The sequence below is a fragment of the Photinus pyralis genome, unplaced genomic scaffold (genome assembly GCF_008802855.1).
Source record: "Photinus pyralis isolate 1611_PpyrPB1 unplaced genomic scaffold, Ppyr1.3 Ppyr1.4_unclustered_Scaffold4447, whole genome shotgun sequence".
Taxonomy (NCBI): domain Eukaryota; kingdom Metazoa; phylum Arthropoda; class Insecta; order Coleoptera; family Lampyridae; genus Photinus; species Photinus pyralis.
The window spans coordinates 9,394-81,482 of NW_022171584.1; the positions used below are offsets into that span (position 1 = coordinate 9,394).

The 72,089-nt window shown below is 37.1% G+C and overlaps 2 protein-coding genes across 2 annotated transcripts; both read left to right on the forward strand.

The window, feature by feature from the left end:
- Positions 1-4,807: 4,807 nt before the first annotated feature.
- Positions 4,808-41,796, forward strand: LOC116182253 (dynein heavy chain 7, axonemal-like). Its single transcript, XM_031502774.1, has 43 exons — positions 4,808-5,045; positions 5,247-5,520; positions 5,571-5,733; positions 5,782-5,897; positions 7,511-7,652; positions 7,774-7,910; positions 7,960-8,190; positions 8,241-8,406; positions 8,524-8,669; positions 8,721-8,969; positions 15,922-16,082; positions 16,129-16,300; positions 16,348-16,527; positions 16,577-16,930; positions 17,219-17,416; positions 17,465-17,585; positions 17,631-17,806; positions 17,853-18,001; positions 21,040-21,187; positions 21,235-21,447; positions 21,495-21,667; positions 21,720-21,975; positions 22,027-22,326; positions 22,371-22,600; positions 22,649-22,874; positions 26,929-27,111; positions 27,879-28,104; positions 28,158-28,499; positions 28,551-28,779; positions 31,209-31,362; positions 32,288-32,421; positions 32,469-32,660; positions 32,710-33,115; positions 33,159-33,349; positions 33,395-33,579; positions 38,513-38,811; positions 38,865-39,236; positions 39,288-39,444; positions 39,490-39,656; positions 40,691-40,925; positions 40,970-41,121; positions 41,172-41,453; positions 41,506-41,796. Exons 1-43 carry the CDS (start codon positions 4,819-4,821, stop codon positions 41,710-41,712), a joined length of 9,021 nt encoding a protein of 3,006 aa, XP_031358634.1. The 5' UTR covers positions 4,808-4,818; the 3' UTR covers positions 41,713-41,796.
- A 9,256-nt stretch (positions 41,797-51,052) lies between these two features.
- Positions 51,053-59,931, forward strand: LOC116182252 (dynein heavy chain 7, axonemal-like). The gene is made up of 7 exons (XM_031502773.1): positions 51,053-51,486; positions 51,530-51,759; positions 53,268-53,876; positions 53,925-54,113; positions 54,164-54,292; positions 55,630-55,871; positions 59,619-59,931. The coding sequence occupies exons 1-7, from the start codon at positions 51,255-51,257 to the stop codon at positions 59,929-59,931; spliced, it is 1,944 nt and encodes a 647-aa protein (XP_031358633.1). The 5' UTR covers positions 51,053-51,254.
- The last annotated feature ends 12,158 nt before the right edge of the window (positions 59,932-72,089 follow it).

The window sequence follows — 72,089 nt, forward strand, 5'->3', positions numbered from 1 at the left end:
GATGCTTCATTAAGCACGTTTCTAACACAATTTGATCAGACGTTATCTGAGCTAAAGACAGCGGGTGGAAAAATCGATGAAAGTGAAACGGTGTTACAGTTGTTGTCAGCGATGCCAGAAAGTTATCAGTCGGTAACTACTGCAATAGATGTAATGTTTTGTCAAAACGAAGAAAGTGTAGATCTAGACTTTGTCAAAAATAAGTTGTTGCTGGAAGAGTCGCGGCAAAGTAAAAATGTTGAACAAACGGATCGTAATCTTGCATTTGTGGGCCACGACAACAAAAAGTGGAAGAAGACATTCCAGAATCAAAGAGGGAGCGCTACTGCAAACAGCCAAAGTGGAAGTTTCCCATTCAAGTGCCATTTTTGTCATAAAGTTGGACATAAAAAGGTGGATTGTTGGCAAAGACGAAAACAACAAAGTTCTGGGTTGGGACATAATAACAACGTTCGATCTCAGGCTTCACACAGTGCACATGGTGCGGAAAATCAGGAAAATGAAGAAGAACCAGTGACATTTGTGAGTTCGTACGATGGTGAAAACGTTGCATCAAATGTGAACTGTAAAACAGGAAATGACGGTATGATCAAATTTATCCTTGATAGTGGGGCTACGAATCATTTAATAAACTCTAATTTTGCAAGTTATTTAACTAATGTAAAAGACATTAATTACAAAATTAAAGTTGCTAAAGAAGGCGAAACTATAACTGCGTTAAAAGAAGGTGATCTATTTTTAAAATCGTGCACAGGTAAACAATTGAAGGTGCAGAATGTGTGGTTATGTGACAATCTGTTGTATAATTTGTTGTCCGTTAAAAAGTTGGAAGAAAATTCACTAACAGTCGTATTTAAGGATCGGAAGGCAACAATATTGAAAGACGACAAGGTAATACTAAAAGCATATTTGGAAGGAAGCTTGTATGTAGTTTCATTACAATTTCAACCCCAGACACGTTTTGTTAATATGACATACAACGAAGAAAAAATGTTGCAACATCGAAGAATGGGACATTCATCCAAGTATCCTGCTCCAGAAGTTTGTGAAATCTGTGTTAAGGCGAAGCAAACACGGAAACCATATGTGCCTATACGGAATGAAAGGAAACCAACATGGATACTGGAAGTAATTTCGACAGACATTTGCGGTCCCATTAATCCATCAACGTACGATGCTAAACAGTACTTCATAACGTTTATCGACCACTTCTCACATTTTTGTGTGGTGTACTTATTGAACCGAAAAAGCGAAGCATTAGAAAAGTTTCAAAATTTTGTCGCAATGGCTGAAGCGAAATTCAATGTACGTGTCCATCGATTAAGGTGCGACAATGGAGGCGAATATTCCTCTAAGTTATTTCAAAGTTTCTGTCAACAAAAAGGGATAAAAATTCAATATACTGTACCGTTCAATCCACAACAAAATGGAGTTTCAGAGAGGTTCAATCGAACCATTATGGAGAAGGCAAGATGCTTAATCTTTGACTCTGGTTTGGAGAAAATATATTGGGGAGAGGCAGTGCGAACTGCTGTCTACTTAATTAATCGATTGAAGACGAGAGTTTTAGCAAATGATTTAACTCCTGCGGAGGTTTGGTATGGAGAAAAGCAGAATCTAGACAAGGTGAAAATATTTGGCTGTAAGGCATATAATCATATTCCCAAAGAATTAAGAAAATCGAAGTTGGACCCTCACACACGAAAATTATTGATGATCGGGTATGCTGATAATGGGTACCGGTTACTAGATGTTGAAAATCAAAAGGTCGTACATGGAAGAAATGTAGTCTTCGACGAAGGAATAGGCGATACGAAACCTAGACGAATCTTACTCGACAGTGACGCAGAAGAATCTACGAGAGCTGAGAACCCCGAGGTAAACCAAGATGACATAGAGAACTTGAACGACAGGGAAATTCAGTCAGACAAGGACGTGGAGAAGAGACAACCAACTGTACGGAGGAGTGTGCGTAATAAGAAGCAGCCGAAATATCTCGACGACTATTATTTGGATGAAGAAGATGATTTAAATTTATTTGCAGCATTGTCAACATGTAACTTAATCACAGATGTTCCGAAAAACTACAAGGAAGCCTTAGAGGTCAATCAAGGTTGGGAGAAAGCGATACAAGAAGAGCTAACTGCATTAGAAGAGAACAATACGTGGCAACTTGTGAGAAAACCAGAAAATGAGACTGTCATTGACTCAAGGTGGGTGTTTTCTGAGAAGATCGTGGATAACGAAAAGAAGAAAAAGGCACGGTTGGTAGCACGCGGCTACAAACAAGATGAGGTAATTGAAAATGTGTACTCACCTGTCGCACGTATGCCAAGTTTAAGGTTTTTAATTTCTTTGTATGTTGAATTTGATTTATTTGTAATGCAACTTGATTTTAAGACAGCATTTCTTAATGGTACACTAAAAAATCCAGTTTATATGAAACCACCTGAAGGTTTAAAAATTGAAAGTTCTGGCATAGTTTGCAAAATAAATAAAGCCCTATATGGACTTCGTCAATCACCGAAATGTTGGAATTCACTTTTTAACAGTTTTATGATTAAATTAGGTTTTAAACGTTCTAAAAAGGATCCATGCCTGTATTTTAATGATCAAACATTTGTTTTAGTTCACGTTGATGATTTAATCATGTTTTCTAAATCTGAGGATAGCTTAACTTTAGTAAAAAACAAATTAATGGAAAGTTTTAAAATGAAACAATTTCAAAATACTTGTATAAATTTTCTTGGATTGCAAATAAGTAAATTTGAAGGTAAGGTTTATGTTTCTCAGAGTAAATTGATATGGAAAATCCTAAAGAGGTTCAACATGCTTGACTGTAAAAGTTCAAATTTACCAATTGAATATAAATTGCAACTAGGTGAAGCTAAAAATTGTGTCAGTCATGAAAATTTGCCCTATAGAGAACTTATCGGATCACTTATGTATATAATGTTAGGATCACGCCCAGATTTAAGTTTTTCAGTAACATATTACAGTCAATTCCAAAATAATTATACTTTTGAACATTGGACTAATTTAAAAAGGATTCTGAGGTACTTGAAAAACACATTTGATCATGGTTTGATGTTTTCTAAAGGTAGTTCAGAGTTAAACATTAATGCATATGTCGATGCGGACTTTGCAAATAATATTAATGACCGTAAAAGTATTTCCGGATACGTCATTAAAATGAACAATAATGTTATTGATTGGAAAACAAGAAAGCAGTGCACAGTAGCGTTATCAAGCTCTGAAGCCGAATATGTAGCTTTAGCGACATGTGTTAGCAATTGCTTATTTTTCGGTCACATATGTCAAGAAATTTTACATCTTAATATTTTTCCGATTGTCATTAACGAAGATAATCAATCCTGTATTAGAATGGCATCAACATTGGAAACTCGTCGAACCAAACACATCGACATTAAACATCATTATATTAGAGACTGTGTGGAATCTGAAAGAATACATATTCAATATATACCCTCAAACGAACAGCAAGCAGATATTTTAACAAAATCATTGTCATTAAGTAAATTTGAATATTTTAAAAACTTATTAAATGTGGTTAAAGTTCATAATATCTAGGTTAAGAATTTTTATTATATTCTAAATGTTTTTTTGCCCTGTAGGGGAAATAGAAATCTTTATTTTTAAGGAGTGTATAATTGAGGGGGAGTGTTGATAGCAAGCAATTATACATGAGTTCTTTATTTTAACTGTAAGATGTCGCTGTAGTTTCAAAAAGTTGTGTTTAAGTAGCCGACATGTTATGATGACATTAAATTGCATTTTTAGTTTTGCGTACTTAATTATTTATTGTGCTTAATTCCTTAACCATACGCCTGAAGAACTTCATGATGACAAAGGGCAGAGACGTAATCAACGCGAGCTTATTACTCGCGCTTACTGGGATACACAGTAAAAAATCTATTATTTACCGCTCAAAAAACATATCTTCGCACCTATGAATCAAACCAACAAGCGTTCGGACCTTAATAAATTGTGCCATAATCGTAGAATGGAATTACATATCTTTAAACATCATACATTTCAAGGAATAATAGATACCTAAATAAGTGCAAGCAAACACTAAAAATTTGGCAACGCTGGGATTTCTGCAATGATATTTATAAACTTCTAAACAAGTAGTTGCCTTGAAATAGCCCCTTAGGCGTAGCGTACGCCAATAAAATTGAGAAAAAGCACTAAAATTTGTTAGGCAACACACAATACATATGCAACACTATTCTCTATACCGTTGGATCTCTTATTATAGTTACTCTTTGCTACTACACTAGCAATAGCATGTCTTGTTCGTGGATCGCAAAAATGCGATTTTTAGAGGAGCTCGGGTTTTTGGACAAAATGGAAAAACAGGTTTCCAAGCTTTGGCGATTTCTCCGAGTTTGCAGATGACCCAAACAGGGTGGCTGATGTTTTTCATCCATTAAAACACGATATCTGAGTAGCTACAGTGGCTACAAGCTGGAGGATTTAGACTTGTAGGGAAATTTTTGTTTTTGTAGTGGCGCAACGTCTTTTGAACTCTCAAACAGTCATTTATCCTCAAAACAAAAGAGGTGAGTGTAGTATATAGAGGGCAGCTCCAAATATTCACGGCCTGACTATGAAAGGAACGGGTGTAGACTAACAATTAAATTTTATTTTTTCATATATTCAATATTTATACATTGTCCTGCAGCAAACGCACTCTACTAAGTAAATGAGAGCAATGAAGAGTAGTATGTTTTAAATGAAACGATCTCTATGTTAACAATTGCCCTGATATGCTGTAACTTCCTTTTTATTTAGATGTGGCGCGATATAATGAAAACGTGCTACGCCGAGCCGAAAGTAATGGCTGTTGTGCAAGTGGAAAAAATGTTAGAGCGGCTGAAAAAATCAAACATATTACTTGAGCTCATTCAACGTGGACTTAACGAATATTTGGAGAAGAAGAGATTGTATTTTCCCAGATTTTTCTTTTTATCTAATGACGAATTGTTGGAAATACTGTCAGAAACAAAAGATCCCACAAGGTAAATTATTTTCTTGGTTGTATCGTTTAGATAAGGGTACAATTTAGCGTACTTAACTCAAGGTTCCATAATACTCATCTTATGGCACTAGGCAAATCAACTCTGCAGTTTGAAGCAGTGCGCCATGAATTATTAAACTTATTTTAAGACCACGTCCTTTTGGTTTCAAATTCGGGGGAAACTTACAGACATTTCTTTTAGGGTTCAACCTCATCTCAAAAAGTGTTTTGAAGGGATAGCATCATTGGAATTTACCGAAGATTTAGACGTTACTAAGATGAAGTCAAGCGAAGGCGAAGAGGTACCCTTAGTCGACGTCATACAAACGTCACAAGCTCGCGGACAAGTTGAGAAGTGGCTTTTGGAATTGGAAACGGACATGAAAAAATCAGTTCATAAAATGGTAGCGGGCGCGATAAAGGATTACACTGCGCGACCGCGCGACGAATGGGTTTTAATTTGGCCGGGCCAAACTGTAAGGAATCTAATGTAAAGTTACGAGGCATATGAGGTTTGATTTTCAAGGTACAAAGCGTAGCTATGACTTATTGGACTTCGGAGGTTCATGAGGCCATTATTATAAGCCACGATGAGATGAGAAGGTGCCTTGAAAGGTGTAATGTACAAATCTCAAAGGTGGTGAATTTGGTTCGGGGAAAGCTTAGCGCGCAGAATAGGATTACCTTAGGTAATCTGCAATATTTCTCTGACTCAACTGCGAACTTTTTGCTTTTAGGAGCTTTGGTGGTTTTAGATGTACACGCAAGGGATGTGTTATCAGAATTAATAGACTTGAAAGTGAAAGGAATTACAGATTTTCAATGGTTGTCTCAAATTCGCTATTACTGGGAGGTAAAATTTTGTTTACTCTTATTTTTCTCATGTATTATGAGCTCTTATGGGAGATCGATAAGTAAAACTGTCAAAAAGGAAAAGATGAAAATATGTTAATTGCACTTTTGGGTTTTGTTTTGTAAAAACGCCAAAAAATGCAAATATGATCTGCATATTTTCATACGCCAAATTGGAACACATCGTCAATAAAGTTCAGTGCGTTCAGATGTCAGTTAACTGAGATCTAAATATCTGACGCGCTTGAATAGTACCGTTTTCTACCTTTCCGTGCAGCCTCCCCCAGTATGCAAACCGGCAGATTAACATACTTACCTCCAATATCAGAGACACTTGGGGCATATACACTATTATAATCTGATGCGCTCAAGTATTTTGACTATTTTTTTGTACATTATTAAAAAAGTGTAGGGGCCCCTCCCACCGGTGCAGGAATATACATCATAACTTTTTTCCATTCTACAATGTGATCTACGGCGCTCGACTAAATCCCCAACAAGTAAAACAGTCCGTACAGAACACAAATAAAAAAATTACGGTTTACCTTATTCATACGGTGTCTAAACTACCCCCTTGAGTCGTTCAACATTTGAAAACTGGATCGTCGTCTGTTTAGGATTCGAGAAATGGAACAAAAATTTGCTAACGTTAACTCTTGGATCGTTGCGAGGGGTTTTACCATTGCAAAATTCAAAGGAATGTTCGATGTTGCGTGATCCACTTAATTTGAAATGTATTAATTGCGCACAAAGTTACAGCGGATGAGTGACGATATCGTCACTTAATTAAATAAATCCGTTTTTACTGTAGAAATTGGAAAAATTCCCCTTCTCTATCCGTTCGCGATTATGTTTTAGTAACTATCCGCGTAAAAATCTCGCGAGTGCAAAACATAACTTCCCGCTCGATAGCCGAATGCCCGTGAACTAGACCCTCTTTACTTACAAAACCCGCCTACAAAATGGTGCAAATAGGATAATAAATAAATAAATAGATAACCCAGCAGATATATCGCTTAGTTCCCGTTTCTCACGATGTTCCGTGACCTCGTCATGAGTAATTCTGATTCAGCTGTTTTGGTGACGTAAAAGACATTAACATTGTGTTATCGCCCGTCAGACGGTCTCCAGCCACTTTTCCCATACGATTAACCTTTGCCTCCCGTTACATGTTTACCTCATTTTGATTGTATTACTTCCATTTGGATATTTGTAGGACCTAAAAATTCCTTATCCTTGCAAACATGAAAGAACGAGACGGAGAGTGGCGCCGTCGTCACGTATTCAACCAATAATAAAATCCATTTCAGAGTAGACTATTGCAAATACTTTTTTTCTGGAAGTTCCTTTGAATAAAGGCAAAGCGAGTCTGATCAATGAACATGTTGTGTGGGTTATCTCATATTACGTCCCGCATTTTACAAATAAATTTTAACCATCATGTCTTCAGTTTGTAACGGACGCCTCCATCACTGCAAATAGTACCACGCGCAGAGAGTCGACGTGGCTTAGGGAACGATGCGCATTTGTTTAGGGAAACATTTAGAGCTCATAGTGCATTTGAAATGTTAAAAAGCGTTGCTAATCAACCGAACATTATTATCTTTAATGTAGGACAATCAAATGGCAACCCGCATGATAAATTCAACTCTAATGTATGGTTACGAATATTTGGGAAACGTGTCCAGACTTGTTGTTACACCTTTAACAGATCGTTGCTTCAGAACCCTATTTGGTGCATTACATCTTCATTTAGGTAAATCGTCAAAGCACGATGCAAGGCGGCCTTGAGTTTACAGGCTTCGTAAACTAATAACAGCTTGTAAACTGAAGTCTGCCGTGATATACTTTACTCACCATTAACAGCAATCACCCAGGTGGCGCGCCTGAAGGTCCTGCTGGTACCGGAAAGACAGAAACAACAAAAGATCTGGCAAAGTCCGTCGCGAAACAATGCGTTGTATTTAACTGTTCGGATGGGCTCGATTATCTCGCCCTTGGCAAATTCTTTAAGGTCTTTTGAGGAGAGCAATGTTTGCGTGTAGTCATATTAAAGGTCTTAGGGATTGGCGTCGTGCGGCGCTTGGTCCTGTTTTGACGAATTTAATAGAATCGACCTCGAAGTACTTTCAGTGGTCGCCCAGCAGATATTAACCATACAACGAGGAATAAATTCCGGAGCAGAAAAGATGGTATTTGAGGGCACCGAACTGAAACTTGATCCCACTTGTGCCGTCTTTATTACGATGAATCCCGGATATGCGGGGCGATCCGAATTGCCTGACAATTTAAAAGTAGTCTGTCACTATATTCTTTCACTGTACTAATTTTACACTTTCCACAGGCCTTGTTCAGATCAGTCGCTATGATGGTGCCCGATTATGCTTTAATATCAGAAATAGAACTTTACTCGTACGGGTTTCTTAGTGCAAAACCGCTTGCTGTGAAAATTGTGGCCACATATCGTTTGTGTTCCGAGCAGTTGTCATCACAGTGTCATTATGACTATGGTAAGTCTTTTTAAGGCATATGAAATGCTCTAGCATTATATTTTAAATTAAGGTTAATGTTTAGAGTAGATCATAATTGCCTTATTGTTCACTATCCCGATTATGTTTTTTACATAGGTATGAGAGCTGTTAAATCTGTGTTAAGAGCTGCGGGAGCGTTAAAGTTGCGTTACCCCGAGGAGCAAGAAGATATACTAGTTCTACGATCCATTAAAGACGTGAACTTGGCGAAATTTTTAAATCAGGATGTTCCCTTGTTTCAAGTAGGTAGTTTGTATGCAAAGCATTTCCCTTACACTCGGCGACAATTTTAGGGAATCACATCGGATTTATTTCCGGGCATAGAGTTACCCCCTCCTGACTACGTTATATTCAATTTGGCGGTCGAAGACACGTGCGTCAAACATAATTTGCAATGCACTGACTTTTTCTTGGAAAAGGTTCAGCAGCTGTATGAAATGATTGTCGTGCGACATGGACTTATGCTTGTCGGTTTACCATTCGGTGCAAAAACAAGTGCATATCGAGTGTTAGCTGATGCTTTAGGACTTATAGAAGTCAGAGTAAGTAGTTCTTATACATCATTGCCACAGATAGGTGCTTGTAGTTTCTGGGACTTTTACTTTTTTCTTGCAATACAAGTAACAAGCGGTAATTAAAAAGAGTGGCGCATTTATATTCATTTGTTTGAAAAAAGTGACAGTCATAATTATAGTCCAGACCATTGAATTATTCAATGTCCAGACTAAATAGCTCTAAAATAATTTATTTTCAAAAAAAATTAGTTACCGAGCCAAACCAAGTTTTTCAGGTAGGTGAAATGAATAGAAATTGGGAAAAAATAATTAAAACAGCTGAATTTTTCCGCGGGTAAAATCCCGGGGGTTCAAAGGGGTGGAAAGTGGTGTTTTGCAAATTGTGGCAAAACTATTAATTTTAGACGAAAATGTTAAATATAAAAGTTATAGAGATTAAAAAAATGAGCAACTCTTGTATCTGCACTATTTTCATATAACCTCCAATTTTCCTAGAAAAACCGGAAAAAACTGTTTTTTTCGTTTTTTATTCCTATTTTTGCGAAAAAATGTCGTAGGGGTTTGAAATTTGGAGGAAACATAGCTTGTTTTATGATAAAAAAGGAGATAATTTTTTGGGCCTGTAAAGTTGGACCGTTTCCAAGATCTCAAGATTTCTGAAAAAACCACCTCTTTTTCAAGGGGATGAAAAATCTATTTTTTTCATCGTACAGCGTTGCGCGATGTAGCAAAATTCTCGTAACGACTTAAATTTTAATAATCAAAAATAAAAAATATTCGAATAGAAAAATTTTTTTTTAAAAAAGTGCAAAAACGGGGGAACAGTATTAAAAGATATACCGTTTTTGACAGTAGGTAATAGCTTTTTTTGCAAATAAATTAACGTATTGGATCCGCGCTAATAAAAAGTTTTGGAAATCTGTCTTTAATGTTGCTATAGTTATTTACATTGTTAGTGCGGGAACAGCTTAGCGGCGCGAGTGCGCGACGCGCACGAGCGACGCATCTCGGGCGAATCAAGCAAATACTGTTCACGCACGTAACATGTATTCTATTTTTTGCAGGGATTAGTTAAATCGAATTTATATAAATTCAAATCCTTTTCGCGAGATTTTTGCGACATTATAATTCTTTTGAAAAAATCAAGTCCTCTATGCCGATAAAGTAGAAATCTCGAAATTTAAAATGTCAATTTATTGTTCAAAACTTCTGGTTTAAGCTTATTTTTGCCCCTGTACTACAGGGAATGATGTAAAGTGTATTTATATTTTCTTTTTTACTCTTCCATCATACTACTTATTAGTTTATGATTCGAACTAAATAGATAATTTCGTTGAATTTTTAGGCACTAGTGCGCGAAAGTAGATTGTCAATTGTAAAATTGACGTTCCCGACTTTCGTGTTTTATTAGGAAAACGCGATTTAGAACGAAGGAGTGCAAAAAATATTTTCTTTTGTTTCCTAGTGCCCAACTGCCTTAATTAAACAACTTTATTATTTCTTTTTTCTGCATTTTTACCGCAATAAAACCATTTTGAAGTAAAATCGAATTCTTTTACTTCCTGAACAATTTGTTTTTGTTCACTAACTGTTCTTCCTGCCTGTTTTACAGCTGATGGGATTAAGCTGGGCCTGTTGATCGTAAATTTACAGGAATTATGAATAAAATCCTCATAAAGTTTATTCCAGATTTTACATCTCAAATCATTAGCTTTAGCCGGTAAAACTAACCTTATTGCAGATTTTGCAAGTTTATCAACAGGCCCAACGCAATTGCATCAGCATAAAACAGGCAGGAAGAAGAGTCAGTGAACAAAAAGAAATTGTTCAGGAAGCATGAAGCAAGATAATCCGATTTTATTTTGAATTGCTTTTATTGCGGTAAAAATGCAGAAAAAAGAAATAACAAAGATGTTTTAACTAAAACAGTTGAACATAAGATAACAAAAGAGAATATTTAAGCAAACATGAAAGAGAAGCAAGAAGACAGATTTCGAAAAAATCTTTATTAACATCCAACATGTTGATTTATCATGTCAAAAACGGTGTATATCTTAAAACTGTTTTTCCAGTTTTTGGCGATTTTCTCGAATTTTTGCTATAAGAATAATATTTTTTTATTTTTGTTTATTAAAATATAAGCCTTCCCAAAATTTTGCTACCCCGCGCACCTCTGTACGATGAAAAAAAATAGATTTTTCATCCCCTTGAAAAAGAGGCGGTTTTTTCAGATATCGTGAGACCTTGGAAACGGTTCAACTTTACAGGCTCAAAAAAAATCTTTTTTATCATAAAACAAGCTATGTTTCCTCCAAATTTCAAACCCCTACGACATTTTTTCGCAAAAAAGGGAATAAAAAACGAAAAAAAATACTTTTTCCGGTTTTTCTAGGAAAATTGGAGGTTATGTGAAAATAGTGCAGATGCAAAAGTTGCTCATTTTTTTAATCTCTATAACTATTACATTTAACATTTTAGTCTAAAAATAAAAGTTTTGCCACAATTTGCAAAACACCACTTTCCACCCCTTCCAAATCCCGGGATTTCACCCGCGGAAAAATTCAGCTGTTTTAATTATTTTTAATAATAATAATAATGACATTTATTGAGCACACATTATACAAAGAACAGATATTATACATTACATTACATAATGGGTGACTAAATAGGGCGAAGTTCAGACTGGAATAAACCGTGTTATTCCGTCTGCTCTACCACTCAACCCCCTACATATGAAATTAACAAGAGACCAAGACATAAAAAAACCTAGCACTTTTAGCAAGTAAAGAAAAAACTATATGATAATAAAAACCATTCAGTATGAAGGCACAAATGAAAACCTAAAAAAAAATGTAAAAAAAAAAAATTATAGCAATATGATGTTAACGATGGAACTTAATGCTGTCTTGCAAGGAGTATGAGGTGCAAGCGTTTTTTAAAAAGACTTTCGGATAAATGTTTTAAATGAGATGGTAATTCATTATACGTCTTTGCAATATTGTAACTGAAGGAGCGTTTAAATAGTGACGTTTTGTGAGTAGGTATAGTTATAAAAAACCGATCTCTAACATTGACATTATGTACGTCAGCTCTGTATGTTACCTTTTCAAATAAATATGACGGAGTTTTGGTTTGAAGTATGCCATGGAACAAACAGGCAGAATGTAATATTCTTCTGTTGTTCATGTCAAGCCACTGGAGGGATTTTAATTTATAGTATATTAGTCTAAGGCAAGAATTCTGCATTCTCTGAATTCGATTGTAGTCTCTTGTCGATACATGGGCCATACACACTATCACAATAGTTAAATTGGGAAAGCACTAAGGATTCACAAAGCATAACCTTAATACTACGATTAATAAGAAATCGGCTATTAAATATTAGTTTAATATTTGTAAACGCTTTATTAATTATTTGAGATATATGCTTTTTGAAACGTAATTGGGAGTCAAAAATCAATCCAAGATTTTTGTATTCATTAACTACTGGTAATATTGCCCCTTTGGACTCAACAATTATTGCATGCTTGAGCGTGTTAATAATCGACGTTCGGCCAAATAGCATAACAGCTGACTTATTGCAGTTAATCTGGAGTCCATGTTCTTCAGAAATCTTAGCTATATTATACAGGTCAGAATTGAGTTGATTGTTGATTGTGTTAATGTTAAGGTTTTCAGTCGGAGCTTGATATAATAATTGTGTGTCATCCGCGTACATGTGATAAGTGCAGTATTCTAAGCAAGTGTGAAAATTGGAGGTGTATATAATATACAGTAAAGGTCCAAGCACTGACCCCTGCGGAACACCTGCTGTAACAGCAATGGGGTTTGACATGTGGTCATTTAAAGACACGCGTTGTGTTCTATTGCTAAGGAAGCTTGAAATAAATTTTATAGAATAGTCGTTAAATCCGATAAATTTTAGTATTGCAAGGAGAACAGAATGGTTAATTCTATCAAAAGCTCTAGAGTAATCGAGCAAAATAAGAACTAGCAGATTTTTACGATCAATTGCAGAAATAATTGTGTCTGTAACGTACAAAAGGGCAGTAGTGCAACTGTGCCGCGACCTGAAACCGGACTGTAAAGGGGGAAGAATGTTTTCAGAGGTTAAATATGCCCTGATCTGCCTATCCATGATCCTTTCCAAAATCTTAGACATACAAGGCAAAATTCTTATTGGACGTAGATCAGTAAACTCCTTTGGATGTTTAATTTTAGAGAGAGGTATTATCTTGGCATTTTTCCATGAATTTGGGAATACACCAGCGATAAGACAAGAGTTGATTATGTGGGTGATCAAGTCGGTTAAATATGGAAGGCATAACTGCAGCATGTACACACTAATCTGATCCAGACCTATCGATTTAGACTTTATCAAATATATGCAGTTAAGTACTTCTACTTCAGTAGTGGCGGTAAAACTAAATTTATGTTTAGAATGTCTACTATTGCTATTATAATAAACCGATACCACGAAATATCGAAGGATCCTCAGTATTACAATCACTTTTAACGACAATTTATTTTAATCTTACAAAATACATTTTATAGTTAACAAAAATGCATCAAATTCATGTCTTGGGCTTTGAGATAATGCTCTTGGTTTTTTTCCCAACGATCTTGGTGCATAAATAACGATTTTGACATGTTTTGATCAAAATCCATGTGGTCCATAAAAATAGATCAAATTCATGTTTAGATCATTGAGATAATGCTCTTGATCTTTTTCCCAACGATTTTGGTGCATAAATAACGATTTTGACATGTTTTGATCAAAATCCACGTTTTCGCCAAAAATTCATCAAATTCATGTCTTTGGCATTGAGATAATGCGCCTAGTCTTTTTCCCAATGATCTTGGTGCATAAATAACGATTTTGACATGTTTTGATCAAAATCCACGTGGTCGCCAAAAATGCATCAAATTCATGTCTTGGGTATTGAGATAATGCGCTTAGTCTTTTTCCCAACGCTCTTGGTGCATAAATAACGATTTTGACATGTTTTGATCAAAATCCACGTGGTCGCCAAAAATGCATCAAATGCATGTCTTGGGCATTGAGATAATGCGCCTAGTCTTTTCCCAACGATCTTGGTGCATAAATAACGATTTTGACATGTTTTGATCAAAATCCATGTGGTCCATCAAAATAGATCAAATTCATGTTTAGATCATTGAGATAATGCTCTTGATCTTTTTCCCAACGATCTTGGTGCATAAATAACGATTTTGACATGTTTTGATCAAAATCCACGTTTTCGCCAAAAAATCATCAAATTCATGTCTTGGGCATTGAGATAATGCGCCTAGTCTTTTTCCCAATGATCTTGGTGCATAAATAACGATTTTGACATGTGTTGATCAAAATCCACGTGGTCGCCAAAAATGCATCAAATTCATGTCTTGGGCATTGAGATAATGCGCCTAGTCTTTTCCCAACGATCTTGGTGCATAAATAACGATTTTGACATGTTTTGATCAAAATCCACGTGGTCGCCAAAAAAGCATCAAATTCATGTCTTGGGCATTGAGATAATGCGCGTAGTCTTTTTCCCAACGATCTTGGTGCATAATTAACGATTTTGACATATTTTGATCAAAATCCATGTGGCCTCAGAAAAATAATTTAACATTTTTGAATCACACACATGCGGTTATCAAACGTGCACGTTATCAACTCCTTCAGCATCAAGATAATGCGTTTGAAAGCTTTTACAACTCTAAATTCATGTGTAAAGAATAATTTTGGGTACATTTTGCTCTAAAACTTTTGACCGAGACCACAGAGAAGAGTTATATTGAATTGTTACACATCTAAGAGTCATAGGGAATAAATCTAGCGAAAGTCCGAACTCGATACATGACCTAGGGAATGAAATATGTTAATTTTTATTATATTGAGTTCGCAGTTTTTCCTGTTCCCGATTCACTCGAAGTCGTATAACTTTTTGTTCCTGTTGAACCAGCTTCCTGAAAATCAATAGCGTCCGTTCTTAATGTCCAACGTACCCGTATACCAAATTTCAACACAATCGGCCACTTTTAAAAAGAGTTAGGGCGCACACGGACGGACGGACGGACGGACGGACGGACGGACGACAATACAAAACTATAAAGGATCTGAGGATCCTTAATAATGAAGTAAAGTATCATTGATAGGTGTACTTGTGTAGGTACAAAAAGAACTATTAATTTTGTCAACATCACATAACTGGGAGGAATTTCATTATGGCATTTGGTTCTATATACATCAGCTTTGCGTAGCTCTGCCCAGACTACCTTAGGGTTATTATTAGACGATTTTAATTTTGCTTCTAAAAATGCTCTTTTTTCTGATTTAATAGCAAAGGTGGTATAATTTCTTAAAGTTTTATAGTACTCCCAATGGCTAGCTTTTTTCGTCCTTTTATATCTAGTTAAAGCTTTGTTTCGAAGCGACATCATCAGCTGTATATTCTGAGTTAGCCATGGTGCATATGGTTTCGACACTTTACATTCTTTAATGGGGGCATGCTTATTAAATAAACTGATGATGCAATGTTCAAAGAACGCCACTTTGTCATTAACATTGGACATTATATACACAGTGCCCCAAGGAATCAATTTTAGGTCGTTATCGAAGTTGGACAAATTGATGTTTAGGTAATCATGATAACGACGCAAAACTTCAGTTTTCGCTTTCATTTGTTTAACAGGATATTTACATTGTACTATATATGATGGTCGGACAAGCCGTGCACACTATTTACAGCCACATCTATAACCTCTATATCATTCGGCACTACTATAAAGTCAATAAGGGAGGCACTGTTACTTGATACTTGATTTTCCCAATTTCTATTCATTTCACCTGCCTCAAAAACCCGGTTTCGCCCGGTAACTAACTTTTTTTGTAAAAAAATATATAGCCTCGACTATTAGGTTTGTTTGGTATTCGCAGAAATATACATCAGTTTTTAGTTTTATTCAATTATAGGGTGGCATGGACGAACACCGCGCCATATATACGATAATGAATCCAAAGTCGATTACAATGGGACAATTATATGGCCAATTTGACCCCGTATCCCATGAATGGTCAGATGGAGTTTTAGCAGTAAGCTACCGCGCATTCGCAATGTCTACAACGTTAGACAGGTGAGTCTAAACTTTGGTAGGTATTACTTCATGACTTACACTCCAGAAAATGGTTAATATTTGACGGACCTGTAGATGCAATTTGGATTGAGAACATGAACACTGTATTAGACGATAATAAAAAGTTATGTTTGATGTCGGGCGAAATCATACAATTAGCAAATACTACAAATTTAATATTTGAGCCTATGGATTTGGAGGTAGCTTCTCCTGCTACGGTACGTCATGGATTCCGCATACTTAAGAACTCAAGTAGTATTTGTAGGTTTCGAGATGTGGCATGATTTATTTGGAACCATCTACATTGGGATGGGAACCAATTTTATGTTCCTGGATAAATAAATTTCCTCCTCTGCTAAATGATTTTGATAAAGCTACAGTAAAGGCGATGTTTCTACGGTTTGGTAAGCCACTCCTGTGGTTTATTCGAAAAGGAGGCGTAAAAGTACTAGCGTAAACATTGAGTATTCGTTTGAAATTCTCTCAATTTTAAGGAAATAGCGTCAACTTTAGACTCGAACTTAATGGTTTCTGCCATGAATATGTTCGATTGTTTTATGGACGATTTTTACGATCCGGAGGCTGTGAAACAATTGTCCGACTTAGACGTGCGTGCCCAATTGGAGGGTGTCGTCTTCTTTTCTTGCATATGGTCGCTCGGAGCGACACTGGACTTTAACAGTCGACCCAAATTTAGTATTTTATTCAGGGCTCTTCAAGAGAGAATTTTTCCGCAACATCTCATTAACGATTGGGAAATACCGTTTGAAATACCTCCAGTTGACAAACCTTACGTCTTAACCATTCCTCCAGCAGAGACTGTGTTTGATTACAGATTCATTAAAGAGGTGAGAACTGTTATAGCTTTTCCAAATTAAAATGTTATGGCTCTACTTTCATTACACGCCCTTGCTTTGTCGAAGAAAAACCTTTATCCCCATCTTTGAGAGTGGGATAGAATTTTTGCTACAAAGAATTCACTAAGTATATGTGTAAAAGTGCACATCTGTTCAGTTACTGGCAAGTACGTCAATGTACCCTGGTCACAGCGCTACAATCTGTAGTCTAGTGATATTTTCAGACCGACTCAAAGACAACAGAAGTTGCATTAAACTTTTCGCATTTTGATTTTTCAGGCGAAAGGAAAGTGGATATTATGGAACAACGACTTGAGCACGGCTCCTGCCATACCTCGCGACATCCCTGTAAACCAAATCATAGTAACGACGACTGAAACGATAAGGAGTATCGCTTTAATGACCCTTCTAGTTGAACACAATAAAGCGATGATGATAGTGGGCCCAACAGGCACTGGCAAATCAGTTTATATAATCGTAAACAGAGCACACTATTGGGCAATTAACGCAGTTTGTTATTTGTAGGAATTCCTGCTTAAGAAAATATCAAAAAATTACACACCAATGTTTATAAATTTTTCTGCGCAAACTTCCGCAAATATGACTCAAAACATTATTATGAGTAAACTGGATAAGCGACGAAAAGGTAACATCATATTGTAAATTTGCATTTCTACATCTACGCATGTAGGCGTATTTGGCCCGCCCGTTGGTAAAAGGTGTGTGATATTCGTCGATGACGTTAGCATGCCTTTAAAAGAGACGTATGGAGCGCAGCCTCCAATTGAATTGTTACGGCAATGGTTTGATCATCATATGTGGTATGACTTGAAAGAAATTATACCTATGAAATTAATTGATATACAGGTATAAATACTTTCCACATTTGGAGTGCGACTAAATTGTTTTTCAGTTTATGTGCGCTATGGGGCCACCAAGCGGTGGGAATACAGTAACTCCAAGATTTGCGAGACATTTTAATCATGTTTGCATTGATGAATTTAATGACAGCATTATGGTTACCATTTTTACCAAGATTATGAGCTGGCATTTGGAAACAAAGTATGTACCATTGATTTAAATAGGAACTGATGTTCTCGAAAGCTGATTTTCTTATGTCGAGAAACTTTACTCCAAAGACCTTTTACCTTAGAATACGTAACTAACTAACAAAGCGCACAAAGAAACACTTCATTGATTATTATTAAGCCTGTCGAACGCTATTGAACTAGCTGAAAGCAGTTGTCATAATTTAAGAATCTCTAATCTGTGCCAACTACCATTATGACAGCGCAAATAACCATTTCGTTAATATACAGGCACCCGATTCTAATTTATATTTGTAAAAGTAATAATGAAGCTTTTTCAGCGAAAATAACGGTCTAATGCAGACAAAATTTGGGAGTTTTATTATCTTCTGACCTTGAAGTTGTATCTTGACGCGCACAATCTTAACCGATTGTAGACCAGAGCAAACTTTGGACTTTGAACCGTGACCAACCTTTGGACTTTGAAAAGCGATCAACTTTGAACTTTACAGTAATTTAATTCCGAAGATCACAACCTTTGAGATTTCTAGTTTTGAAAGCCATTGTTAGGAGGAGAGGTAGATAACTTTGATGACACCTAAATTTCACCTCAAGGAATTTTACATGGAGTTAGAATATCCCCTCTATATGACTATTGCTTGCTTTGGGTCCACGACTGCTCAGCATACGCTATCCATGACATGATTAACATTATTCGATATGAATGGCTGCTGAGAGCTTTATAGTCTCTACTCCCCTCAAAGTTTAAATTTAGGTCACTGACGTCACACACTCACTCTCTCTCCCGTCCCTCCGGAAAATCGATATGACCGTTATTTGGTCAAGTCGCTAACCTACGTCTATTTAGTTTTTAAAGTCACCTTCAAATGACATTTCCACTAGAAAATCTCCTTTATTTGGTTTTCAATGTCGTACGATCGTTAACCTTGAGACCTCTATTTTGTTTTTTAGTCACATTCAAATAGCAGTGACACTAGAAAATTGCCTTTTAGGATTTTACATGTAGTTGAGGTAGGATCGGCCCTATATGGCTCGCACAAATTGAGTATTGCATTTGAAAATAAAATATAACCACAAAAAATTGAGGGAAATTGACCTTTGATGATCTTAAAAATGGAATATGGCACCGCCAGAAATGAGGTCATTGAACTTGTGATAATCTTGAAAGTGAAATATGATATCACAAAACTGGAACCATTGACCTCTGGTTACCGACACCGCAAAATGAAATCTTGAACGGCGACCAACCTTTAGAATTTGAGCGGGTGGCAAACTTTGGTCTTTGAATGTCGGCCAAACTTTGGACTTTGAACGACTAGCAAGTTTGGACTTTAAACGGCGAGCAACCTTTGAACTTTCTCGTCAGGAGGATACGACAACACCCAAATTTAGCCATATGGAATTATACACGGAGTTGATTTAAAATATCCCAATATAACTATCGCTTGGTTTGGTCATGATTGCTCAGCGTACCTATGCTCTCTATGACGTAATATTATTTGATACGCATGAATGCGGGGACTTGACAATCACTGAGTAAAGTGCAAAGTAGGTAACTTTACAAGGTCAGCATTCTTAGGGCAAAAGTTTCAAACGTTAGCGATCTTTCGCGTAGATAAATAAATAAATCAAGGTTATACAAAGGGTCAAGTACAAAACGTATACAATTATTAATAAAAGTAGATCAAGGTTACAAAAGAGTAAGGGGTCAACTTATTTTCCGAAATTACCATGTGGCACCTCCGGGGGTGAATGGTCGAACAGACGTCTGTGTTTTACCTTGACCTGCTTTCCAAACTCACTGCCCATTACCGAACCACCTTTGAACTTGACCCATGTGGCATTTGACCTTTTGTAACCTTGACAACACAAAAAATGATGTCATTGACTTCTGATAACGTTGAAACCGAATGCACTTGGGCATCACCTTGACCTACTTTCCAAGGTCACCTATACGTGGCACGTAACCTTTAAACTTCACCTTGACCTACTTTGCAAAATCACCACCAGGTAGCGAGCGACCTTGAATTGAGCAAGGGTCGGCTTTATATGACTACTAAGTTACTCATTATGGTTTCAGTAGAAACTTTAAAGCTATTTTTAAACATCAAATAGGCCAGCATGTCATCTCAAATCCCTTATTTTCAGCCCTTTTCGGATTTTATTATCACCTAAAAAGTGGAACTAATATCTAATACCTACTGCTGTGATATCACGCATAATTTACAACAGGCGACTCATCTTTGGTGCAATAAAACCCCTTTCTTAAAAGTAACATGACTTCGGACAGCAAATTCAATGTTACAACAAAATATGTGGAAATCAGTGAAGCGCAACCCAATATCACACATAGATTCTAAAGCAAAGAGTTTTTATTAGCAGAATCTCGCCCCAAGATAGGTAACTCGCCCCTCGTTAGCGGTATCCGAGCCAATCAGTTGAGGGTCGAAATGTGAACAGTTAAATTACAAACAACAATTCGGTACACACGTCAAACAATTCGATAACTTCCACATAGAATATAATGATCAAAACTTATGTGAATAATCTGCTTGTCAAAACCATGATAACAAACATAAATTAAGCAAACATTACACCAAAAACTTAAATGATTTCAAACTAAAGGTTAACGGTATTAAATACGTGATTCTGAAATGATGTTAAATCAAGTCAATATCATAAACAAAGATGGAATAAAAAAATATAAAATGTCGCATACAAAACACAAATAAATTATAAACGAACGCAATTCCCACGCAAGCTTGATAACGACGGAGGTAACCTTTGCAAAATTGTCCCGTAATTCTAGCCAATTTCGTCTTGTTCTACGGTTTCCTGGCGCCTCAAACTTTCACACGGATTTGAAAAATCGGGACCATATTCAGTGACCACTCACCCGCATACAAAACAGGAAAATTTTAAGTAAACTTTGAATCAAATCAAATCCGTTACCGGGCTCCCGTTACAAAATATAAATTGTCTACATAATTTAAATAATTTGAATAAAAATCAAAGTGTCCATGAATTAGAACTATTGTGTGCAATTTTTAGGGGATTTCCTAAGGACTTCGATCCATGTGTGGAAGAAATTGTATCTGCAACTTTAGATGTTTACAAATTGAGCAGGAAAAACTTATTACCAACTCCCGCAAAGTCCCACTACCTGTTCAATTTGCGAGATTTTTCCCGCGTCATTCAGGTATAAATTGATTCACCAAGTTCGTTTAATAATAACTCTATATTTAGGGCGTCCTGCTGTCTTCTCCTTCAATTACCGAAGATTTACTGGCTATGAAACGTCTGTGGGTTCACGAAGTTTTAAGAGTCTACTACGACAGATTGGTGGATGATTCGGATAGGGTTTGGATATTTAAAATGTTGCACGACGTTTGCAAATCGCGGTTAAAGGAGAATTTGGATTTGATGTTTGAACGGCTCGCCTCTCCTGGAAATCCATATGTCAGTTTTTTAGCTAAATATATCCAAGTCTCTGTAGTCTTGCGTAGATTGGCGAAAACGAGTTGAGACAGTTGCTCTATTGCGATTTCAGTAATCCAAAATCGGATGCTCGAAACTACGTGGAGGTGTACGACTTGAATCAATTGAGAGAAGTGGTTGAGGGCTATTTAGCCGAGTTTAATAATATGACGAAGAAACCCATGAATCTTGTGCTGTTCAGGTCTGCACAGTTAATTGTATTATTAAGCTTTTATCAACAGCTCGATTTTTAGATTTGCGATTGAGCATTTGTCGAAAATTTGCAGAGTGGTCAAGCAGCCGAGAAGTCACTGTTTGCTTGTCGGGGTCGGTGGTTCCGGTAGGCAATCGTTAACGCGGTTGGCTACCCACATATCAGAATATGAGATGTTTCAAGTTGAAATCACAAAAACCTATGGGTCTTATGAATGGCGCGAGGATGTTAAGGTTATTCTTAAGAAAGCTAGCGCGAGTGACTTACATGGCGTTTTTATGTTTTCTGATGCGCAGGTAATTGCAACCAATTATTGCATGGTACATTGTAATCTTCAATTTCTTCAGATTAAAGAAGAATCTTTCTTAGAAGATGTGAGCAACTTACTAAATTCAGGCGAGGTTCCCAACTTATTTACAACAGAAGAAAAGCTGGAGTTGACTGAAAAAATGCGCCAAATTGATAGGCAAAGAGATAAATCTATGCAAACGGACGGCAGTTTAGTGGCGCTATTCAATTTATTCGTGCAGATTGTGAGAGAGCAATTACACATTGTTCTAGTGATGAGCCCTATCGGTGACGGTTTCAGGAATCGAATTAGAAAATTTCCAGCCATCGTAAATTGCTGTACTATCGACTGGTTTCAGGTAACGATAATAATAATTGCGTTTTATAAACGGAATTCGTGCAGCCTTGGCCCGAGGATGCACTGCTCGCTGTGGCAACGCGGTTTTTGGGCGAAGTTGAGCTAACTGATAAAGAAAGATCAGCTTGTATAGAAATGTGCCAGGAGTTTCACACAAGTACCCAACAATTGTCAGCAGAGTTTTATGTAAGACTGAAGCGCCACAATTACGTTACACCCACGTCATATTTAGAACTAATTAATACATTTAAAGCCTTTTTGGCGAAAAAACGAGAGTAAATATTGTTTCATTGTCTGCAGTGGGTAACGTTTTCTTCTCGTAGCGAAATTATGAGAATGAAAAGGAGATACGAAGTAGGTTTGGAAAAACTCGATTATGCGGGTGAACAGGTGGCGATTATGCAGGAGAGTTTGGAAGCGTTGCAACCGCAGCTTGTCGTAGCGGCGGCGAAGGTGGGTGAAACCATGAAGAAGGTAGAAGCGGAGTCGGCAGAAGCAAGTGTGGTAGCAAAAGTGGTTATGGACGATGAAGTAGTGGCAAATGAACAGGTCAGTAGAATGCATTTTTTTTAGCAGCTCGTGGCTGCAAAACTAATAAACTGGAAATCAATACTAAACACGTTTAAAATGGACGGACGGTGGGATACGAACCAACAAATCTAAAACCATAGAATATTCTCAGATCGAAAAATGTAATAATGAAGCGCAATCGGTCGCTCTGTGCAAAAAAATTATTTGTAAAATAGGGGGGCAGTTATGAATTTGCCCCCCCCCCAAGTTTGTTTTTGTCGTAATTTTGAAACCGGCCGTGCGCAAACAAAATGCAATCGTATGCAAACGGGCTTATACAATGCGCAATTCATTTCAAAAACGAATTTTTTAGCTTCCTAAAGTTGGGGGGGCCAAATTCACACAGGTGATATTATCATGCTTTAAATGAAACCGGAAAATTCCGATTACTTCCGAAGGTAGGTATGTCAGAAAAACCAAAATTTTCCGATTTCGTTTTTATTTTTTTAAATGTTATTTGAACAGATACAAAAAAAAATAAAAAAACACATTGCCACTTTTTGAGCTCTACAAGGAAAAATTATTATCACTTATAATTGCACAAGAGGTTTGTATTTTACCGAGTAAATTTGGGTTGTTTAGGTAATGAAAATCTGTTGCCTAACAATTAGACGAGAAAAACTGTCAATTAATAAAAATGCGACACCGGAGGTGGAGCATTTTTAGGTTGACAGTTTTTCGAGTCCAATTGCTAAAAGGAAACAGATTTGAATTGCCACAACCCAAATTTACTCGGTTGAAATACAAACCTCGAGTGTAATTCGGCAGGACAATTTAACGAACAAGAAATTCACCAACTAATCAATTATTGACAGACGTCAAACTAGTCATATGGGAAAGGATAATGCGATAATTGGTTCGAAAATGAATAATTCTTGAAAAAACCACTAGTGCATTTGTCGCTGGAAAAGTTGATCAGTGAGCGACGGGGCCTGAGGGGGGGGGGGGTTAAAATTAATTTTATCTCTCATCGTATTCTAATTAAAGGTCTCAACGAAAGGAACCGTTTTCTACCAACTACTGCCCTTCTTTCTGTCCTCTTATCAAAGTACTGTGCGGCGGGGGAGGGGGGAGTGGAACTAGATCCTTCATGGTACTCTAATGAAAGGTCTCAACGAAAGGAATTAATTTCTACCAACCATAGCCCTCCTCCTTGACCTCTTATCGTGATCGGGTATATTCCCTTAGTGTTTGTTTACAATGAACGTATACGTAGATCATACTTAGTATGATCTTTGACCATACGTAACTTTGAAACATTTTCAACAAGACTTGCATATCGCTTATATACAGTTCAACTTTGCGAAATTGTTAAGTTTTATGTATTTCTTACGTATACGTTCATTGTAAACAAGCACTTATACCTCAAGAACGGATTGTCAGCAGAGGGTACTCACAAAGGGCTATTGAGACGTCTGCAAGAAATATATCCATTGGTGATGTCAAAACAAAAGCTATTTCGGTTAAAAAAATGCGCTTTATCTGCACCAGAGTTGTGCACAATTTATACTTGCTTTATATGGCCTGTAAAAAAGTACATGCTGAATTAAGTAGCATTTGTATTACGAATATAACGATATACAGTACACAAAAAAAGTTGGAAACTGTTGGTTTCAACACTCTCGCGCACAACGGCATAATCGTGCGAGAATACCTACATCGGGCTATTTACGGGAAAATGGAAAATATGTCCGATAGGTGTTCTCGCACAATTAGGGCGATGTGCGCCCTGTAGAACAAAAACTAAGATAGCCATGGCAAATTTGGGATTAGGGTTTTTTGTTTCGCCAAAAAGAAGTGTGAAAACCGTTTATATCTAGTCTAGTAACGGTAACGGCGCTACCCTGCAAAATCCGGAGACCCTATGTAGTGTTACAGGATTGTAGTACGAAAATAAAATTGAAGCGGTAACGTTTACAAAAAAAGGCCCTACGGAGTTGTAGCTAGTTTGTTCCAAAATATCCGAATCCCGCGTACATTTGAAATCAGAGTGACACGTGATCGAAATTTTTGAGGTAGGGCCGCCTTGTGGGAAATGCTGTGAAGTCTGGTCCTCGGTCTGGTCTTACAGTTGGCAACCCTGGGGAAAAACTACAAGCAGAACCATCTTTTCATGGCGAAATGTTGGACGTTTCGCACCAATTTCAAATCTCTCGTTGTGTGGAACTTACCTTTTTTTTGCATGCCTATAATAATAAATAATGTGGTATGGGTATATCCAAAGCTTAATTTTGGGTAAATGCATGACAATAAAATTTGAGAACGTTGTGCTCAGACAAAGCGGCAGTTTGAATATCCCAGCAAGAGCAAAATCGATATGTTACTTGAGTTATATTTTTAAATCAGTAAATACTCTCAAATGCAGGTCATGATCTGCTTTATTTATGATGCAAACGTTATGGTGGCGTTTAAAAAAAATGCAAAAGTTTGCCTTGCGATTTCCTCAGTAGCTTTGTTTCGAGGTAAAAAATGAACTTCTGTTAACGACCAATGGTTGCTAAAGGTTTAAGCTTGTGAATGAAGTTAAATTTGATAACAAATTATTATCAGTGTGTGATAAAAATGAAAGATATATATTTTGTATGGGAGTTTTTCAAGAACTTCTTTCCTAAATAACGGCGAAAGTACAGGAATTAGCTAAATAATTTTTGTTTCATGCAAATGTCGGAACATTATATATTTTAATGAATGTCATTTCAACCAAAAATTCGTACCCAGAAGGAAGTTATTGTGGAAACAAATTTCCAAGTTTTCAATGTAAACGCCACCTTATAGGTTACAACATAAACAGTATAAACTTGTTTATGTCTTATGAATTGTTTTCTTCGTCAAAGTAAATATCCGTTTACAAAATAATTCATTATGTTTGATCAAGTATGCGTGGTTCGAATTTGTTAATGTGATTGAAACCATCCAAACGTCAAACGTAATTTTAAATAATTCAATTCATCGTAAATGAGGAAGAAGTTCCAGAAACTATTCGAAATAAGGCCAATCTTGTGATTTAGTAGGTATTGACAATTAATAATTGACGTTTCTAATTTTCAATGACCTGCAAATATTTGTTTGTTTTGTCATTAAGTATAAATGGGTTACTATGGTGATACTTAATGCCCTAGGGCATAAAGTAGTAGGTTATGCCCGCGTATCACAGATATAAAATGTGCTATGATATGTTAGTAAGACATAAATAACTATAATGTATGTTTCGAAACATAAATGAAAAATCTGGGATCTTACGCGCAAACAATACTATAACGAATTGTTCAGAGAAACGCAAACGCAGTTGAGTTTAACTACGTATGAAATGTAAACAGACTAACCATGAGATGATTTGGCCAGCTGGTGTGTTTGTGACGTCACAATGACCATGCAGATAAAGGACTTCGTTTTCTACTACTAGGCGAGTCCCGCCAGCCAGCTCGCTATCGTGGCGCGACAGGGCCGTCAAAGAGGGTCGCGACTGCCAAGATCTGAATGGTATCAATGTAACAGTGAAAAAAATTTACTTATCCGTCACAGACACGTAAGAAGGGTACAGCGGGATACGTACAGATGACTAATTCAGAGTCTGCAGAAGGAGCCAAGTGGCTCCGTGGTACACTAATGGGTGCAATTAGTCGAATAGGAATAGTGGGAATGCGTGATCTTTGGCTTTCTTACGTGCTGTGTACAGTACCTACTCTAAATTCTGCTCATCAGGAGCACAGTAGCAGTGATTGAAGAATGTAGACGACCTAAACAATACAACACATCTTTGGAAATTATGTTATCCTGCAAAAGCACATTTTTTTATGTCACCTCAATGTCTATTGGAATTCCTAGACTATTATGCGGGTCACTCTGTAATTGGGCGCATGCCTGTTGAGGGCCCACAACAAGAGAGGGATAATAAGTTCGTTACATTATAAATACTGGGAATATTAGGTAAACCACTTCTGACGTGGGATGTGAAAAAAACTACCTAACCCGATATTGTTACAGTAAAAGTGCAAGGTACATATATCACATATAGTGATTTCTGATGTTACAGGCTCAAGCCGCTCAAGCCATAAAAGATGATTGTGATGCAGACTTGGCCGTTGCAATGCCTATATTGGAGGTTGCTCTAGCTGCATTAAATACCTTAACTCCTGCCGATATTACAATTGTTAAAACAATGAAGAATCCCCCACAAGGTGTAAAACTGGTTATGGAAGCTGTGTGTATTATAAAGGTAAGGTTTTTGAAGGTTTGGGTATAGAGTAAACCTTTTGCTAGAATTTTTTTATTATCGTTGAGACATGGCTGTGGCACAGTACAAAAAAATAGCGTAAGGGCTGAAGTATGCCTTAATTTCTTGGCTATTTCGCTCTTGAGACGAAAAGTTATACATCTTATTTGTTCTATGCCATTAAAAATGAGTTGCTGTCAAGTCACCTTTGGAATTTTTGTTTACATGGGAAATCATCTTAGACCATATAGTACATGGACTGCTAATTGTAACTAAAATATGGTCAAGGACATCGCCTAGGTATGTGCGTTTTAGGGTAAACGAGTCTGTCCGAAATTGTCCGATGAGACACGATTTGACGCTGTCAACCTATAAATTAACAAACGTCAAGTAATTAAATGCCTAGATATGGCAAAAAAAGCAAACCTATTGTTATTTGTGGACGTATAGAAGATAATCAAGAGTATTTAAAGCTTCCTGTACTACGCGGTTACCATAAAAGCTACTCTTTACGCGATCCGAGTGGTGTTCATACGACTTTAGTTTACCCTGAGATTCACATACCCACGACTACAGTGCCCTCTATCCGTGACCACCCATTTTGTATTGAAAGCATAGGGCTAATAGCAGTCCATGTACTATATGGTCTAAGGAAATCATATCTAACTTCCAAAGCCGATTCGACGTCAATCCTATTTTGATCGCCTGTTACCTGCAATAAATTGGTGACTACATGTGCGCATCGAAATATGATCACAGATAATTTTTAGGGTATAAAGCCCGATAAAGTACCGGCTCCTAGTGGCATAGGTACAATTGAAGATTATTGGGGTCCATCAAAGAAAGTTCTCGGAGACATGAAGTTTCTAGAGGGTTTAATTGCATTTGATAAAGACAACATACCCGTCGAAGTAATGAAAAAGCTGAACAATACCGTTTTGACTGACGAAAATTTCGATCCTGATAAGGTTAAGTCGGCCTCGACAGCTGCAGAGGGTACGCGATCGCTGATGTCTACATCTACCCAACTCATATTGTCTTTGGTTTAGGTCTTTGTAAGTGGGTACTGGCCATTGCCAAATATGACAAGGTCGCGAAAGTGGTGGCGCCCAAAAAGATCGCACTAGCGAAAGCGGAGGGCGAATTCGCCGTGGCGATGGCGGCGTTAGAGATTAAAAGGAACATGTTACGGACCGCCAAAGAGAAAGTCGCCAAATTAGAAGCGACTTTGGAGAGCGAAAATAACAAGTTTCAAAATCTAACGGACGAGGCGAATTTGTGCGCCAAGAAGTTGGAAAGAGCCGAAGAATTAATCGGTGGTTTAGGGGGTGAGAAAACACGTTGGTCGAATACCGCCGTTCAGTTGGGAGTAACTTACGTACTTCTTACAGGTAAGCTATTTCGAGTGCTCGTGACATAATTTGTTACAACTTTGTTTCAAGGTGACATATTAATAAGTTCTGGAGTGGTAGCGTATCTGGGACCGTTTACTATGCAATTTCGAGTACAGCAAATAGAAATGTGGGTTAAGCATCTTAATTTACTGGGAATTACGTGCTCGAAGGACTTTCAGTTAACTGCTATATTGGGAGAAGCGGTTGTGATAAGACAGTGGACTATCTACGGATTGCCATCCGATTCATTTAGTATTGATAATGGAATTATTGTGGCGTAAGATTTATTGTTTTATTCATCACATTCATTAAACATGATGATGTTTTGATTGCACAAAGCATATGCAATCCAAATTCCATTTTCTTTTACATTATGGGTACTTATTTAAATATTTTGCTATGTTTACAACGAACATTTATCAACCCCTATATTTTGGCCACGTTTCTGTCTACCTAAATATGGCAATTTCTTTACTCAAAAATTACTCACTTTCTAAATGACTTCACAGGTAGGTAATACTTTTATGTAATACAGAGTGGCAAAGATCGATACCTTTAAGAATTTTGTTTAGCCCTAATAGAATATTTTTTAACGAAATTTCTTAAAGAGAATACAAATCACGAAAAATTACAATACCTTACATTTAGCGCTCTCCGGAGGAAAACTCCTACAGAAAAAATTGGTGCGACTCTTCTCCCAGAGATGGTACTGAATGGACCATAGATAATGAAACTTAGATCTTTGGGAGGACTAACATTGGTGTTTTTAGGATTCATTTTGAGGTTGACGCTTTTGGTGTAATTTACTGGACATTGCACCTTCCACGTTTAATGTTGCGTTGACAAGTAGCTTTCGTTTTCACAATACAATTTTTTTTAAACTCATTCCAAATTCAGTTACAGTTGTTTTTTTTACAATTTGATTTAAATTGTTCTGGGCAACTTTCGAAAACCCCATTAAAATAGTATTTCCGCTCGTCGCCAATAACCTTCACAAGCCATTAATCGATCAAAACGTGCAAGAGAACCAGTGAAACACACAAATACAGGTCGACAATTTCATTAAGAACTTAATAAAATTTGTATCCAATCTGACCCTCTAATGGGAATATCCTGTATACTCCCTAGTACCCCAACGAAATTCGAAAAAAAATCAAATCCATTCAAGAGCTCCCGTTACACATTGTAGTTGAAGGTCCTATAATTATTTCTTGAGACACTATAATGAAATTCAGATGGCAGCGTTACAGAGATATTGCAATGCTTTCTATATGCGAGAACGTTGCCAAAGGCTACCAGTTGATACCGGACGTTTGTGTCATATCGATGTCGAAACGGTTGTAAGTGTTAAATGTTTTTGACTATTTGTCAAAATAGTAAATAGCAAAAATTACAATTGCAGTAGGATTGGCAACGCTGTAATATCCTATACATATTGTACTGCCATCTGAATGTGAATTCCACTGTCACAGTTTCCCAAACATAGCATGCCATGGTTGTGCCAACCAGAGTGGTACTGCTAGTAGTCACGTCTGCCTTATCTTGACCAATTTTTTCCAACACCCTAAGTAATATTGCGAAAGGTGAAAACTTTAGCAAGTCTACGCGCCTATTGAACCAGGTTCTTTTACCTGGGAGAACAATTTTTTACATTTTGTATTGATGCAAAGAGTCTTAGTGATGGGTCCATTCTGTCACAAATACGAGGTGAAGATCCCTAGATTTCTTTTGTCGCTTCATTGCCAGATCGACTTGGAGACAAAGTAGGATATTTTAAGCTAGCCACCCTATTAATGTATGAAGGAGTTTACCTGACAACTAGTTTTATTTAATTTTCAAATACAGTACTCTACCCGGTAGTTTATTAATTGCATCGAAAGTCACTTGCAATGCGCAATTTTCCACTTTAATTCTTGGAACTAGCCCGAACTTTTATCGCGTCAGATAATAATAATAATAATTTATTACCTAACAGCCAATGCCAATTACAGAGTAATGTTACATAAGCAATATTTTAAAAGTTAAATAATATAGTTTGTAGGGTACCGATGCTCGGTAACGGAACCTCTTACACTGTACTCCCCAATGTATGTTTTCACGTTTGAGGCGCGATTAATCATGGCTTCCGCCTAATTGGGCGACGGCTTCACGGTAATTTTTGTTCTTGTCGCGCTTCGAAACACTAGTGCTTTCGTGACTTGACGCTTAATGCCCCCGCTTCTTAACTTAACTTTTATAATCGCGTAATACCTCACGGGCGCGCTGCTCGCCATATTCTTTTGCAAAAAATACGCCCCAAAAATGACTAACAATCGATTCTACCAATAGAAATTTGCCATAAATCTCCAGTGATTTAGTGGAAAATTTCCGCAGAATTGGCGGTTCTCATGCTGCGTAATACCCTGATATCAAAACGGATTTAATTCAACGCCACCGTCACCATACATCTCATTAATTTTGCCTTACGGTGCGACTTCCGGCCGTTTCAAGCTTTTTAACCCAAATAACTAGCCAGGGTCGTACTCAGAACTATTCACCCAAAAATATCAACCACGACATTGTGAAAAAACCATACCTAATAATGACTCTACTCTTTACACTGTGTCATCCTCACTCAATATTCGAAAAAATTCAAATCCGTAGCAGGCTCCCGTTAATTAAAATTAAGTGCAATCGTCAAGTAAGCTAATGATTTTTATATTTCAGGAATTCTCGCAGATGGCCATTATTAATAGATCCTCAAGGACAGGCAAACAAATGGATACGAAATATGGAGAAATCTAATAATCTTGCTGTTATACGCTTAAGTCAGGCGGATTATGTAAGAGTATTGGAAAACGCTATTCAATTTGGACAACCAGTGAGTAATAATGGAAATTTTATATTATAAATGTTGTACAACTAGGAATTAATGCTTTTTATTCAATCATAACTAACTTCCGCCCTCAATTTTGTAAAATTAATACTTGTATCTTGGGCTTGACGTTGAGGTTCAATGTGAATAGGTAGGCGGATTATTATCTTTACTGGATACTAATAACGGGCGATCAAAAATGATTGGCAGTCGAGTCGCCTTCGGGAGTTCAAGTTAAGTACGATTTCCCATGTAAACAAAAATTCCAAATGTGACTCGACAGCAACTCATTGTTAATCGCATAGTGCTATAGAGATATGCCAAATACCTTAATATATTAATACAGGAAACTCGCTACTGTTTGCATTTGCATAAGCTGCGACACGAAAAAGAGCGCCATCTACACGGCCCGATGAATGACGAAAAATTAAGGAGCAAATTAATAATGTCATTTAACATCTAAGATATGTGATATTACTAAATAACTTAATGTTATCAATTTATCCATAACAATAATAATAAAGCACGTAAAACCATCAATAAAGTTTAAACCAAGTTTGGTAGCTTACTGTTCCACAACGTCGTGGCGCTGTAATTTGCGACCGATTTTCAACGTCACTTTCCTGTATTAATATATTAAGGTATTTGGATATGCGCAGTTCGCCTAGAATTATGACAGCTTTGCGCATGACGTCACTATATTACAATATGACTATCGTTTGTGGAAGTTGCTGCATAGATAAACTGTGCTTTCCCTAATTACATGTCTCTAATATACTAAATACATTACTCTTTACCAAAACCTATGTGAAACTCAGAAAAGGTCTGATTACCATTACCAAGATCTTTTCCTGTTACCTGTTGTGGCATACACGATTATATTTTATACATATTTTTCTTTTATTGTTCCATCTATTAATTTTTTCAACAGGTGCTTTTAGAGAATATTGCTCAAGAATTGGATCCCATTTTAGAATCAGTACTGGGTCGTGAAACTTTCAGACAAGGTGGTACCTTATGTCTAAAACTTGGCGATTCAGTGGTGGAGTATAATAGACAATTTAAGTAAGTCTATTTAATAGCTTGCTTGTCAAGTGATTTGTGTTCTGTAGGTTTTACATCACTACAAAAATGCGCAATCCTCACTACCTGCCCGAAGTTGCAGTAAAAGTAACTTTGGTCAACTTTATGATTACCACGGTTGGATTGGAAGATCAACTGTTGGGTATAACCGTTGCAAAAGAAAGGCCGGATTTGGAAGCTGAAAAGAACCAGTTGATTTTGCAGGGCGCTGAAAATAAGCGGTGGGTGTAGTCTGCTATATTTAGATTTTTCCTACATTGACAATTTCAGCATGTTGAAAGAAATCGAAGATAAAATTTTGGCTGTGCTTAGCGAATCTGAGGGGAATATACTGGAAGATGAAACTGCCGTTCAGATCTTAAGCTCGTCAAAAGTGTTGTCGAATGATATTGCATCCAAACAAGCGGTCGCCGAGGAGACAGAGAAAAAAATAGATTTGGCGAGACTGGGATACACTCCCATCGCAGTACATTCGACGATTTTATTTTTTACTATCGCTGAACTTGCGAATATTGATCCGATGTATCAGTACTCCCTGGTGTGGTTTATGAATTTATTCCGAACATGTATTGACAATACTGATCGAGTGGATGATGTGGAACAGAGATTAAAAGATTTGGAAAAGGCGTTTACGTACTCGTTGTACGTCAACATATGCAGAAGCTTATTCGAAAAAGTAATCGAATTTCGTATTTAACTCAACTAATAATGATCTTCAGGACAAGCTTTTATTTTCTTTATTATTGGTCGTTAATCTGTTGAAAAGTCGTAACGCCGTAAATATAGCAGAATGGATGTTTTTGCTAACAGGAGGTGTCGGACTAGATAATCCAAATCGAAATCCTAGTAATTGGCTGGTAGTAAAATGTTGGGACGAATTATGTCGCCTGACCCATTTCCCAGCTTTCCGGTTCGTAGTGCTGCTGCTTGTGAATGTTACTAATTGTAATTACAGTGGCATTATGGAACATTTCTGTAGCAATGTGGCGGAATGGCGAAAGGTGTTTGATAGCCCCGAGCCACATGTATATCCCCTTCCGACACCATGGGATTCGAAACTTACACAGTTCCAAAAACTTCTGGTACTAAGGTGTATAAGACCGGATAAAATCGTCCCTGCAGTACAGAAATTTGTGGAAGGTAGGTATGATAGATGTCAAGGAAGAGAGAATTTCTTGGGATTATTCTTCAATTTACTTGGATGGGTAATAGTAATATTGCCTTTTTGGCAATTTACAACGTTTTTTATCTCGTCTCCCCACGTTTTATTTGCTTTATCACTGTAGGGCAAGAGAATAAAGTCAGTTTGAACATCCAGTTGAATTTGACTTTAGGGTCAACAATAGTGATTGATCTAATTTGATCATGTACCTACTCAATTTTATCCAGTCCCTTGCCAGGAGCTAATCTCATCACCACTTAATTCGGTAGAACTCTACTACTGACTTTAACGGCGGGTTCAAACTGACTATAGAACTGGTTCTTGATGAGACTAACTGCTTAAGAGAGGCAGAAAAAAACTATTATAGTATTATAGGTTCCGTGCAATTCGACATCCAAAAGAAAAAAAAGCTTGAAAACTCAAAACTTTATTTTATTTTCATGAAATCGCCATGCGCCGACAATATTCTGCGCTACTCAACCCAAGCCGGCGGATGACGTGTTGGAACGTCAATGGCACTACGACTATATACTATAAGAGAAAATATACAGGATGCGTCAAAAAGTAGATTTTGATACCAAGTTGGTTTTTTAAATGGAACGGTATTTCTTAAATCCATTTTGGAATTATTGTTATTATGTGTAGAATTTAACACAGAATTCGAAAATTAATTAAAAAAAATACTGTTGCATTTAGAAAAATATTTGGCATCAAAATGTACTTTTTGACGCACCCTGTATATCTTATCGTTAGTGCAAACAATGCGAAAGAAAAAATTATGATAGACGAGTGCGAGCATTTTTTTGAAACCCAATACCTGCTTTTTAAATGAACTTGTTCCATATTTTAGCCACTCACTGTATTGTGTATAAATGTTGTGTGCAATGGTGAACTAAACCACCCAAAATCTTTTCTAAGAAATAATTATAATTTTTCCCGGGACGTCTAGAACACGACTCCGCTTAACTCGACTTAACGTTCACCACGGCGTAAAAAAAACTATCCAGCTTTCCTCTACAAAAACTTCACAATTAAACAAAACTAACTCTCTTCAAAAACTCTCGATAACGGCAAAACTAACTGTTTTGCAACAAATACGTTCACCAAACCAAAGAGCTACGATTAACGTCTTCCTCTGCTATTTAAAACAATTTCCATTTCAACTGCTAGCTCGACTTCCTTAACAAATTAATTGTGCGTCATTGAACGACAAACTGCTCTTTACGCGGAAAACATCTGCTTAACTCGCCGATAACATGTGCTTGTCTTGGGACTAAGTAGGTTTCGCAGCGAAGACTTATCATAAACGACCGGAGATAAAAGTTAACAAATCTTACGCAATTATAATTCATAAATCTAATCTTTTTAATACGTAATAAAATTTAACAACTAAATAAAATACAAGGAAATTTACGTACAGGGTAACCTATTGTTATTATAGGTGCTGAATCCAAACAAAACGCCTACATGGCGTAGTTTACACAACATTAATTAGGGAGCGCGATATTCAAGTAAACCAAAGCCAGAGATAAAGGCAAATTAAATTTTGAATGGTATGTGGTAGGTACTAACACAGTACAATGTTATCGGAAAAGATACAAGGGTTAAGGGTAGAAGAAATATTTAGAAAAAGAAAATAAGTAGATCTGCTAATCGATATGATGAAAGTACCGATGAACAATGCAAACAGTAAATTTAGAGGAGTGGACTGTATTAATATGAATTGATCAAAAGAAACGCACGCAAGACAACCTCATTAAATAACAAAAATTGCCTACCTTGCTGTCGCGCAGTATGGTAATGATGGCGATTGTGGTACACGTTCGTTTTGCCAAGTATTTGGGGGTGTCACACACGAGAGAGAAATATATCTTTATTCAGCGCACGCGTTTAGTTGAGTCTCGTCGATCAAGTGCCAAAACCTTCCTTTTTGGCGAATGCGCGCGACTCTTCTCGGCGGGTATAACAAGGCTGTTTTGCTAAACGCGACAACATAGAGAGCCAGGAAATTTTTAAATTAAATATATTTATATAAATCTCAGTTTACACCAATTAATAAAAAAATAATTGCTGATTTGACTGAACAGTAAACAAAATAAAAATAATCACAGTGTAACAAAAAAGAATGAAGGAATTGAAGAAATTAAATAGGTGATTATGATAGCAAACAGAATAGGAAAAACAGGAAAGTATCGAATAATATTATTGTTCTTGGTGATATCAAACGTAAATATACAGGGAATTTTTTAAAATGTGGTTTTTAAAAAACCATGTCAATGCATGGAATAGATGGCTAGAAGTACACTAACTCAATGTAATACAGTCACTGTAGCTATAGGCAACCCACTCTATACGCAATATAATTGCAATTTTTTTGAGAAAATTATCCATTTCTGTCGGAATGTCGAAAAAAGCCCTCAAGCGGTGATATGTGAAACTAAAAAAACTTCAAATATTATAATATTTGTAGCTGAAAAATACCGCTTTTGAACTAACTCGAGTTTGTTTGAATCGGCCATTGAGTTAGAAAACTAATGGAGGGAATCAAATGCTTGGCCAGACGTAGACCACGGGAATCAAAAGTGGCCTCTAGCTGTGATTAAAGTACCACACCACTTCCGTTATCATTAGCGTCTCACTTCAGTGGCGTAGAGATATAATTTTCTTTCCACTAATAGGAATAATAACAAAAAAACGTATAGGAGTAAAATACATGCTCGTGGTAAAGTAAACAAAATAGACAAGGATGGGAAAGTATGCAGATTTAATATGTATAATCGTTGATTACAAATCTAAATATACATCGATGTGTTCCAGTAGTATAATTAAGGCCAGTTTACTATAGCCAGAGCCACTACAACTTGACAACTCCCATTAAATTCATTGTGTTGATCAATAGCTACAATTGACTGGTTGGTCTCAGGTTCCTTACAACGGCAGAGAGATTCAATAATTAGGTAATTTATTGTTTATTGGTCTCAAAATGTATCCGCACTCGTAAAAAAACTTACACCTGATATCCATATTCTAAACTCACACGTTTAGCTGTAAAAACAAGTTTTGATAGTACCTACTGCATATTTGTTAAACATTTTCCGGTGCAACCTTTGGTCGAAATCATAGTCAATGAAGCGTTGTGAGCACAAAAGCAAATTTCGAGAGCTGTTCATAAGATATATTTACAAATGTTAGGTAACCATTTTGCACGAAGTACTGGTTCGTTTGGAAAACTAAGAAACATAAACTAGGTACCTACAACCTCGCCTACAACATGATAAATGACATATTGTCTTACCGATGAAAGGAAATGCCCTGTTTCTTCCCTTTATGAGAAATTTTGCATGATACGCAGCTAATCATTCTCAATTCACAAAATTGCGTGTGATAAAAACACTATGCGGCAGTTAGTTATTTATATAAACCAGAGCACAAACCGATCCGAAATTATTAGGTACTTTAAAATGGAAAATTTAATAAAATTTGAATTTGGTGGAAAACTGACAGTGACAGGACCCGCGTTTTCATATGTCAAATAATGTCGGCCAAAATGTACCTTCACGGGAACCTATCCACGCGAGTGGCCTCTATCTGTGGCAACTTCCGTCTACAAAAATTCTTACCCCCTCTACCATTATATTCCCTCCATTAGTTTTCTAACTCAATGGAATCGGCTCAGCTGTTTCGAAGATACAGGGTGTTCTTTACGGAAAGCTTTGAATACCCCCCACCACTTCATTTTTAGAGATACAGCAATAATTGTCAAACAAAAAAGGTTCAGATTATCGTCGACTTCAAAGACCGAGCATTTTTTTGTTAGGTTAATATAGCGTAATTCACAGAAACAAAACTTTTCTATTCCAGTAAAGTCACTAAATATAGAAAGTACCGCAATCATCCGCCATTTTTTGGGCAAATTTGCTGCCAACTTAAAAAAATTGACAAATAAAATCTGAATAGCTGTCATTTTTCATAACCTAACTTCATAGTACTGTCATGTTTTATAAAAATATATACAGATATCTCCAAACAGGTGGAACAATCCCTAACATTAAAGTTACTAGAATCTGGTAACTTCCGCCATTTTTGGGCAAAAATCATGCGTTCTCTCTCTAACACACGAGCTCAATGGATTGCGGTACTTTCTTTATTTAGTGACTTTAGATTCCAGATTGCAGTTACGCCTCCTAGCGGCCATTTCAGAAACTTAAAAATATTTTCCAGGTTTTTCTCTTTGTCGTTTTAGTAATAACTATTTTTACCGCAAGCCTTTACGATGGACAGGTTCCCAGATACGGTACTTCGCATTCTTATTTGGCCACCCTGTACACAGGACCGCCACCGCGATATGGTGGCGGTGAGTTGACATATAATGCAGTTTTATAAAACTGGAACTATAAAAAAAAAATAGCTAATTTTCACCATGAGGTAGATATGTGGTAAAGTTTCAATTTTAAGCATAGGTACGTCTGGACATCGTTTATATTTTATTACTTTTCCGTACCTCTGTATGGGTAGGTAAAGTAGGTATTGTTTTCGTCTCAAGAGAAAGTCCGTTGTTGTGTTGTTATTGTTGTTGTCTAGCTTGAAAGTTTAACAGTAGCACCTTTTAATAATGGCAAATCGATCAATGATATTAAACTTATGAAAAACTGCGCGCGCTGAATGCGCAGAGGTAAATTTCTTGTTTTAACAGTAGCACCCTTTAATAAAGTAAAATCGATCAATTATATAAACTTCTGAAGAACTGCGTGTGCGCATGCGCAGAGATGATTTGAGACTCGGATTTATAACAAGGCCATTTTTTTGGTGAGCTTTCTCCAGTTTTAAAAGCACAGATTAACATTTACATTTGAATAATTCCTAATTATGCCATGTTATATTTTGCAATATTTACTTTATGCCTTATTTTAGCACAACTTGGAAGGACGTACATAGAACCGCCCCCATTCGATTTAGCGTCCTCGTACGCCGATTCACATTGTTGTATACCGCTAATTTTTATTTTGACGCCCGGCGCGGATCCAATGGCTGTCCTACTCAAATTTGCAGACGATCAAGGATTTGGATCGTCACGCCTATACTCCTTGTCTTTAGGTCAAGGTCAAGGGCCTATTGCTCTCCAGTTAATTGATGAAGGAGTGCGCACTGGTACTTGGGTAGTTTTGCAAAACTGCCATCTGGCGAAGAGCTTCATGCCTTCACTTGAACGAGTAATATAGTTCGCGATTTATCTCGCTAGGTAACTAATTGTGTGGTGCTTTAGATTTGTGAGAATTTCTCAATCGAGACCACCCACCCTGACTTTCGTTTATGGCTTACCTCGTACCCAGCGGATCATTTTCCTGTTGTTGTATTGCAAAACGGCGTCAAGATGACTAACGAACCCCCAAAAGGTTTACGAGCCAATATAACCAGATCGTATTTGAGCGATCCTATTTCGGATCCCGACTGGTTTGAGAACTGTCAGCAAGGACACGCATTTAAAAAGTTATTATTCGGTTTGTGTTTTTTCCACGCCGTTATTCAAGAGCGGAGAAGCTTCGGTCCTTTGGGCTGGAATATACCGTACGAATTCAACGAAACTGATTTAAGGATAAGCGTTATGCAGCTACAAATGTTTCTAAATCAATATGAAGTATGAGCGGTATACATTTAGAAGGAATGCTCTTCATATTCGAATTTTTAGGACATTCAGTATGATGCTATAACATATTTAACAGGCGAATGTAATTATGGCGGCAGAGTGACGGATGATTGGGATAGAAGGTGCTTGATGACAATTTTGAAACGATTCTATTGCCCTGCTCTGGTTGAAACTCATAATTACCCAATTGATCCAACAGGTAAAATTGTACTGTATAATAGTTAACTTACAAAATCTTCTGCAGGTCGCTACTACGCTCCCGACCTTGCAGACTACGAGGAATTTATGAATTATACTAAATCTTTGCCTTTAATTACTCATCCTGAGGTTTTTGGTATGAATGAAAATGCCGATATTGTCAAAGACCAAAAGGAAACAAATCTACTATTTGCCAATACTTTGTTAACACAGGTAGGTAAGTGTTTAGCTTTCAAAAAATGGAACTGGTGGAAAGAGCCTGTTTTTCAATCATAAAAAAATTTGGGTATGTTGATCTAATAACATTAAAATATGCGGGTCCCTCCGAAAATTTCTGCAAACTATGGCACAAACTACTCGGATATAAAAAATAGTTATTTGTTTCATTAGTACAAAAAATGTCAGGTAAATGAGTTTTTACTGGCTCTAGGAGATGACAGGCTCGCCTAACGGCTCGCCAGTCAACTTCTCCTACCGCCAGTAAAAACTCACTTACCTGGCTAATAATATATATAATAATAATATACTATTCAATACTATTCAATACATGTAGGTACATAGGTATAGGTAACAGCATTATTTGCATTGAATATGCAAAAATATTTGATTTGTATGTATAGAAATACCTTACAACCTGCAATGTAAAACGATGTCAATGTGACATATCTCCGTGATTGTAATTTTTTAATTGGCCAACTTTCAAGGTCAATTTCTTTTTGGTACTAGGACCAAAAGTATCCACTTTTTGTACAGTTTCCATGGTGATCCGGAAAACGCCAATTTTATGTACCGAACACTGTCACAAAATAGCGTCAAATTGAGGTGGTTGGGGAAAAAACTTATTTTAATTTTTTTTTACTATTCTCCTTTTAGCTTGAATTTATCCATTTGATAAAACCAATCGTTAAAATAGCGCGGATATAATTTTTTAATTGGTAGACAATTTTTTCTGGAACTTTAGCTGAAGGTGCTTTTGATAAAAACGAATTGAGCCCACGTGAAAAAATGGGCTGTGTATGCGCAGAGTAAACTTTTTTAGTTGTAGGCGGCATTTTAACAGAAGGTGCTTTTCGATGAAATAAATTGATCGCACATATCAAAGAATATATTGCACATGCGCAAAATCATTTGTCTTATTTGTAAGGTTTTTTTCTGATAGATAGGATACTGAACGCGTATTTCAAAAATTGGATCATACCTGCGTAGAATCTTGTATTTGTAAACCAATTCTTCTACAATTATTTTAGGATGCACTCTCAAGCGGCGGAGCAGCCAAATCTCCTGACGATATCGTCTTTGATGTGGCAACGGATATTTTACAAAAATTACCGCCGAATTTCGATCGAGACGCCGCAATGGAGAAATACCCCACTGAATATATGCAAAGTATGAACACAGTTTTGGTGCAAGAATTTGTCAGATTCAACAAGCTATTGACTTGCATCAGAAACAGTTTGATTAACGTTAAGAAAGCTATCAAAGGTAATATACACTTTTGTTTGCTTTATGCTGTTTTTTTTGCATAGGTCAAATTGTTATGTCTCTGGATTTGGAAGAAGTTGTTACCAGCATGTTAACCGGTAAAATACCGGCAATGTGGGCCAAGAACTCTTACCCGTCCCTAAAACCCCTAGGTAGTTACGTTAACGACTTTCTGGCCCGTTTGGAGTTTTTGCAGGTTTGAAACCGAAACAAAGTGCAACCTACTGTACTTGTTTTAATTTTTAGAAATGGTATGATGAAGGACCACCTGTGACATTTTGGATTTCCGGTTTCTTTTTCACGCAGGCTTTCTTAACGGGCGCGCAACAGAATTACGCTCGAAAGTTTAAAATACCAATTGATTTGTTGGCCTTCGATTATGAGGTTCTACGGGACACAGTGTTTGAGGAACCTCCCAGCGATGGTGTTTATGTGTATGGTTTATTTTTGGAAGGGGCTCGATTTGACTTCAACAGTATGGCGCTTGGCGAATCATACCCTAAGGTGCTCTACGACACGATGCCATTTGTAAGTTGCTAAAGTGTCAAGTTGGTATGGTTACTTACATTTTATTTTTTAGCTATGGTTTGTGCCATTAAAACGTAGCGATCTGATACCACGCTATAGCTACGTGTGCCCAGTCTATAAAACGTCTGAACGCAGAGGGGTTCTGTCCACCACTGGACACTCCACAAATTTTGTCATTCCTATAACGTTGCCAACTAAGAAACCACCAGCGCATTGGGTGATGCGAGGAGTCGCGTTGTTGTGTCAGTTATCACAATAGTTGTATTTAATTTGTAATAACTATTTATTATTGTGACTTTGTAATAGATTACTATTAAACGCAATAAAATGGGAACGCAGCCAGCAGGCTCAAATGATTCATTTACAGAAACCAGATGCTGAAGGTCTGTAAAAATGAAGCTAAGTTAAGGGCAGTAAACTACGAACTGAGAGAGCCCAGGTTCAATTCCTGGTCCCGCTTGAGGCTAGACTATCTTTGGCGTTTCTCGTCCATTGGGTCCACTCGGCCTCTAAATAGAGTTCCTGGTAATAATATTGTGGCTAAGGTGCGCAGTGCTAGACACATTATTTAGTGGTTTATGTGGTGGTTAAATATTCTGACGAGTCTGTTTAGTGCACCTGTTTTTTTTTCATTTCGTTTATAGCGCGTACGAATAACAAGAGTTTTATTGCTTTACCTAGACTTCAAATTCTTTAAAGTTTTAGTACGACTTCAAATGGTAACAGCTTGTGTGAATTCAATAAAAGTAGCAATGTTAGCCATTGACATGTGAACTTCAATTGCATGACAAGCAATGAAAGAATTAGCAAGGTAATTCTTTCATTTACCATTTATTCACGAATTAAAGACTGTATAATTTACACGCGTTCAATATTATTATTTCTGTTTTTATCGTTCCACTGTTGGTACCTACTTTTCACAGTTACTCTTGATATGACCGGATTTTTTACACAAGAAAACACTTCGTTTCTTTTTATTTTCGGTAGAATGACTATTCACCGCTTTGATCTTCTTTCGTATTCAGCAATATCCTTTATTGTTATACCAACGCGTCTGTAAATTCATTCTCTGGACGTGATTCATAGTGTAGTGTACTTAAGGGTGTAATCCAGTAGTACAACATTTATACAAAAATAGTGCGATTTATATTTCGTCTCAATTCTGTAACACATGAGATGAAAGACGGGGCTAATTTTTTTCGTGTAAATTATACCTACATTAAAAAGTATGCTACTGAACAAAATTTTAATATTTAAGAAAAAACAATTTTTTAGAGCACTGCCAATAAAAAGTGAACTTTTATAGGTAAAATGGCGTCAACACAAATTATTTTAAAAATCTCCCTGTAGCATACTCAGAAAAAACATTAGCAAACCATAGAGCCATCGACCAACCTTTCACATAAATTACAAAAAATTTTAGACGAAATATTCATTCGAAATTTTTTACGAAAACTTGTAGCGTTTAGTGAAGTCATTCACCATTTATAAATGTACAGTAGGCAACACATCATACGGCAAGCCTGACTTCATTAGCGGCATTGTTGCGTTTATCGGGACTAATTTACAAAAAGAAACCGCATTCATTAGAACGTATTATAATTCCATAATATACTGGGTAATAGAATTCACACGGAAAATGTAATTTATTTTTGGGTGAATTAAAAGTTTGCGTCTTTTCTGACGTTTTTTGTAACACCCCTAAAATTTTAGTGTGAAAAAATTTTGAGATTATTCCCATGTAGCATCCTTCGGAAAGAGATATAATTTGCGTAAAAAGCGTTAGTTCTCATTTATTTTGTGTTGTTCCCGAATTAGACGATTTTGTGTAACACATCTAGAATATTAGTAAAAAAATGTACCTACATTTTAAGATTTTTTTTTAAGATATCTAATTGATAGGTAGGTACTTATTCGATTACATGCGTTATTTTCCAGATAGAGTCAATACAATTCATGGAGTAATTACTGAGTTAAAAAAAATATATACGTCTTATTAAAAACTGGGAAAAGTGAAATTATTGAGGATTAGCAGTTGTGACAATGATTTGCGTTATCTAATCGATGTTTAATATATGCATATATTCGTCACATGGCCCGTATGAATAAAAGTAAGCAAATGCTTATACTTGCAAAATTCAAAGTAAATACTCGTTAGTGCTCCTTCGCACTGGGCGACTTAGCAGCGCTGCTAAGCAGAAGGACAGGACGCAGTGCAGCGCTGCTAAACAAACCAGTATAAAGGGGCACTTACGAGTATTTACTTTGAATTTTGCAAGTATAAGCATTTGCTTACTTTTATTCATACGGGCCAATGACTAATGACCTGGGTAAATTAGCGTAATTACTTGTTTGCTTTATAAGTACAATAAAGTATTCTAAATACTTAAATTCTTCAATCTTTGTTTATTTGTTACCATTTCATTACAAGTATTATGCAACCCATCATACGTCAAATAGAATTAAAATTTAAGTGGAATCAAAAGAGTAACTAATAATAAGAGATGCAGCGTGAAATAGTTTGAATCTACTCAGCGCTGGGAGGGCGATACCCTGGCCCTCTAGTAACTGAGTTGAATAACTAAAATGTGCCGTAAAGTTGGTGAGATTATAGGTACCTGCAGCAAAACGGTAACATTATTCATGGCGGTGTTGCCAAAGATACTCTCCATAATTTCAAAGCTGTGTGGGCGAGAGTCAGGTTACTCAAAGCAATGCGTATTAAACTAACAACAACATAATTGTCTCGCACTTCCCCGGTGATCACCTTTCAGTGCGATCATTCTATAAATAAAAAATATGACCTGCCACCTGTTTAATTTTTCAATTATATTATTACTGTCCTATAAATACTTACTCCCATTATTTACTATTTACATACCTAAACCCTGCTTTGTACTTGTTTACATCTGCCCTCAATCGATATGCAGTCAATATTTGATACCGCCCAGTGGCGGATTAAACCCTTTAGAGGCCCTAAGCATAACGCCCTTTTGAGGCCCCTCTCCTAATAAAAATTCAAAATTTTTTAACATTTTTAAATCAATGTGAAATTTAATTTTGATTATGGTATAATCACAAATATTGGCCGTTTTATAATGATCAGGTCTGAAAAACTGATGGAATGTCTACTCACATCCATTCAATCATAACCGAGGTGTTACCTTCCCTTCTACTTTAATATTAATTGATGTAAAGTAGGGTTCTAATTCAAACATTGTCTAAAATTTAACGTTTTATTGCAATATTAAGGTACCTACCTATAAACTATTACAACTTATAAGGGAACTTTTCTGGATTTAAGGTAAGAAAAATGAGCAATTCATAGTCCAATAATTGTACAATATCAGCCTCAATAAACATGACGGACAAATTATTTAAATTACTTTGGCCAAGAGAATTTCGTAAATGATTTTTTCTCGTTTAAGACAGGAAAAGGAACGTTCGCCACTAGCGTTACAAATAGACATGGTTAAAAATATTTTCAAAATAGTTTCCACATTAGGGAATGTAGATTGCAGCCCGTCAAGTAATACTTTATATATCTGGACACAATGGCTTTGCAAACCCACAATAGTCTAGTGGTATTGGGGGTTGTCGTTGTCGTTTATAAATTCCAGGACGTACAATAAACAAAAATCAATTTTTCCCAGAGATTTTTTCTTGCTAGTTATTAGTTTTGGAGGCCCCCAGACAAGATGAGGCCCCAAGCACGAGCTTATTGTGCCTGAGCGGTGATCCGCCTCTGATACCGCCAATCCCCTAATATTATAACATGTTTGATGTTTTGTAAAAATCCTATTTCTTTTAGCGCTACCATCGTATAAGCAAATCGTAATAATTATTTGATATCAGAATAAGAAAGATTCCTTATTCAAGGGCGCTAACGCTAACGACGAAGTGAAAACACATAAACAAAATATCGCAATTTGACAACAATTCATAATTTTTTTAAACTCATTACCAAACTCATTACCAAAGGCATTTACAGAGAAGTTGTCTTGTCATGCATCGAAGGCGCGAATACTCGTCATTTAGGTAGGTATAGTTTGCACCTAGGTGAGGACCTTTGAATTTATAACTGTCAAATTCAATGCTGCGACCTTTTTCTACTTGGTCAGATGAAACAAAATGTAATTGTACAGCAAGATCAAGGAATAGGTGCGTTTTGTGCTCGTTACGTCCATACTTTCTTCGAGATCGTTTATAATTTGTATTACTGTCTGTCTCTCCGTGTACCTACACGATATCTTTGTTTAGAAACGTCCAATCGCTTTGAAAAATGGTACACATAACACAGTTAACATGTTCTCAAATAAGAACTACCTACTGTTTTTCAGCTACGTAGACCATCGGGTCCTAAAGTTACAGCCCAAACACAATCTCGAGGATGGTTGGGTATCAGTTAGTATATCGGATTTTTGTATTAACGCATACATCAGGGAAAACCTGGAAGATTTCTACCCACAATTGATAGGAGACGTAGACGGATACGTGGAGGGAAGAAGGAGAGAACCAGCAGGGTTGCGGAAATCGTAATCAAGAAGCACCGATGCATTGAGGCGGAGAAATTTGAAGGAAAAACAAGAGTATATCCATGGCCCAAATCAAGATGAAAATAAGAAGACTAACAATCATAGGATGCCACATCCCCTCGGACAAAAGAGGGCAGGCGGAACTCAGAAATCGAAGTGAAACAACAACAAAAAGTGCGAAAAGAACCGAGGTATCATACTAGGCGACTTCAATGCACAACTAGGCAGACTGGACGGAAGTGAATAGGAGGAAGGGAACGGCAACGACCTTTACGAACATGGTACACCTACATGGACTGAGGGTAGAAAACATATTCGGCAAGTCCAAAATGGTAACATGTAATCAAAGGAAATAAGCGTCACGAACACAGCAGGCATATGGGCAAAAAACAGTAGGATCGGACCACAAAATGGTAAAGGGGAAAGTAAAGAGGGGGGAGGGGAAGAAGAGAACAGGAAGGAAAGGACAAGGAGCACAACGGGGAAACCGAAGGGCGGAATGTGAAACTTCTGTCAGGGGAGAAGAAAAGAAAGGAATACCGAAAGCAGTGGTAAAAGATCAGAAGCAAAAAGGGGATGGGATACCATATGGAAAAAGATCGGCGAAACGATCAAAGAAGCAACAAGGGAAACACTAGGGAAACAGAAACCGCCCATGTGACCGAACAGAAAGCGGGCCAAAGCCCACACTATCCTGAAACAAAGAAGAAGCTAAGGGAAGCCAAGGAAGAAGAAAACAGAGCCTATGAGCAACACGAAATCAAGGAATTCGACGAGTTCGCGGAGAACATCACCAAACTCAGACCAATGGAGAGGAATACGGAAATGTAATGGTATAGGCACATCAGAAAATATAAAAGGAGGAAACAAGGGGGAAACAGAAAATATATACCAATGACAGCATGGGCGATGCTGGGACTACCCAAATTCCTAATCAACAGAACCATACACGCGTGGCAAAGGGAGTATACTAGTATACAATGGTTTTGGAAGAAAACCGAACACCAAAAGAAAACCAGGGGGATCAAACAAGGATGTCCGTTTCCCCAAGGCTCTTCGAGATAGCACTAGACCATGCTATAGAACAAACAAGGATGGTGGTGAGGAACCTTAGCATAGGCGACCAATTACAACTACCGACATTACTGGCGTACGCGGACGATCTACTCGTAATCGCGGATAATTTTTAAGACACTGAGGACTTCGTCCAGGCCATCGGGATACCAGGTACACCAGGAAATGGTGGACCTACAAATATACAACGAAAAGAGCTACATGATGACAAGAGTGCCAGCAAACAACACCCCCAGTACAAAGGAGAGAAGACCATAGCCGGGAAGGAGATAACCATGAAGCACAAGATCAAATATATGGGAACGTAAGTACATAAGCAGCACCCTCAGCAGGCACAACGCAGTGAAAGACAGAATAACCAACGCATTCAGAATCGCACACGGAATCTGGAACTTCATACGAGCGAAGAAAATACCGGACAGGTTGAAATGATGATTTACAACACGATCGTAGCACCGACAATCTTATACGGAATTAACACTTCAGCGCCAACAAAGAGCAACAGACGAACATTGAGGAGGGCAGAGTGGAAGGCACTCAGGATACTGAGGAAAACAGCAACCTCACAGGAAAGCAGAGAAGAGAACTATTAGAGGGAAAGACGATTGCCAGGAGACTGAAGATGAGGCAGATGAGATACTGGGGACATACCAACAGGAGGAACAAAGACCATATCATTCGGGCTGCCAAGATTCTATGTGCCTCGGAACGGAAGGTAGGCCGACCCTGCCAAACATGGAACACCACCATAAACCAAACGGTAGAGGTCTCGGGGATTACCATGAGAAGATGGGAGAGAATAGCAGAGACAAACATCAAAGGAAGAAAGAAAGCAGAAGAATACTGGAGGTGGAGGAATAATCAGCCACAAGGACAAGTAGCCAAGGGGAGGAGGAAAAGGGGACAGAAAGTAATGCGGGGAGAGGACAACAATAAAAAGAGCCTAACACGAGGGAAAACAGGGAAGGGAACGAGACCAAAGGATAGGAACATCGGAAGCCAATGAACGCCCGGAAGCTATCACTAGAAAGCAGAGTTCCCTCTAAGGCAGAATACCAGTGGCGAAGCTGTGGCCGTACCCGTTCGGGTCGGATAACACCCAGTTAGCCGCCCCCCACAACCCCCCCAATCCACAAAATCCACCACATTGTTTGGCATATGTCGCGGCCCAGCGCGATGGCAACAAAGTAGTGGAGAAACGTCCCTGATAGTGTCTACCAGGGACGCATCCTCACGACAGTTGACTAAATCCTGGGAGAGGCGGCGACGCCAGGCATATGTCAAAGTTTCAAGTTTCAAGTTTCAAGTTTTTAGTATTAAAATTTCGCGATGGCTTAGGTACTGTGCATTGTTCGGATGCAACAATGTGCAACTTTTTGATTTACCCGACCATGCTAAACAAAAAGAATTTGGGGGTCTGTTAACCACCATTTTGAATGTCTGGCTAAAGAAAGAAAGCGCAAAATCTCTATAGCTAGTGCCACTTTGAGTTCATTTATCCCTATTATGAATGTTGCAAAAAAAAGACGAGAAGCTTCAGTAATGAGAAGAATACGAATAGGACATACCGCACCCATTCACACCTAATAAAACAAGAAAACCAGCCGACATGTGACAAATGTGGAAACCAACTCACCGTAAACCGCATATTCGAGTGCCCATCCTATAAAAACGCAAAAGAACTATTTGACATCCCGGACTCCATTGAACTTCAACCAATCAACTCACAAAGAATTATAGGCTATATGAAAAATATTAACATGTATTACAACATTTAAAGAATTGTCTCAGCATATAAGCAGGCGCTAATAATCGTAGCAATTGAAGCGCCAAATAAATTACTAAATAAAAAAAAATAAAAAAAACTACGGGAACATGTGGAAATTAGTGAATCGCAAGTTATATCGCACATAGATTTTAAACCGAAGAATTTTTTTGTTAGCAGAGTTTGGCCCCTGAGACAGGTAACGCTGCAGGGCTCTCGTGCGAGATTTCCTAACCTAAAGTTGAGATTCGTGATCACTCACGGCATTAGGTGTCGTAACTAATGTGGTTACAGTTATTTACCACCCGTGACTGCCTTCAAGGCGAAAAGTGTTAGTTGACAAACAAGAAGTCAGTACTGCCCATACACACAACACACAATTCAATGACACAAATTTAAATTAATGGCCAATATATAAATTTAACTTGGAGCCACGACCGCATGTAATTAAAAAATAAAGTTGAGTAACATTTACACCAAAAATGAAAGCCATTTTAAACAAAGTTAACGGTATCAAACGCGTGATTCTGAATTGAGATTAATTCAAGTCAACTTCAAAAGTAAATATTGAAGCTCACAAAAAAATTAAAGTGCGTGCTTACATATGGCCCAAACAGCTTTTCTAAAAGTCGTGCGGTTGCCAGCTCTAAAAAAAAAATATATATATTGTATATATAATCCAAATGTTTTTGACTGAAATCAACGTCCTGATGAGTCAGAAGGCGTCTGGTTAGAGTAGCTGCAGCCGCCCAGCATAATGTTGCAGGTTTATTTGAATAAAACGTTCTTTCATTATTTACGATGTCGTATTTATTCTATTAATTGGTGTTGGATTCAGACTACAACAAAGCCTCGAATTTACCAAACTCTTCCCAGACCCATACGGGACGTGGTGAGGTACAAAAGGTGGAGCTTGCGGTTGCAACCTGGGAATTGAAACTTTGGGTGATACAGGTAATTGCTGTAGGGTGGGTGTCGTCTGTACCATCACCTCCCGATTTAGATGGTTTACCAATCGTGACCATAAGGGTGGAAACCTCCCTCGCCACTAGACTGACCTGGCCGTCTTTCTCAATGCCTGAAATGAGCGTTTCTTGCTGTGTGAAAGACACACCAGTTGCCGATTTTTTCCTAGCAGTTTTGACCTCCAGCCGCCTTTTAACCACCACTAGGTACTCGGGTTGTTCAGAGATACAAATGGTCACCTGTCAGAGCCTAGGAAGCAAATCTTCCTATATGTTGACAATCACCTTTCTTACCCACTCTAGGGAATTGTTACTTTCGCAACGAGCTCCTCAAGATCTCGGCCGAGATAGATGCTGAGGTTCGGTCAGTGAAGGTCAGGGACTTTGGCTGGGCAGTCTCCGCGTGGTTATCCTCGTAGCTGTTAGCATATCTAGTGATTCGTTGGTAGCTCGGTTGGTAGTAATGCTAGCTATTTTGACTTATTCGGCAGCCTCCTTGCAGTTATGTCTTCGGGATGAACCAATTGTTTGTTGGGAGTGCGAACGCTATTTCTTCCTTTTAGGTTGGTCGGGATCAGTTGGTCCGACTTCGATCTTTTCTTGCCTATATTTGGATGCTTACCTGCCGTGCCATGAGTTGGTCTTGGACACCTTCCTCAGTCCTCTGAATGGACATAGCGCCTGCACTAGATCTGGTAGGTTCAGAAACTGGAGTTGGGCCAGCTTGATCTAATCAAGCAATCGTTGCTCTGCTTCTCCTTCTCTGCTCGGCACCGGAAATGCGTTTACCTTTCGTTTTGGATTGTTGGGGCTCAGGATCGCTAAATCTGAAGTGTTTCCCGATACTCTAAATTTTGCTATAAAACTTTTTGATCTAGACCATGACAGAGGGGAGTGATGTTTAACTTGACAAATCTAATAACTTAACTCAGCGGAAACGTGAACTCCATCCATGTCCTAGGGAATCAAATATACCTATCACTTGAAGTCTAATAAATTTTGTTTTTTTATTGGCGTCTTCGGGAATATTACAAAAGCGCATAAACCAAAATCGAATGCAAAAGATATCTCCCAATTTGAAGTACTATAGACACAGATCTAAACACTCTAAATCTGTGCTATAGAGTATAGGTAAATATAGACAAACCTCCATTAGGGTTTAGAAAACCTCACAGCATTGGGATAACGTAATCACGTAAAAGATTAGGGCACGTACGGATAATCGATTAACGTTGCTACGGTAACAAATGAAAGAGTATTTGTGTAATATCTACACGTTGATTTATGATTTTTTACTTCAATTTAATTATTTTTGTAAAGTTGATGTCCGTCAGATGTGCTTACCTTGTCAGTGATGGTTGTAGATGAGTGATTGTGCAAGTGAATAGGTAGACACGGTTTTGTGGATGACAAAAAGCTTGTCAAAAGTTTTGATTGAATGGTTAGGTTGGAGAAGTAAGTAATGTCGTCCAAGAAATTTGAAAGGGAAAAGCTGCTTAAACGGATAGCGGAAAAACGGCAACGATTAGAAAAATCGGGAGATGTAGTCATTAAGATGCCTAAATTATTATTACCGTCCGATTACAACATAAAATCTCAGCCGCTGTTTTCGTTACCTCCTGAGCTCATGAGGCCCATTTTGGCATCTGGTTATCCTGGATACAGAAGAAGTTTGGCACAGGCCAAAAAGAAAGGTACCATTTTGATCTACACCATTGATCTAAAATTTGATTGTAGCTGCTGAAAGGGAATTACGCATGCAGTCGTATACTGCGTTACGGAAACAGAGGGAAGAGTTTCGGAAGAGATTGGTAGATCTAATTGTTAAAAAAGATGATAGTATGGATATTGGTCCAGATGAAATTCCTACAGCTGGTGAAAAAGAAATATTGAGATATTATTATTATATACGCCATGGGGTGGACACTGTGCATGTCGCTCCCCTGGACCCAAAGCTTTTGGATACGGTAAGTCTCTCAGTAGCGAGTGCACAGGCCAAACAATGGTCAGCAGTGATTACTGTTTGTCTGAACCTTGTAAATTATGATCTTGAAGTTGCGCGCGCGAGTGGAGGGGGGTGTTTACGGCATATACCGCACTGGTGGGGTGGACAAACTTAACTTTATTTACACACACACTAATAGAAAAGTATAGGTAGGTACAGTCATTGTTTAAAAAAGTATTTAAACAATGGTACAGTGAAAAGTTTCAATGTGAATATTTGGCGAAATTAAAATATTGGAAAAACGCGGTTTGGAAAATTGCCATAGAGGTTGGAGGAATTAGAACCACCATATTTATGTCACGGAGTGAGTCACCCCTTAGGCGCCCCCTATTCCAATCGTTAAATTCAAATGACACCATCTCCTTTGTCATACCTTAAATTAAAGGTCTCATTGAGTGCGATGTTGTTAGTGAAAAATTCCCACATTATATTATTTGCATATGCGTCTCTGAAAGACCCGTTGTGTTGCGAAATGCGAACACTCCGTTTGGCTAGGGACTCCTTGGTTTTTAGCGCATTTTCCGACTCATGTTGGAAGGCGCTTAAATGGCCACTTTCTCCGTCTGTCCGTTCTAAGCCGTAGTTACTCCTACACTTTTGAAGATATTTAGTTCGTTCTTTTTGCATTCTGTAGCTAATAGGCTCAATCACGAAAAATATTGACGATTAGTGTGCCCATATGCGCAGCTGCGCAAAGTCAAGTTTCTTGTTCATTGAGATATATCTTTGAAATTGTAACCACAGATGCTTTTAGTAAAAACAAGCATATCGCATATTGTAAAAATCAGATATGCGCATGCGCAAATTGCGAAATGCCAACTTTTTTATTTATAAAGATAATTCTTGGAAATTTTAACCACAGATGCTTCTAGTTCAGACAAACATATCGCACATTGCAAAAATCAGATGTGCGCATGCGCAAACTGCGCAATATCAACTTTCTTATTTATGGAGATACTTCTTTGAAATTTTAACCACAAATGCTAGACGCTAGAAGTAAAGGCAAGCATATCTCATGTTGTAAAAATCAGATATGCGCATGCGCAGAGCCGCAAACGGCGCAATGTCAACTTTCTTATCTATGGAGATATTTCTTTGAAATTTTAACCACAGCTGGTTCTAGTAACATCAAGCGTATTGCGCATTATAAAAATGGCGCATGGCTAAACTGGACAATGTCAGCTTTCTTATTTATAGAAATTTTTTGAAAATTTTATCCAAAGATTCTTCTAGTAAAGACAAACATATCTCATACTTTAAACATCAGGTGTGGGTATCCATGCGCAGATTTTTTTTTCAATTTTTGAAATATAATATATACCTACATATATTCTAAGGTGTATACCAAACTGCTATTCCGCAGTTTTTTTTTGTTAATTTTTGACAAATTGCCCGTACTATACACAGCAAAACTGTTCAGATAGTTTTATCCTCGGTTAATCGAAAACTTATATTTTATTAAAATTGCAGGTTTTAGATTTAATACCTCCCAAGTTAAAGAAATGGCGTGAACTATTGAAGCAGAACGTGAACGATGTAAAGGAAGATTACATGCTGGCAATGAAAAAATCAATTGTGGATTTCCTTTTGCGCGACCCAAGCTTTTGCGAGTCGATCGTGGCAGATTTCGAGTCGTCCGCACGAATGGAAGTGCAACACGAAGGTCCAACGTGGGGACCTAATCGAAGAAAGGCCAAAACGGTTTTAGAAAGATGCCTATTTATAGTTAACCCCTGCTCCACTCAACTACTGGACCTTTGGTACACTCAGTTCAGAAACTTTCGGTTGATCGACGTGGATGCTTTGCGTAAACGCGAAGGGCCGTTCAACTTGGCGGACTTCCAATGGATAGTTGCGAAACAGATCGAAGGTTTTAAGGGCGTGCTAATAAATTCGTATTACAAGCAAGTTTACGATATATTTTCGTTGGGAGCTAAAAGAAATAAATTACCTAAAGCCGCATTTCCAAGGCGACTTAAGAAATTTTATAACAGCTGTGCCACATACATGACTTATAATTTGCAAACCCTGTGCTTGAAGTCGTTGTACGATTACATGGATTACATTACGGATATCAAAGTATGTGCAGTATTTATGCGACGATAAACTTAAATTTAACATTTTCAGTTTAAAAATAAGGGCTTCGATATCAATTTGGTAGAAAAAGGAGGCACGATTATGTTTGAACCCCCCTTTAAAAACTTTAAGGACGTACTTATAAAAGTAATAGACGCAATACTAGCAGCCGTAACGATACTACCCAGGCTGGAATCAAAGCTAGATCCAAACTTTCAGGGTGAAATTCAATATATAAGGGTACGTTCCTATTAAACACGAGCAGGTTGAATATTCTAACGCTATTTCAGCCGGTAATTCCTGCGGAGACAGTGGAAAACTATAAAAGGGAATTGAATTGCCTGTTAGATGATCAACGCATCGGCCCGGAGCTTAGAGTTCAAGATTTTGATGAATACATGCCTTTAATTAATGGAGAGGTGAGTAGGTACGTAGTTGTAGTTTTACAACTTGGGGTTGGACAACAAAAAATTATTACTTGCATAGGTACCTAACTATTTTTCTATATTCCAATTCGAACTTCCCGTTGCAGTAAAATGTTATATGTACCTATAAACAGCTGACTTGATCTATCTATTGTTAGCTTGTATTTAAAAAGCACCCATTCTGCATCTAAAGATGTTATTCTCTCCCCAAATAGATGTGCATCAGTTACTCCCCAGGAGGGGGGGGGGGGGAAAGGAACTTCCCCTTCCCAATTAATGAGAAAAAATCACCAAAATCTTTTGTTGGGGGTACGGTTATCATTCATAAAAAATATACACGGAACACGTTCAAGGAACAAACTTCCGTTGATCGACTTCTTCAGGAAAATCAAAATCACTTTGACCATAAATTGCCATCCAAAATTCCCAAAACGAACGCCTCTCTTTCTCTCGCATTGCTGTCGTCAAACTTGACCGCCTTGGTATCCCTCTCATTGCCAATGTAGCCCTAAACCGTTCTGTGCTAAAGCATGTCTTCCAAAGATCTTTCTTTCCTAGTACACAGAGAACCCTCCGATATTAATTTACCTCAGATGTACAACAGTAGAGAACTACCTACCCCAAACGCTTCGACTTTTGCCAATCCAGATTTTAATTCACTTCTGCCGATTTCATGTAAACCTTCCGATGCGGTTGGACACACGTGTCAGGCCTCGAATACTGACTTCTTGCCATTTCTTGTGAAGAAAGACATCACATCCTGTAGCCGTGTGGGGACAATAACCGCTGCGATTTGTTTAGATCTGGTAAAGGAGAAATTAATGCATACCTAGTGTTGAAATGAGGACGTGTACCAATGTTCAGTTTGGTCTTAATGTGTAAAGTGGGAAACATAAACACGTTTTCCGCTACCGTTGCATACCAAAAATTCTAATTACCTGCCAGTCAATGTCAGCAGGCAATGCAAAGTACCGAAAACAGGTAATAGGAAACAACGCTACACTATTAACTTCTATCTTTACGGTTCAGTAATACAAACATGTGAATAGATGTACGTAAGACAGCAGATGGTTGCGTCTCTGTAAGGAAAATAAAATACATGCGATGGACAGATGGACAGATTTGATAGCACCATATGTAATATTGTACCTAATGGTGTCTAGAAGTCGTGCGTAAAGTGGAACCATCTATTTATAAAGTGCAAAGTAAACATCCAATTTTGTCTCTTAGCAAGGCAGCAAAGTTCTATCCTTGTCGAGCGTCTGCTGCTGCGATCTCTAGCTAATAATTTAATTTAATTACCTACACGTCTTAATCCGAATCTGTTGCAGGCATTGGAAAATCTAAATAAATTTCTATCAGAAGAGCATACTTTTGATGAATACGTCGAAATGATAATACTATACAAGGAGATGTCAGAAAATATTCCGTTGGTCAAGGAGCACGTAATAACTATGGGGATGTACTATATTCACAGACCTGAGTTAATAAAAGCATTGGTGATGCTGGCTGAATCTCTCAAAGATCGACTATTGACACGAATGACGAACGATTATCAAACTTTATGCAAAGGGTACGTAATTATATGCTTCAGCATTGTACTGTAGAGCTAAGTCATCTTCATTTCATAACTCAGTAGAACTTAGGTACGACTTTTAATCAGGTTCATATTCAATAGCACAGACCGTAGAAAATCAGAATTGCCAGAGCTACGTATTTCCTACGACTTATTTTTCCACATCTTTTACTTCAAGAAATACGCCACAAAATGGCTACTAATCAATTCGATCATCTTTATTTGTTTAATCAACCATATTTATTTCTGTTCGCCAACCAAGACTTCTGAAAGGCAATTTTTCAGAAGACTTCTGAAAGGCAATTTTTCAGAAGTCGCTATACTGAGAGAAACCGATGTATTTAAATCTCTTTAACCATTAACTTTCTTCTATTACACTTTATAATTACAAAAACGGACAGTCTTTGGTACATCCATAAACACGGCTCCAACAAATAAGCCCGATCCCATCCAACGGCGAAAACACAGCGGTGGCGGCGAAGAGGCTAAAGGCGAACGGCAATAACCCCCCTTTTTTCCCTCTCTTATTGTCTCATTTTCGAGTCTACTTCCTAATTTTTAGTTAAAATTCTCTTACATAAACGCGCACCTTCGATAGCATCTGTTCACAAAATGAATTAAATTTTAGCGACAAGCGCAACTCTTATCTACGACCGGAGAAAAACATGAGATAAACTGTTTAAATATAACGTAAATCATTTTTCCTTATCTTATAAGACGTAATTTCTTTACAATTAAATAAACAAAATAAACAAATTATAATGCGGTTATAAACAAAAATCAGACATCTAAACTGGCAAGTCTCTCTCTAAACTACGTAAATTAACACAACAATGTTGTGTAATGTTTAATCCAAAGATTTCACACAGACCCAAAATCATCTCCACACCTAATATGGGAGAACTCACCCCAAAAACAACTTCAACTATTAAATTCAAATTGATATTGGGCCTAAACTTGTGTCCTAATTACTCTGAAAAATTCTAATTGAATAAATAACGGGTTCCCGTTATACACTTGGCGCAGAATTAGGGAAAGGCAGAGAGACAATAACAACTGGAAACTCGTTCAGGAAGCTAACATTTAACCAAATAGATAGAGAAAGCGGCATTTTAGCGACTGTCAGCTGCATTGACAAAGTGGGCGCAGCAGGCGCTGTGGCATGTGGGATAGATCGAGGCCTACGATACTTACAGGCCGGAGCGCTCGAAAAAGTCACGTGACGTTAGGAGTCATATGAAATACATTACGGCTTATGGAAAAACCGTGCGCGGCTCCACTATTTATTTTTTTACTCCGGATCCGTTCAACAGAGCCACGAAATTTCAATGAGAGCTTGTCAATAGTACACACAATCAAATTATGGTGTTCGTTAATTTTTAATAACACTAAAAATAATTAATTTTTAGGTTTAAAGTATTGAAGATAAAACGATGTTAGTAAATCCGCGTTTTTCTATCTTTACATCATCATATTTCTTTTTCTAGGAACTATATCATTATAATCCTTTCGGTGTCTTAAACTAGAATGATATGCGCCTCCAATTATGCGTATATGATGCCTAATCTGATATTAGTATAGTTTTAAAAGGCCCTACAAAATCGCGCATTTATTATCCGCGCAGAGAAAAATTCACCATGCGAGAAACTTTTTTGTTATTACTATAATTGTATCACATATATCGAATGAATTGTGACCAAAGGACACAAAAATGTTCTTCAGAAGGAATTTTTAAGAAATGGTCTCTTGTTTCCTTTTTTTCAGCAGCTGAAGTAAATAGCGCGATTTCAGAATAAGTGAACGCGCAAAGGAATTATTATGTTTCAAATAATTGTTAGTAATCGATTTTCAAATTGTGTTTGTGAGATTCAAGAGGAGTATTTTGCATCAAAGATTTTGTTTCGTCGTGTAATTTAGCAGAAGATGAGGCGATGTTAAATATAAGTATTGAAATATTCTAAGATTTAGAAAACGACACAACAGTTACTTCTGAAAACGAAAAAAAAACGGCACTGCCTATTCCTTACAAGCTGTACTTTTTACTAAAACTGCTGTAAGTTGGATAGAAAATGCTATTTTTTAAAACTTCCTTATTCAAAAGGCTATTTTTATTTATTCATAGAATGAAGATGAAAGCCTACGATACTTACCAGGCCTCTTAGGCGGACAAGGCAAATTTCCCATTTCACTTTAACACGAGAAGGTATAACTAAAATACTTTATGTACTGCAAAATTCATATTAACGAAGATATAAGATATACTCCATACTTTTGACTGATAATATCTTTAATTTTATAGTTTAATGTAAATTTGAATCTCACAAACACAATTTGAAAATGGATTACTAACAATTATTTGAAACATAATAATTCCTTTGCGCGTTCACTTATTTTTGAAATCGCGCTATTTACTTCAGCTGCTGAAAAAAAGGAAACAAGAGACCATTTCTTAAAAATTCCTTCTGAAGAACATTTTTGTGTCCTTTGGCCACAATTCATTCGATATATGTGATACAATTATAGTAATAACAAAAAAGTTTCTCGCATGGTGAATTTTTCTCTGCGCGGATAATAAATGCGCGATTTTGTAAGGCCTTTTAAAACTATACTAATATCAGATTAGGCATCATATACGCATAATTGGAGGCGCATATAATTCTAGTTTAAGACACCGAAAGGATTATAATGATATAGTTCCTAGAAAAAGAAATATGATGATGTAAAGATAGAAAAACGCGGATTTACTAACATCGTTTTATCTTCAATACTTTAAACCTAAAAATTAATTATTTTTAGTGTTATTAGAAATTAACGAACACCATAATTTGATTGTGTGTACTATTGAGAAGCTCTCATTGAAATTTCGTGGCTCTATGTTGAACGGATCCGGAGTAAAAAAATAAATAGTGGAGCCGCGCACGGATTTTCCATAAGCCGTAATGTATTTCATATGACTCCTAACGTCACGTGACTTTTTCGAGCGCTCCGGCCTGTAAGTATCGTAGGCCTCGGTAAAGGTCGCTTTTAGGATTAAGTAGGTAGGTACTTTAATAACGTTCAAAAATTCAAGCTATTGTAAAATATGTTCCTCTTTGAAATGGCAAAGGTAATAGAATAGTATCCTTGGTTATGGGTTGATTTTTCTCTTAACTAACAAGCTATATTCCAATTGGAAATTGGAAGATACTTAAACTCTTAGTAGATATGTTAATGCAAGATCGCAAGTGGACTAACTCTCTCCATAAATCTTAAATTGGATTAGCAATGCAACGGACGCCATCTAACATCAATGCATGATAATCAAGGTATGAATATTCCACTTTACAAAACGGACTCGCATGCATTTAAATGCATATTGAGCTACCAAATTGAATTTGAAATTGGAATTCTGAATATCGCTTTGAACTTTGAACGCGCAAGAGAGCCAAATGCAAATGTATTTCTTTCTTCGGCTTACAGAAGTCAAAGTCGGCGTCGAAAAATTAAAAGTCGCCCCCGACGAACGAGGTGTCGGTTTAATTTGTCAAGCTGGATGTCAAGCAATCTGGCCGAAAAGGGGCCCCCCCTTGATTAGCCACACTATCGCGGAACGGGGGACTCTCAAAGTCTTAATTAAATCTCAAAGGAAGGAAGGAAAAGTCCTCGAATGCCGACTCGAACCTAATTGATTGGCGGACCGACGATTGGTTCTGCGGCGGACAACACTCAACATTGACATTGAAAGATTAAAATCGTCCATTTTAGTTTAGAGTATCCGAGACATCTTTGTATCCAATATTTTATGGACATTTATTTACAGTTGAATTCGCGTTCGGCTCGCTCCATTGTAGTAGATGAGGCGGATCGATCACGACCCGGATTAGCGGTCTTCCCTCGAGTCAGAATAATGAATTTACTGTATTACGACCGCTTTAAATACTTAATGCCTGCTATAATACACTCTTATCGATTCGCGACGTGCGCGTCCGAAAAGCGTCCTTTTACGACTTGTACAATGAAAAAAGTGCGTGCAACGCTGAGGAGCGGCGGCGGCGGCGGCATCCTGCAAGTTATCTAACTTCGACGAAATTCATTTCATTTATCTTCTTCACGGTTGACTGGTGCTACCCTGTTCGTCTCGTGTCGGTAATATTCCCCTATCACTCTTCTTCATATACGCGGCTACAACTACCATTTTAACCCCTTATCCAACATGTAGATCACACGTCCCTCTCATTACCATACGGTGGAAAGTCAACGGGATGAACACTTGTGCTGATTTCCCTCGCATGAAGCAACTGTGAACGATATTCAATCCTTGCCCTTCCGCTTAATCTGAGATTTGAATGATGAGTTTCACAGTAAAGTTTCGTTTTTAACCACAAATTTCGTGCATCATCATACCAGTGGCGAATTATTACCGGTCAGTTCATTATTGCAATCATCATAACCGAAAGATTGAATCACGTTCACAATATTTTAACCGTGGCCTATTCAGCTTATTTATAAGCAACTTTTGCGTGTACAATATACACAATATATATTTATATGTTGTTACACAAATAGACATTTACTATAGGTATCATTTAGTGGTGATGTTCTTTGTAAATAAAAACCACCCCTATGCCTTTCCCTTACTGTAACATACAATCTATCTATATATTTGGGACAACGTTACCAGGGTAAAGAGAGACCTTAAAATGAAAGCGCTCAATTCGATTGAAGAAAATGTTGATATTGTCAATTGGTATATAGTGTCGGAAACAGTTTATTTTCTGTGAAAAGTAGACATAGGAAAAAAACAATACGGGTAAATCCCTATGTCTTAATTTCTTAATCTTAATAAATATCACTGTAGATATGGCCATCAATGTTTTCTCATTTTTTGACGCTGATCCAACCTCGTCCACTAATGATGCTGAAAAACGTTTCGGTCTATCGTGTTCATCCATTTATAGGATCTAAAGTCCCTGGATCTACGAATGGATCTCAAATTCAGTTTTTTTAATGGCTATATGAAGTTACAGTCTTTAGTTCATTACAAACCTAAAATTACAGTAGAAACTCTTGTTCTGGGAAACAAACGACCCTAGAACTAATTCGAGATTGGTGAACTAAAAACCTTTACCATAAAAATTAAATAATGACCGCCTTTAGTAACGCTCAGCTAAAAATTGAGTGAGAATTTTGGTTTAAGCGACCATATTTAAAAATCATCGTGAGTTAGCTTACAAAAGCGGACATTTGCCCCTATAAAAAGCAGTTCTCCCAGTGAAATTAGTTAAAGTCGATGTTTTTCTGGAGAAAGGAAATTTTGCGCGATATTTGTAAAAAATGATACAAAGTAAAAATGTTGGCATAATTTACAATTTAAAAAATTTACCATTTGTACTGTCAACCACTTTTAGTTGGAGGATGCGATTATCAGACGCACCAAATAAGAAATCAACGGGAAAATTACCTCTTTTTGTGTTACTCGTAAATTTTTACAGATAAATAACACAAAACTAAATATTCTGGCATAATTTCGTCCATATTACCGCTAAAATTTCAAAATTTGACCACTTGTACTCTCAATCACCTTCAGTTGGAGAGATGCGACTATCAGAAGAATTGACGCGAGATTATCTTCCATGGGGTACCATCAAATTTTCCGCAAATGTTTCATACACAACCGTTCTTAGGGCTGAAACCCACCCCCTACTTTTTCCAGAAAACTACTATGACTGTTGTTTTTGCGGATGAAATAGAAAATAAGGCTTGGATTTGTCACAAATAGTATAGCACAAGGTATGAAAAGGCGGGGGAGTCAAGACACATTCTATAAGAAAATATTAATTTTGGGGCGCAGAATCCAAAACGATTCGTACTTTTTCGATTAGACTTCTCAATCAAAAGTTATGGACCAATTTCGAAAGAATATTCAAAGGGCTGTAACTTTTGAACTAGTAGCCCAATCTTGGAACTGTTTGAAATTATTGATTCTACAGGCCACATTCTATAAGAAAATCTTTTTTCCCGGTCGATCAGACACAATTTTTTTTTCGGGGCTCAAAAAAAGCAGGTTATAACCTTCCTTTTTTATCAAAAATCGACTGCACCAAAATTTCTCGGGAAAACACTTTGTCTTATTAATTTTGGGGGGCAAAATCCAAAACGATTCGTACTTTTTCGATTAGACTTCTCAATCAAAAGTTATGGACCAATTTCGAAAGAAAATTCAAAGGGCTGTAACTTTTGAACTAGTAACCCAATCTTGGAACTGTTCGAAATTATGGATTCTACAGGCCACATTCTATAAGAAAATCTTTTTTCCCGGTCGATCAGACACAATTTTTTTTTCGGGGCTCAAAAAAAGGCAGGTTATAACCTTCCTTTTTTACCAAAAATCAACTGCACCAAAATTTCTCGGGAAAACACTTTTTCTTATTAATTTTGGGGCGCAAAATCCAAAACGATTCGTACTTTTTCGATTAGACTTCTCAATCAAAAGTTATGGACCAATTTCGAAAGAAAATTCAAAGAGCTGTAACTTTTGAACTAGTAGCCCAATCTTGGAACTGTTTGAAATTATGGATTCTACAGGCCACATTCTGTAAGAATGGAAGGAAGGAATAATAGTGTCGATATTTACAAAAGAGGCGCTAAAGATTGTATGGAAAATTATAGGGGAATCACGATAATAACGATGGCGTACAGAATATATGCAATGGTATTGAAAGAGAAATGGAAGAGAAGAGGATGCTGGAGGAAACAAATTCAGGATTCAGGAAAGGGTAAGAAATGATCGACTGTATATAGGATGTTACGAAATTCGTGCCCTTAATTCTGAGACCAAACTGAATAGAAAACCCTTTGCGATCAGGTTGCTAAAAAATGAGAAAGAAACGAAAAATTTGCGATAGTTGTTACAAGTTTGTGAAAATTTGTTAGTCGCCTACTTTGATAAGTACAATCCATGAGATATGCGGCTGATATTTTGGCGTTAGTGACTTTAGTGAATTTTCACCTTCATTTCTTTCTTAATTTTTCTGCACCCTTGTATCTTCGAAAAGTATTTATGTCAAAAGTGACCCATTTTCCGCGGGCGCAAATTTCGTAATACCCTGTGTATGTACCACAATTTGGTGGAAAAAGAATGGTAAAACATGGCGGAAAGATAATAGCGTTTTTCTTGGATTTAAAGGTAGTGTTTGACAAAGCGAAAAAGGAAAAAGTATGGAAAATGGCGACAGGTGGGAAAATATACTAGAAGCTAAAGAATAAAGGAATTGGACAACGGACAAGAGTGAGAGTAAGGATAGGAGTTTGTAGTGTTAAGGACAAGTAAAGGATTGAGACATGAATGCCGGATGCCCAACCTTATTTAGTAGCTACATAAAGGGATATGGAAAAAATATTAAAACATGGTCAATGTGCAGAGCGAAAACGGACGTCCCTGGCTTATGTTGACGACAGTAATAATGGCAACAAATGCGGAGTAGATTAAGGAAAAAAATGCTATGAAAAAAATGAATACATTGATACACAACAGAGAGGGTGAAAGGTTACGAAAACACAGTAGGTATACAAGGAGTTAATAAGTAAGTCATTCATATCTTGGACACACTGTACATTGTACAACAAAGTATCATCTATTTCGCAAATCGTTTTTCTTCGGCTTCAGTTTTTTTTAACCTTGTGGATTGATTTTTGAACTTTTTTTGTTAGGAAAGTCGGTTAACAATCGATAAGGGAAATCTACAAATTATCTCAGTCGTAACATATTGAAATTCGGACCTAATCGCCCCCCCCTAGGTTTTTGGGCAAGCCATTATCAATACATTTTCAACATTGTTGCATCCAGATGACGCAACCATAAATAAGGATGCGAAAAACATCTGATTTCGACGAACATTGTCTTTGGGGTTTCGGATTTGGATATTTAGAAATAAAATGGCAAATAACGGAATGAACGAGACATTTTCAGAATTCTTTTTTGAACGGTTCCAAAGTTTTTTCAGTTAATAACAGCTCATTTCTTTTTAAGTTTCAACGTTACTCAGAGAAAAACGTCATAAACCAAAAACACTATTAAAAAGCGTCACATATTCATTGTGATTACTCAAGAACTACCTACAACAATCGTAAAGACTTTTTTGTACCAAAAATTTGCACTACTGCACTACTTCCAGACAAATCTCCTAAAGGGAAACGTGTCCCGTTTATATTAACCCATGATTGGCTTAATACCCCAGAAACGAAATTCTTGAACTTTTTTACTGACACTTTTACAATAAACTTATTGCAAAGAAAAATTCTGTACTTCTCCCACAAAAATAAATTTAGGTCGTAAAGAATCATGCGAGATCCAAAAAAAGTCAGTTACCTGTGTAATTAAATGAGAATTGTTCGTTATAAATGTGTCGATATATATGAGGTTTTTAAAAATAACTTTCAAATTTAACTCAAAACTTACCCCCAGCGGCTTAAAAAGGGGAAGAAAGTGCCAAGAAGGCTTGCACTACAATCTCACCCACTCGCCTTTACTCTAAAACCTACATTCTTTTCGGCTATAGCGATTTATACACGCAAATACATGACGCATCAATTTATCACTCGTATGGTCAGGCGCTTATCTACAATACAATACTTTTAATTTGAAGGAAACTTTTATTGGAATTATAAAACCGATGATTTTGTTACATGTACACCGTTTTGTTGTTTGATCGGAACACTCAGGAATTTTTTCGGGGAGCGCATATTTTCCCGAGAAAAGAATTTCCTATGGGGAGAGTTTTTGTCAGCCAAAAAGTGTAGGTCTCTAGGAATACCTCAAGACCAGTGAAGAAATGTACTAATAATTTGATTTCAACACTAAATTTTCATTTCAAACCAGTTCACCCTCGAGATCACCTTCTGGACTTTATCCCACCGTAATATTTGCCCTCAAAATAATTATCCCCACGAAATGCAATGCAGCACCTCCTGAACGTACTTGGGAATCTAGGTTAAATATAAATAGAAAAATCTTATTACTTTGAATTTGCCAAAAATGTTTTTTGGGCCCTCTTCTTGAACATTTCCAAAAACCGCAAATGTGGGAGGTGCGCCACATGCCGCCATTTTGAAGTTTAGGTCCCTTTTTTGGTTTTTCCGCAGCTCGAAAGCTACCAACGTTTTTAATATCCACTTTTACACAATGAAAGCTCATTAAATTTTCTACAAAAAACGTATAAGAAGTTTTTTTCTAGCATTATTCATTTGGGAGATATATAGGGTGTTACATATAAGTATGTAAAACAATTAGGTGGTAGGGGAGATCAAAACAAGCACTTTTTCTAAATAAACCAATTTGAATTTCTTTTTTAATTTTTTTCCCATATTTCTCATTCATTGAATGGTAGCATGATGTCTTTGAATAGGTTGCGGTATGCCCTTTCCGATTTTGCAAAAAATTTCAAAATTCCTACTCAAAAATGGGGGTACGACGAAATTTGGTATTTGGTCTAGTGGTCTAATTTTAAAAAAAATCCATTAGGGTGTGTATTCATCTCAAATTTAGTGTAAAAAGTTTATAAAAATCAATAAAAAATTGAAAAGCTGAAACGATCTTAACCTTTACCCTTCTAGTTCATAAAAGTGTTCAAAACGTTTCAAAAGTTTTCAGCAAACCTTTTTAAATAGTTAGGAAAAACCCTTTTGTAACCATCTGATGCTGTCTGTCTGTCGGTGTGCACGATAACTTTGTTTAAAAACGTTTCGAAAATTGGTATACACGTCATGCTCTTAAGTATACAGGGTCTTCATTTGAAAACTTCTCACCACGGATTTATCGAAAACCAGTGATTAATAGAAAAAAAGCCGAGACACGTCAAAAGATTTTTGTCAAGGGGGATAATTTTTTAACCAAAAACTACTTCACCCCCTTTCACGCTCTGCCCCCCAGGGTCATTCCCTTAAAAATTTTAAATGACAAGTGGTATCGAGAAATAGCTTGTTTGAAACGTCCTAACAGAAAGATTGCTGGATTTTTTAAATAAATGTTGGAATTAAATTCGATAATGAAGTTCCCGAAAAAATGTCAAAGAGACCGTTTTCACGGTGCACGCTGCATTATAAATATCCGCTTTTAGAAAGAATATTTCCGCAGTTTTTGATTCAGATTGAAGGGGCGAATTTCTGTTACACTTTTTGAGCTGCAATTTAGTTGTAGGTACCCGAATACTAATTGTCCTGTGCGAAAGACGAAAACAAATGATCTAAATATACAGCAAAACTTCATTGAAGTCCTAACATTCAGTTAATATCGACAGTACATCCCAAATTCAGAGCATAAAGTCGCGCAGTGATTTTTGTCTAAGCTCAAATCGACATCTAGGATCCTGAGCTTGAATTTTGAGCTTGATATTCGAATATCAACTCAACATTCTATCGTAAACATTCAATTAAGTCAATCTGTTCAGTGGCGTCTAAATTCAAAGCACGAAACATCAAGTCATTCGAATTTTGAGCTTCAAATTCGAACTTAAACCCAAAATTCTACAGCAAATTCGTTTAAGTTCGAACTGTTCAGTTTAAATCGACAGTTGAGTCATCAGGTCGCGCAGTGATCTTTCTGTAAGCTCAAATCCACATTTGAGATCTCTGAGTTCGAATTTTGAGCTTGGTATTCGAATTTGAACTCAAAATTTTACCGTAAACCTTCACTGAAGTCAAACGGTGCAGTTTATATAGACAGTCGAATCCAAAGTTAATCTCAAACTAAAGAGTTCAGTGCGACAAAAGAAGGAAACCTTAAAGAATAAGCGACAGTAGAGTTAAAATTGTATCTGCAAATGATTTATTGATTCTGATTAATACTCAAACCAGAATGAGTCATCGCTAACGTAATAAATAAGCCACCACCCATCAATTTCATTGGTTACCCTGGAAACATAACCTAAATTTATATCTCTTGCTCTCATTTCCAGCTACGAACATGCCACAAAGCGATTACCACAAAAAGGGAAGATGCGCTCAGCTGACTAGAGGGAAGTAGTTTCTAGAGAACTGACAGATTATTTATTTTAATCAACAAATTTCTTAAAATAATTACTTGTGGCATACCTAATAGGTTAATTGTGGCAAGTTTGAACCGAATCGCTTCAAGCATTTGACAGTTATCGTTTTCACGGACAGACGGATCGACGGACACCATCGATTCCCCTATAAAGTTTGAATCGTTTTACTCTGCCTCTTAATAAAATAGTGGTAGTTCCATTTGATAAAAAATAGTTATGGCACTAAATTCGGACAATTTACCATTTCATTGTGAACAGCCCGTAGCACCGAACCCTACTTTCTCATTTCTCTACTCCGACTAACATTATTGCTCAAATTAATTTTTTGACTTCAAAAAACAAGGTCGCTACGATTCATAAAACAGAGACTTGCTTATGAGGAATTATTTCGAAAAAAAGTAATAATTGCCAAAAATCAAAAAATAAATAGGTTTCAATGTAGAGGTTAAAAAATGACTTCGTAACAACTAAAATTATACAGGGTGTTCTATTTTAAAATATCAGTTATTTATTTACACCATAAAAATGGGACACTCTGTGCATTCAAAAATAATTTCTATACATGCGCAATCTCTGTGGTTGACATTTGCACAAAAGAATTTTTTATATTTTTTACCAGGTATGAGCTAGGAAACATCGACGCACTGCTGCACGACTATGTATGTCCAAATATGTCCCTAAGGGCCCTATGGGAGATACGTACTGAATATTTTTTAGACATGGTTCTAAAATAATTGACTGTTAATTTTTACATTTTTTATACTGCGTTAAAGGTGCTTCAAGTTGGAGGGTGCAACTGCCATTTTTTTGTGAAATTGTAACCGCAGATGTCCCTGTTTGTTACACACAATTTAGGTGGAGGATAAAGGAAGGACATAACCTCCATTTAACACAACAAGAATTTTATCCTTTTATTCCAAGAGTTATGTCTTTTCCCAAGCAAAGTTGAGAATAAAACAATTTTATATTATTTTCTTTCACAAGAAAACTGGGTTTAAATGACGATATTAATGAAACATTTCCTTGAAGAATTTGATTATAATGCCGGGTGGTCTTTGGGAGATTTAGTTAAACATTTCGGGAAAAGTGAAATAAGGAAGGTTTTGAAGTAGCTAGTAACGTCGTTATTTTAAATTGCAACCCCTACTTTTTATTGCATTTTTGTATTCTAGGTGAAATTTAAGTTTTTTTGGTACCCACATGTCGATATCTACAACTTATGGTTTTTATGTTTTTTGACAAAAAAAAAGTGACGAAAGCCGACGGTACCTTGAAAATTGGTTACTTGAAAACAGTTTTAGTTATGGAAACTAACTTTTACCAGTTCATAGAGAAAGAATGGGATTTTCTTTTAGTGTAGGTACTTAGGAAAGAACAACAGCTATGGAGGATCCAAGTTTAAGAAATTTCAAAAACTAAAAAATTAGTTTTTTCCGTCTACACGTTAAACAACAACATAAATAGCAGCTTTCAAGGTGGTTTCAGTACTAGAATCTCAAACGCACATAGGAAAAAAGATTTTCTCATGGAAAATACTCTGAGAGAGGTCCAAAACAAAGATTTTTCTAAATAATTCAAGGTGGGATTAAAATTATTAGCTACTCAACATCGCTCACCCCTCAATCACCCCCATAAATGTCAGATTTACACAGCTACATTGTGGGGTGTGCCGAAGAGAAACGTAATCGATTTTTATTAGCCGGTAATCGACTACCTACGTTCTAGCAAGAAAATTTGTGTACTTACTTCTTTTCACTGTCACTGTTTATAGTTGCCTTATTGCAGAAAAACATTTTTTTTTAATTTAGAAATCCTTTAGAATCAATGCAGATCCTGAAGAATGACAAACAGTAACCGGTGCATTTAATGAGGATTTTACGTTAATTGTGTCGTTATATAAGTGATTTAACTCAAAACTCACCCCCAGTACCATAAAAAAGGGAAGAAATCCCTAGAAAGCCTGCACTACCATCTCACACACTCACCTTTACGTAACTAGAAATTAGACTGATTTATGAATAATACATAAACACGCGACGCGTCAATTTATCTCACCTGGCCAGGTGCTTATCTCTAAAACCATACGTTCAATTGGAAATGTTATTTCAATTCGAAGATAAAACTTATAATTTTTTGATATTTAGACGATATTGTTGTCCATGTGTTATCGCAAATATCTGCCTCAACGTTTATTCTTCAAACTTTCTGACAATAACAAATTGGCTTGAATATGGCCAATAAAGATGTATTATAAAAGTAAGTACAAAGAAGGAGCACTTTGAAATCCATACAATTGCCACGTAAATCCTTGTAAAAAACCAGTACCTACCAAACTTTCTGCGTCCGTCGTGAGAACTAAATATAAACCTACTCATGAAAAAGACCTAAAACATGTTAAAGCAAGTTTGAGCCTATAACGTTCAGCAATCTTTCCATGGAATTTTCTTGGAACGTTTCCGAGGAAGTGTATTTAAAAAAATGGACTGTTCATTTGATTTTAACAAAATTCACACCCGAATTCACCTTTTGGGCATTTTCCCCTCAATTTGCTCCTGAAAAAATTAAAACCTTAAGGAAACTTGTCTTCTAGGCAGTTTACTTTAACTTTACGGGAGGTCACGCGCAACTGAAAATATTTAAGATGAAAGAAACTCTTTGGGTAACTACAACTGTGGGTGTTTTAGTTCCCTATGCATATTTATGGATCGTTTAGCAGCATTCAAGGATCTTTAAAGGCATTCAAAGGTTCTCACGTTTCGGAAGTGCGACCATTTTGAAAATATTTTACATCGATTCGGTCTTCAGAGACTCCTAAGTACAAATTATCAAAAACCTACCTATTTCACTTTCTCAGAAACGTTTAACCACAGATTTAAATATACTAATTTAAATTAATTTAAATCTGTGGTTTAACTAAAGCTCCCAAAAAAGCACCCTGTACAGTCACTTGGTGTTTTCTTTTGCTGGCGACTGGAAAAGAGTTTTAGAATTGTTGTAGTTCGACTTCAGAGAAGGGAAGGGAGAAATCTGCAGTAAACAAAACTACCTAAACGAGAGATTTTGGAGCCCTTATTTAGAGTCGGGTTTGCCATCCCATTTTCGTCATATGCATTCCACAAAATGGTCGCCACTATGAATGGTGAAATTGAAATTTCGCCACCCATATTATATCGATCACGTATAGCTTTTTGTGTCGCCAACCCTCGAGTAATATTGTACCTTGATATGCTATATCCTTTTCTGATTGTGGTTCGACCTCCTGAGGCCAATAAAACGTGATCGATTAATTCAAAACCGCCGCCGCCGTTCGTTCCAAAATAATCTCGCATTGTATAGATAGTTGGGAACCGTTTTTTAATTCGCAAAATAATGGCGACAAATTAAATCTGAAAGACGAAAAAACGCGTTCGCAGATTATGTTGTGTAGGTAATGTTGTTTTTACTAATGCAATCATTTGGAAAAGCAGGACTAACAGCACATCAGTTGGATAAACGTGAAAATGTCTGGGATAATGAACTAAATAAAACAAACAAGCGGGCCCCGCGTAGCTACAGTAGTCGTGAACAAAGAATTAATTGGTTACATGCGCTACATCAACAAATACTAACGAATTAGCCATTTCCCTTTAAAATATCAAATTACTTATGTTTGTGCTTCCCGGCGTTTTGATTGATTGCGTGTTTCTCGCCCCCTTTCTTCCTTGCCATCTAAATGACTAATTGAAATTAACAGATCGCTTTTTTATTTCTTCAGCGGAGAGTGACAAATGCCCGAGGGCCGTAGTGCTCTCGTTAATAAAGATGAAGGATCGAGGTTTGCTGCTGCAATGACCGTGCAGGAGACATTGACTAACTGTCTCCACCACATTAGTGACCCCCAGCTCAGATGTCTCCTGTCACGGCCAATTTTATATCGCAGCCAGTTTTTGTTTCCAAATTGATAGCGAATAATCAAAAACGCCGACGCTGCTATACGTTTTTTTTTGGGAAAGGGGGTTGTGTTTGCGGTATAAACTATTATCGCGTCTTTGCATCTCGGCCGGTTTGGTGTCCGCAATGGGAATAGTTTTGCGGCCATCCGCTTCCGCCGTGTCAGCGAATGTTATGGTTTAATTTTAACAGCGAAGCAATTTCGGAGCGCGCTACATATGGCCGATTCGACTCTTGAATTGTAGAGTCCCCATTCGTTGCCGCTAATAAAAATGAAATAATTATCCGGGAGGCTTTTGTATCGCGCACCGACAAAGAAAAATGATTAATAGGGGCTGAAAATTTGATTTAGGTTTCGCATGGAGAGACAGTTTGGTAGCGTCGGCGGTAAACAATCCAGGTTATCCAGGTAGATGGCGACAAATAATTCACGAAACTCTAGAATTTAGAATTACACGTCGTCGTTCATCTTCCACGTGCGTCGTGGAATGCATGCGATAGAAAACGATGTGTTTTGCTTCTGACAGAAAGGACGACCGAAATTATTACGGTTCCGCCATTATAAATATGTTAGAAAGCAGGTGTTGGTTGTCGTATTGTCGCACTGTCCCTCATTCAATTACAGTGGCTTGAAGTAAAAGGTCGCCTTATATTTCAGAAGCAGCAGCTTTGTGGAATGGCTGCGGTCGCAGTTATTGGCCATCCCGATCGCGATTTATTAGAATGGCACCCAATATAATAACTCGTATATTTCAAATATACAATAATTACGTATAGCCTCGCTTCTCGAGCGTCGAATTTATTCATTTATTTATTGGAGACGGGTGCGAAGTTCGCGAGGATCGACTCCTGAACCGAGATTTCAATTCCTTTTCTGGCAAATCCGTCTTAGAGTCTTATTTTATGCGCATTCTAGCGATCCGGCTTCCATCAGTTCAGTACTCTACAGCTCGAAGATTTCCCCATATAATAAACTCCCAAAAAATTTGCGTATTTATACCGTTACCGGATTCGCCGTTTTTTTAAGACAAAACTCTATTTGCTAAATGAAGCGTAAATAAGTGGGAAAAACAAAATTTATTCTCGAATCGATATCCCCCGAGAGAGAGCCTCCATTTTTAATTAGCTCCCATAAAAATCGCAACATGGTGTTTTATTATCCGAGGATCACAAAATGACTATCCTATCTCTAATCTCTTTTTGATTTTCAGATAAAATTAGCCGCAATTTTCGGTTTTACAATAGCTTCGGATTCGTCTAAAAT

What these genes read in the sequence shown, in the direction of transcription:
- LOC116182253 (XM_031502774.1), top strand. Translation starts at nt 4,819, where the DNA reads ATGTGGCGCGATATAATGAAAACGTGCTACGCCGAGCCGAAAGTAATG. An exon ending in TTCGAAAAGGAGGCGTAAAA is followed by an intron (nt 16,528 to 16,576) that starts GTACTAGCGTAA and finishes CTCAATTTTAAG; the next exon opens with GAAATAGCGTCAACTTTAGA. An exon ending in GGCCTCGACAGCTGCAGAGG is followed by an intron (nt 28,105 to 28,157) that starts GTACGCGATCGC and finishes TCTTTGGTTTAG; the next exon opens with GTCTTTGTAAGTGGGTACTG.
- LOC116182252 (XM_031502773.1), top strand. Translation starts at nt 51,255, where the DNA reads ATGTCGTCCAAGAAATTTGAAAGGGAAAAGCTGCTTAAACGGATAGCG. An exon ending in ACCCAAAGCTTTTGGATACG is followed by an intron (nt 51,760 to 53,267) that starts GTAAGTCTCTCA and finishes TTAAAATTGCAG; the next exon opens with GTTTTAGATTTAATACCTCC. An exon ending in TGCCTTTAATTAATGGAGAG is followed by an intron (nt 54,293 to 55,629) that starts GTGAGTAGGTAC and finishes AATCTGTTGCAG; the next exon opens with GCATTGGAAAATCTAAATAA.